The sequence below is a fragment of the Nicotiana sylvestris genome, chromosome 8 (assembly GCF_000393655.2).
Source record: "Nicotiana sylvestris chromosome 8, ASM39365v2, whole genome shotgun sequence".
NCBI classification, from domain to species: domain Eukaryota; kingdom Viridiplantae; phylum Streptophyta; class Magnoliopsida; order Solanales; family Solanaceae; genus Nicotiana; species Nicotiana sylvestris.
The window spans coordinates 5,795,741-5,858,891 of record NC_091064.1 but is presented as its reverse complement, the minus strand read 5'-3'; the positions used below and the strand labels follow the sequence as shown (position 1 = coordinate 5,858,891).

The window sequence follows — 63,151 nt, the reverse complement described above, 5'->3', positions numbered from 1 at the left end:
TCCGTATCATGGCCTGGTGCACCGGAGCAATATTCACAGCTAATGGTGTAATCCAGATTCTTTGGTGGAGGATTGGGTAGTTTGGATTGTATTGGTCTCAGCATGTCTAGCTGTCTCAGCCTGTGGAACAGACTAGTGTAAGACTCTCCCAATGGAGTGTAAGTTTTCTTTTTCTGTTCCCTTTCTCCCCTGAATGCTGGCCTAGGCCTGAAACTTGGTCCGGGATAGGCTCGTGGGTAAGTATTTGATGTGACAGGAGCACGCCAATTGGTGTGAACAGGTGGCTGATTGTATGCTTGAGCATGGTTAATGGCAAAATGAGGCTCTGAAGGGTGATAGTAGTGTTGGGATGAATCATGGTGGTAAGCTGATTGGCGAGGTCGTTGCTGATTATAGTAAAGCGGTGAACCCCTGGGTCCCGGCCAAATTCCTGAATCAACTACGGCTGCTTCCTCCCTTTTCTTTCTTCCGATTCCTCCTACCCCGCCTTGAATAGCTTGAGTAGTTGCCTTAATTGCTGAATAGCTCATGATTTTATTTGTCTTGAGGCCTTCTTCCACCATACCTCCCATCTTCACTACTTCGTTGAATGATTTCCCTACCGCTGAAACCAAATGGGCATAGTAAGTTGGTTCCAAAGCTTGGAGGAAGTAGTCTACCATTTCGCTCTCCTTCATAGGAGGATCCACTCTTGCTGCCTGTTCTCTCCACCGAAAACCATACTCTCTGAAACTTTCATTGTGTTTCTTCTCAAATTTGGTCAAAGATAATCGATCTGGGATGATTTCCAGATTGTATTGGAAATGGTATGCGAATGCCTGTGCCAGGTCATCCCAGGTGTACCATCTTCCATGGTCCTGGCGTGTATACCACTCCAAAGCTGATCCGCTTAGACTTTGACTGAAGTATGCCATTAATAATTCATCCTTTCCCCCAGCTCCTCGCATCTTGCTACAGAAACCCCTTAAGTGGGCTACTGGGTCGCCGTGCCCGCTGTATAAGTCAAATTTGGGCATCTTGAAGCCAACTGGTAATTGTACATTGGGGAATAAGTATAAATCTTTGTAGGCTACACTGACTTGCCCACCTAATCCTCGCATGTCTCTGAACGATTGTTCTAGACTCTTGACCTTCCGGAACATCTCTTCTTGCTCAGCATTTTTGGCTGGCTTGTCAATTTCGGTTGGGAGATCAAACCGAGGAGCAGGTGAATTGATTTCGGAGGCTTTGAAGGTGGGCTCCGGGGGGTAATATTGGTTGTCTTGGGCCTGAAATGTAGGCTCACTAGGAGATTTGTGAAATGTAGCAGGGGGAGGTGCTACGAAAACAGGAGTCATAGGTGGAGGAAGGTACGGAACTGGTTTTGGAGGTGGAGACTGTGGTGTCTGAGAGGTGGTGCCTCGGTAGTGCTGATAAATGGGGAAACTTGGGGATAATTCAGTGGTGATATTATCCTGAGTTTGGGTCATTGATGGAGCAGGGTTATTTGGGTAAGATGGGGGTAACTGTCCTGTAGACCAAGCTTGGTACATCTCAGCCATTTGCTGCTTGAGCTTAAACATCTCTTCTTTCATTTTCCCGACATCCATCTCTTCTATCTCCATACCTGTGTCAACATCTGGGATAGACATACTTTCGGGTATTGGTCCTTTTGATCTTGTGTGATAGTGATAATATGCCAGTATACTCTTTAGAGAAACTAACTGCTTGAATTCTGAAAATGAACAAACTTGTTAGTTTTGAGAGTTTAACACATATATAATCACACGTTGAGATGCAATGCTCCTAGACAAATAATCCCTTTCTATTATGCATTCGCTCGGTTGCTTGTGTCGTTCCCAGCTTTCTTGAAATTGAAAAATTGTCATTCGCTTTTATTTACTATATATATCTTTATCGTGGTGGTCGAGTCTTAGAGATTGCCTACGTATCATGAATCAGACCTTGCGTAGTTCGGACCAAAGTCAATCATGTTTATTTATTACACAAAGATGGAATTACATTTGAAAACTTTAAGAAAATAGCTTGAAACACACACACTTAAATCAAAATAAAAGATACAATTCATAACATCTCACAACATGCCCCACTTTCCACTTTTGTTCTCTAATATTGGATTATCTGCTCAATGTGGGGCTTGACCTGGATGGCCTCCCAGCGTACGATACATCCTTTCCAACTCCATTGCTAGATGACGAGCAAAAGTGGGCGCATGCTCTGTAAACCTTTCATAATCCATTCCTTGGCAGTTTACATAACTTTGAGATGTGAAGACTGCCAAGTCGTGGATTTGTGCCCTGAAACCTTGGAGACGTTGGTCTTGGTCTTGCAATTGCTGCTGACGAGTGGTGGCTATATCTCTGACACGGTTTTCACGATCTAGAGCTGATTCTAATAGAGCTCGGATTCTGGCATGCTCTAATCTTGCTTGCGATCTTTCCTTGTCGAGGTCTTCTTGTTGATATTCTCTGTTGCATCTTCTTGCCTCTTCTAGTTGTGCACGAAGCTGGTCTTCTGATTGCATCCAATAGTCTTTTTCCTTCTTGAATTGAGCCTTGTCTTTTTCGGATTGCCTATCTTGGCGTTCCTTGTTAGATCTGGCTTCTTCGTTTAATTGTTGGATCCTTTCTTTTGCTTTGCTCAATGCCCTTTCGTTTTCCGCAAGAATGGAATCATAATCTTGCATTTTTTCAAAGAGATTGGCGATGGTTTTTTGATCCTTCCAGCTCCTCTTTGGCGTTTCAGAGACTCTTTTCATTTTTTGGAATCGAGCATGAAGATTTTCATTCTCACAAGCTAGACTCTTTTTCTCGCCTTCGGCTTCTTGTTCTTGCAAATCTTTCTCTAAACTGAGGCTTCTTAGATTTTCTTTTAGGGCATGGATAGTTGCTTTGTACCCTTTTTCTTTTTCTCCCCAGATCAACCGCTCTTGGATTTTATCATTGAAGTTTTGAACATGGGGTCTTTTTGTTGGCCTTTTTAGCTCGGGTTCTGGTACATCATCCACGCGAGACCGCTTTTCGAACCACCTTGCATATCCAGGATTTATCTCACCCTTGGTAGTGTCTAGGACTTGAGTATCACTTTTCAAGTATCGGCACCCATTCCACATTTGCTGAAGTAAAGCTTCGGGAATAGTGGCTTCTGGGTGTAATTCGATTACTTGCATACTCAAATCTTCCTCATCAGGAACTATTTGATATCTCCCTAGTTGCCTTAAAACTCTTAGTGGTGCATACGGCTGAATGCTTCTCAATCCCAATAGTAGTAGATAACTATTTGAGGTTGACATATGTATTACTTCTCTCATCGGGAGCCATCCCAGAGTCCATTCAATTTGATTTGCAGTTAAAGCCTTTAGATGAGATACCCATGCTTCTATCCCTTCTGGAGCTTGATAATCTTTTGTTCTTTCCTCATAGCTCTCGATGCAATTAGCTTTGTTCGACCCATACTGTATGATCTTGGGCTGTTGTTGGAGATGTTCAATCACCCACATTTGCAACAAAATTTTGCATCCTTCGAAAACTTTCGCTCCTGATTTGCATAAAGTCAAAGCCCGATAAATATCTGATAGAATGATGGGGACAAGGGTGTGATTTTCTTTAGTGGTGAGGATTTGCACAACTTTTGCGGTGCGAATATCAATTGTTCGCTCTTTATTTGGGAAGACCATGACTCCTAGAAAAGCCACCATGAAAGCAAATCGACGGTGCATCTGCCAAGTGTCTTTGTTTTGCTTATTAGTAAGGCCTTTCTCATGAATTTCGAACCCATCTGATTTTCCAAACCTGGAATACAAAAAATTGAAGGAACAACATCCATTGATGACATTGCTTTTCCTGATTTGACTGCTGATGTTCAGAAGACCGAAGAATCGATGTATTGAAGGAGCCTTTGTGAATATCAAGCTTTGATTTCTTAAACTTCCGTCAAAACCAACATAGCCAGCTATCTCCTCTAATGTAGGAGTAAGCTCGAAGTCAGAGAAACGAAAAACATTGTGAACAGGATCCCAGAAAGTTACTAATGCCGTAATCAGATCATCCCGAGGCTCAACTTTCATAATGTCCGTGAGATTTCCCAAATGCTTGACGACCCATTTTTGACCGTCTTCGCCTAAATCATACCACCACATTTGAAGCTGACATAGAAATTCCTCCGTACTTGTGGATGAGGGGCTTTGTGTAGTGCTCATTTTGTATCTGAAATTTAATTTTAATAAAGTCAAAATTTATACTAAAAATCATTTTCGAAATTTTTTCTTTTATTTAAATTTTTTTTTAAAACTATATTTTTTCGAAATTTTTAAAGCAACCCATTTTATTCCTTGCTTCTCACCATGATTTTATTTAAGCTGATCAACAAGCATGTTCGAGGCGAATGAATGCACAAATAACAAGTAGGATGCATCATGATGGTCTTTTAATTTTTGGTTCACCTGTCCTAGATAGACCCAACCCCTGTGTTGAGTCTCCAAGGCCAAATGCATATGATGCAAATATTCGTTCCTACTAGGGATCCGGTACATGACTGAGTTATTCTAAGTGTAAAACCTTAGGTTGATTGTTCTAAACCTGGCTTACCCAAACGGACAGTTTGAGCCGAAGCGGGGGTAATGTACCGGGAGCACGAAAGTCTGCCCGGCCTAGTTACTTGTCCCAACTCCGTCTTATTTGGTATGACTTTAACAGAAAGGTGGGTCACGCGCACGTGTACACCATAAATTCAGAAGACTCAGAAAGAAGGGGGTTTCGTAGCAGTTGTATATATTCACAATTCAAATAATATTAAAGCGGTAAAAACATTTAGCATATTAGCATATAAACAGTTGATAATTATATAGTAAATAAAGCCAATAAAAACAGATATTTTAAGCTCGAATTCTTTAAACCCTGAACCAATGGTTCTGGGTCATAGTAACAACTTTGATCCCCAGCAGAGTCGCCAGAGCTGTCGCACCTCCTTTTCGCCGCGCCCGCGGGGCGCGTGGGGAGTTTTCTCCAATTGAAGGACAGTCGAAACGGGATTTGTTTATTTGTTTCAGAGTCGCCACCTGGGAATTTTAAGGCGTCCCAAGTCACCAATTATAATCCCTGAATCGAGGAGAATATGACTCTGTTTATTATTCTGCGAACCAGAAATCCTGAGTAAGGAATTCTGTTAATCCGGAAGAAGGTGTTAGGCATTTCCGAATTCCGTGGTTCTAGCACGGTCGCTTAACTGTTTTTATTATTGGCTTAATTATCTTGATTTTATTAAATACTTTTTGTTACGTGATTTTTCTACCGCTTTTACTTATTATGATTAAGGACCCTTCTTTGAATCGAATTACGCGTACGTATATTCGTGTTACAAATTTAAAAATGCGGAATTGTGTCACGCGTACGTGTACACAATAACTTTTGATAATATATTAAGCAATCATTTTTCCGAGATTGTGTTGAATCAAGAATATTTGTTTTTCTTAAATATTGAACCGCACATCGCGGGTTTTTATGAAATTAACTTGACGCCCTAAAAAAAATCCTTTTATTAAATATTCGCTCGAAATTGCGCGTACGCATAATCCGAATTTTTTGCTTTTTTTAAAAAAAAAAATAATCAAGGTACGCGAACGTATCCCTAATTGCGCAAAAATATTTGCGATGATATTAAGGATTTTTCCACAAATTATTTGTTATATCTACACATTTTATATGAAAATGCTGAGAAATTCATATTAAAGGGGTGTCTTTAGATTCTTTTAAAAGAATTTCACAAATTTTTTATGCTGCCCGTTGACTATAATTTCCGAGTATTAATTATGTTTATCCCAAGACTATTCAAACTCTCATTGAAAGGATAAAATATGATTAACACTATTTTTGACAATTATAAAACATATATATGCCAACGCATGAATTATATATAAAAACTGAAATGAATTACTACAGAGAAGAATATTTTTAAGAACTTTTGTTATTATTAATTAGGGCAAGTTCTATTCTAATTACCATTGATATAAAGTTTTGCAATTTATATCTTGCTCTTATATACTTGTTTTGATCCAATATGCGAAATTGACTTAATTAATTATGCCTATGATTGAATTATATATGTAATCAAACCCATTTGATTTTAGATCTATATGAATTATTACAACCATTAACTTTCGAATCGTACAAGTTCATAAACCCATTTATTATTAAGAACGAGAACAAGTCTAACTGACTAAATAAAAATGAATATTGCATACAATATTACTTACCATATTTGACATTATAAACATAATGGATTATACTAACTCGTCTTTCAACTATAGATTATGAACACAACCAATGTTATGCCAAAAGATAATTAATTGCAACCAATCATCATCTAGCTTTAAACAACATTGAATTAACTAACAAAATAAACTGATAGCATATTTTCCTTGATATTTCAGAATGTTTTATACCTGACTAACAATGTCATAGAACTTAACTAATAACCAACTTCCTATCATATTCCTTACCTTAACAATTCAATCATAACTATACTTCAATGAAAATTTAGAAAATTAATCTTATTACAACACTTATACAGTCTTCAATGAAGGATATTTAAATTACAATCATTCTATCAGCATATATTTCTTATTTGATCAAGAAACAAAACTGAATTTTTAATTAAAGAGCTCCAATGAATAACAGACATTATTACAATTCAAACTTCATTTATCTGTCATGCTGAAACTCTTTCCAACATAGAATTTAAAAGGATATATATACCTGAAAATGAAGGTAGAAGGAGTAAATTTCAGCAGTAGCAGCAATAACAAAATCAGTAGAATATACCCATGACACAGCAAGTCTGAATAAGACCCGTTGAACCAGATGAACAGTGACAGAGACTTAAGGAAATTTCAGATTTCTGAATAACATTCACAGGCAAACAACGGACAGATTCCAGAAAGAATGCATTTCAGATTTCAGTTTCTTTCTGTTGCGGATTCCTTATTTCTGATTGTTCTGTTTCAGATTGTGCGTGTGTGTGAATGTTCTCTTTTCTATTTCTCTTTCTGTTTTCTTCCTCTTTTTCCTTTTAAATAAAATCTGAGTTCTTTTCCTTTCTTCAGAATCTTAATCCTAAAAATCTCTTCCTTCTCCTTTTCTTTTTCTTTCTTAAAATCTTCTCTAACTCCCCCCTGTTCCTGAAATCTGCCCCTGTATTTATACAGGTATGCCTCCTTTCTTTTAGTGCTGCCTGGACCCCCTTTTATCTTTTAAAAACAGAAAATCATATCTAAAATCTGCTTTTAACTACTTTAAATCCCATTGAGTGAACTTTTTCCTGATTTCCAGCATTCCATTACCCTTTGTTTCCCATTATCTCCTAAATTATAGCCACTAACATTCCATTATAAGCACACTATTATTATTATATTACCCTACTGTTTCATTTCTCAAATACCCACTGAAAATCCCTTAATACTACTGTTATTACTGCCCCAGACCAAAATTGCTTAAACCTTAACCAAATTATCTGAATTAAACCTGTTTAGCAGCTAATAACCAAGTCCTAAATCAAACAAACATTCTGTCTATTCAATGATAGCTAATTGATCCAACACCCAATGTCTAATAGCTAATGGACAAAACTAAATTCAGATTCGAACACTGAACTTGTACACAAACATTTTAACAATACACAGAACTTAACAGAACAAAATCTGAATTGAAATTGAACTTAGCATAAGTGCAGAGGTATTGACAGTATATGCATTACCTGAAACTAACTGCCCAGAAATCAATACATACACAACATCCATTTGACGGACTCATTGATTTACAAACAAACATTATTTAAAAGACTAATTAACTAACTATCTATAACAATTGTCAACAAACAATAGGTAGACAGATTGTTTCAATCAGTATTTATCATAAACGAGAATTCATAATATAACTAATCGACGAACTTAATCGAGTCGATTACATACATTGTAAATAATCACAACCAATAGAAACAATTCACATTCGGATCAAGTAAATAGGTAGGAGACAGAAATGACAGAATTGATCAAAACAAATATGAAAAATCAAAAAGCTATTGACACAGACAACAATACACTTAGAATACACAAAATAATAGAAAAATACCTCTGAATTTTAATCAGACTCGAACTCAACTCGGCTTCGGATTTTTGTTTGAAATCAAACAGACCTTAGTCGAAGTATTTTCCACTGAAAATACTTTGACTAAGGTCGATTGAACCTCAATCTTTTACTTGAAATCGGAAAAATTCCAAGATTGGAAATTTTTAGGGTTTCATGTTCTTGGATCTTAAATCCGAACATTTCTGGGCAGATTTGCAGGGAACCAAACATGATACGAGGGTGAGGGTAGCCTAGGGGTTATCTGGTGTTAGTTTGAAACGGATCTGATTCTGTTCTTGTTTGGTCCGAATCTTCAAAAGAAGATTCGAGAAGTTCCGAACTGATTCGAACCAAACAAACGATAGATCCATATTCAGGGTGACTAGGGGAAGCTGTGGTGTCGATTTGGGACTGTTAGGTCTAGATCTGAACTTGGCTCGAATCTTCAAATGAAGATTCGAGAACCTCCAGGGAGATTCGAACCAAGCAGGTAACATATTCGGATAGAGGGTGTTCAAGGGGGTCCTAGGGTGTTAAGTTGGTGACCGGCGGCGTTGATGCCGCCGGGTTTCAGGCGGTGGAATCCTAGGGCGGCTAGGGTTAAGAGTGGGGGTTTGGGGGACGATGATGAACAGTGTAGGAGGGGGGGTGTTCAGTTAGGGGCCGGGTAGAGGCTTGGGATTTATATAGGAGTGGGGTGGACTGGTATCGTCCGTTGGATCAAGTAGAATGGATGGCTGAGATCTACTCACTTATCCAAACGGTGTCGTTTGGTTTAAGTTAGGGGGACGGGTTGAACCGGGTATTGGATCGGGTAAGGGTCTTGGGTTAGGGTGATGAGATCTTGGCCGTTGGTTGGATTTAATCCAACGGCCCTTGATAAGGGGTAACCAAACGACGTCGTTTGATTCTGCTTTGAATTGGACCGGACATGGTCATTTGGATTGGGCCTGATTTTGTTTAGAAATTTTGGCCCAGATCCGTTTTTGCCCATTTAATTCCATTTTTTTATTTCCAATTTAATTCTTCAATTATTAAAAATCCTAATTAAAATTATAAAAACCAAAAAACCTTACAAAAATATTAATTACTTTTTTAACAACTATTTAACACATAGACAAAACACTAATCACACAGTGACATATTTAAAATCGAATAAATGCATATTTTTGTGATTTTATTTCAATTATCTTTTAAATGCATAATTAAATCCTAGATATGCATGCAACATGTATTTTTATTTTCGTTTAATTATAACAACGTTAACATTTACGGACAAAATACAAACAATTAATAAACGCAACACAAATTCTAAAATTGCACACTAAAAGAAATTTATTTTATTTTTGATTTATTTTGGAGTAGTTTTCGTGAGGCAAAAATCACGTGCTCACAAAGACCCCTTTATTTATAGGGGAAAAGTGACTTAGGCACCAAGTAACAAGCCCTAAAATTTCTCTCTATTTATAGGGGAAAAGTGACTTAGCCACCAAGTAACAAGCCCTAAAATCTCTCAAATTATAGATATTCACTTTAAATACAATTCTATTTATAGCACTCCCCCTTGAATGTCTATCAATAGATAATGTACTTCGTTAAAACTTTAACTAATATAAAACCCAATGGGAAAAAAATTCTAGAAAAAGAAAAAGAGTACACATGTTTAGAAATACGCATTTTGGTTGCCTCATTAAAAAACTTGCAAGGAAAATCCAGTGGGAAAAAACTTTGTAAGGGAAAAAGAGTACAACGTGTATTCACTCCCCGTGATGAGAGCATCAATTCACATCTTTGAGTCTTCGCATCTCAGTCTTGTGCACTAGCTTCTTGAATGTTGATGTCGGCAAAGAGTTGGTGAATAAATCACCCATATTAACTCCAATGAATATGTTGCACCTTGAAAATTCTCGCTATCACATCATCATGCTTATAAATATAGCAAGATACAAATGTGCACAAATTGTACTTAGGATGGAGTAGTACTTCATGACCAAGAATCTTTAAGCGATTTAAATCCTTCAAATTTTTTTTATATAAGTTAAGTCATATAATAGACTTTAATTAGATGCATATCAAGTTTTCATGTCATGCTAGACAAATAAGATATCGAAAACTGATTGCACATATCATTGACTTTATACTTTCAAGTGTTTGAACTGCAGTCCAAAACTACATGTCTTTTCATATGGAATCAATTCTACTTGAATTATTTCCTAGATTTAAGGTCCTCATATATATTTAGCGCCATGATAGATGTCGCCGACGAACATTTTATATAGGTTCCAACCTCCTTATTTTCATATAGACATAACATAGAGATCTCTTCATTCATATATTCAGGTACCTGAACCTCTCATGAGATTTTATAAAGTGTCATGTCATGTGATCTTCTAGATCACTTGCCTCCTTACCATGATCATTTTGATCATTTGCTCATCTTCTTTATCAAGGAGTTTATTTGAAACCAATTTGTCTATATGTTTTAAGCGTACCATAGGCTTTGTCCTTCTAGGACTTATTCTAATAGGAGCATTTTCAGTAAGAATATAGTTACGTTCTTTGGGTCAGCAAATGCGTCTGGCATGCTTTGCAATATATTGCAAATGAATTACCCTTTTATGAACTTCAAGTTCATATTATTTTATTCGAGGATCTAGATGTACACATGATAACTCATTTCGCGCAACTTTTTCTCAAATGTTTATCCTGTCTCCCCCTCATGTTAGAAAAACTAACTTTCTTTCTCAATTTTGGGAATTCACCTTTGTCTGTTATGGTGTTAATCAAAATATACATCGCACATAAATAATAATGATAATATGAAATTATTTGGTTCCTGACCCCGAACCACTTGTGAGGGGAGAATGTAATATACTTTCATATATAACCTATATCAAATTGCTATAGATAACTTTGTTCTCATAAGCAATAGTTTAGCTATTAAGTTGAGGCGCCCAATAAATTATTTTGCTAAACCAACTGTGATGTAAACCAACTTATCAAGAAGAACTTCTTGAATAGAAAATCTGAAAATTATGTTCGAAATTAAATTTTTGAGCAAGTTACCTCGCAAACACCAGGTTGCGAGTAAATAATAATCGCACATGTAACCATCTCATAGATGCATCTTATGTGATATACATTCGCCTTTGATATTTTTAGCATTCATGGGTGTTGTGAACTTAGTGAGTAACTTGGTGGAGGGCATATTTGGAAATTTAGATAATTATTTGTGGGACCCAGGTTGAATGTAGGCAGGGAAAAATTAGTTATAAGTATAGCATAGGGGGTAGAGTATTCTTTATGCTGAAGTTGTCAAGTCTTAGCTCTGTGTTCTCATCTCTAGTCTTCTATATTTCTCATCTCCAATTCTGTATCAGTCTAATTCTCATCCCCTTTTTTCTTAGATTTATGTTGCTCTATCCTTATTATCGTTAGCATCTACATTGTAATCACAATTACTATTGAGTTAACATTGTAATCACAAGCTCGACATTTTAGCCACTGAATTCGGCGTCAATATTACTGGGACCTCCACCAGCTTCCATCTCGTTGTTCTTAACAAATTGCTTTTGGGTTCCCTTCGCGGGCTCGTTCTTAAGAGCCACCTCTGATGGCACTAAGAAATCTGCAACGCGTGGACCTCCGAGGATCTCAGAAGACTTCTCATGTTCCTTTTCAAAACAAGTCATATTCGACATATGCATTTCATTACCCATAGGCGACGGACTTTGGCTAGTGTCTGTTGCATCTGGATTTTGTATGACAATGTCACCTGCATCAATAAGCTTCTGAATTGCTTTCTTTAACTTCCAACACTTCTTTGTGTCATGTCCCGGGGCATCTGAGCAATATGCGCACCTTCGAGAAAAATCAAACTTCTCTGACAGAGGGTTTGACACTTTTATATGAATCGGCTTCAGCATGCCCAATTGCTTCAACTTTTGGAACAAACTGGCATATGATCCTCCAACAGAGGTGAAAGCCTTTTCTTTCTTCAGCAGCCTCTCATTCTTAAATGCTTTATTGGGCCGGAAACCTGATCTAGAGGGCTTTCGGTAGGCTCGTGAGGGTGGATAAGCATTTTGTAGAGCTGGGTACTGGGAAAGTGAAACATGTTTTTGGGAGTCCCGTGGAGAGAAATAGCATTGGGGAGGGGAGTAGCGTTGACGAGTGATGGAGCTACTCGGGTGGCTGGGAAAGCTATCATAAGTGGGTTGAGATGGAGAGTATGGGGGATCATCCGTTATGGTGTTGGGTGCTTGGGTAGTGACAGAGTTCAAGCAGCTAGGCGGTGGCGAGGGTGGTGCTTTCCCAGTCATCCATGCATGATACATGTCTGCCACAAGCTGTCTCAACATTTTTACCTCTTCTACCCACCCGTAGTCCTGTTCAACCAACCGCTTTCGGGCATCGGTACCAACACACTTAGCTCTGTTGTTCTCTGCCATTGTCTTTTGCCTTTGTGTTGCAGGGAAGCGTTACTTTCAGAACCACAACCAACCACCTTTCTAAAGATTAAAAGGGAACAAAAATGAGAGCAACCAGTTAGCGTTAGGGTTTTTCACATATCGGAAAAACACACATTGAGGATGCAATGCAACTAGGCAGTTAACCCTTTCTTGTGTGCGTCATTCCGGCTTCTTGTAATTGTGCTCCCTTTTTTTCTCTTTTTTTCTTTTTAATGGTGGTCGAATCTGATGTGGATTGCCTACGTATCATGTCCCCGTATGAATCAGACCGGGCGTAGTTCTGCCAAAATGAAAGGTAACAACGATGAAACATTTTTTTTTGGAATTATCAATTTTTATAATAAAACAAACTGGGTTTCAAAGGTTTAAAGATGACCTACAAACTCGAAAATCAAACCACCACATATTCTAATCAAAAGATTTACAAACTCAAAAACAAACGGCCAGCTGCCTTTCTCCGTTTGACAAATGCAACCAAACGGTTATTTTTGCAAATGTGGCCCCTTCCATATTTCACATGAATTTTGAGGCCGGGGAGGATTATTTTATGACACTTTACAAACTTGTTCATTCTTTTACGAAAATAGCCTTTCGACAACTGAAAGATACTCTAAGGCTATTTCGGCAAGAACGATTTAAGACACTGCCGAAGTTGGCTCGACTTATTTTGACTAAAAATCCAAACAGTATTCACCTGGCCGCTGACTCTTTGTTTTTTTTAAAAATTAAAATAAAAGACTTGGTGTTGCAAACAACCTTTCAGTGTCTCGGGGACAAAGATTTTAAGGTTGCGTTAGCTAACCGACCAAAATCCTAAAAAAATGACCCAAGGTAGCTGTTTATACAAAGTCAGCCTTCAGACGTCCCTTTCGGGAATATTCGGCTATTTTTGACAAAAACATCATCACCCGACTTATTTATGATTCTTTTTATTGTTTTTCAAAATAGAAGACCCAATATTGCAGACACGGCCTTTCAGCGTCTCGGGGACGAAGATTTTAAGGCTGTGTGGGCCAACCGGCCAAAATCCTAAAACAATGATTACTTGTGGCTGTTAATGTAAAGTCAGTCTTCCGGCGTCCCTTTCGAGAACATTCGGCTATTTCTGGCAAAAAACAGCACCACCGACTTATTTATGACTCTTTTTTTTTCAAAAATAGAAAACCAGATATTTGCAAACACGGCCTTTCAGCGCCTCGGGGACGAAGATTCTAAGGCTGTGTGGGTTAATTGGCCGAAAAACTAAAAAATGACCTAAGGTGGCCGTTTATGCAAAGTCAGCCTTCCGGCGTCCCTTTCGGGAACATTCGGCTATATTTGCCAAGAAGCGGCATCACCCGACTTATTTATGACAAAAATTAAAATTTTAACACACATTTTTTTTGTTGCTATTTTTTGCAAAAAGGGAGGTTGGACCCGATGAGGGCTGCCTACGTATCTCACATCCTGTGAGAATCAAACCGGCGTAGTTCGGGCCGATCAGAAATAAAGGAAATAAACTAACTATTTTTTTTTTTGAATAAAATACTTACAAAGAAGAGAGAAAATATTTTTGGATTTCGATTTGTTTGTGTTTTTTTTTGAAAAGAAACGACGACTAAAGAAATATTTTTTTGAATTTTAACTTCTTTTTTTTTTGAAAATTTCGAAAAAAAAAATTCTAAAGAAGAAAGGAAATATTTTTGGACTATTACTCTGAATTTATGAAAGGAATACTACAAAAGAAAAGAAAAAAATTTTTGAATCTTGTAAACAAGATTCTTTTTTTTTTTCAAATAAATCAAACTAAAAATGACAAATTTTCAAAATTTCGGCAGGGTTTTGACACTACTTGGACATTGGTTTTATTTTTCTAAAAATAAGTAGTTATCTCCCTATACTGCTATATATATTTTTTTCACAATTTTTCAAAAAATTCCTGATTTCAAAAGCCGGTCAGCATGCAGATCTGAAGCAAATAAATGTGCAAAACAAACAGGATGCAGCAGGATGGTCTTTTTTCATTTCAGGTTGCTTGTCCTATACGGACCCAACCCCTGTGTTGAGTCCCCTAAGTCAAATGCAACATGATGCACATAAACGTTCCTACTAGGGATCCGACATGAGGTTTTGTTATACTAGGTTTATCCTCGGTGTTTGTTCTAGACCTGGCTTACCCGAGCGGACAACTCGAGCCGAGGATGGGAACTGCGTACCGGTAACCAAAAGATCATCCAATATTGCAACTCCTCCGAATCCTCGTTCTATTTTGGAATAGGACACTAACAGAAAGAAGTCACGACCATCGTGCACTCCTCAAGAGAGAGAAGAGAGGGATTTCGTAGCAGTTTTTATATATAGTTCAGATAATATCAAAGCGGTAAGAGTAACATTTTGCACATTTAGGCTAAAGCATGTAATAAAATCAGATAATAAATGAAGCCAAATAATAACAATTATTCTAAGATCGAATTTTTGAACCCTGAACCAGAGATTTTGGGTTACCTCCCTAGTAGATATTCAGTCCCCTAAGTCAAATGCAATATGATGTAAATAAACGTTCCTACTAGGGATCCGGCATGAAGTCAAGTTATTCTATGTTCAAAACCTGGGTCGGTGTTCTAGACAGTGTACCCGAACGGACAACTCGAGTTGAGGAAGGAGCTCCTTTCCGGGAACCAAAAGGCCAGCCGACTTAGAAACTTTCCGAGCCTCTTTTATTTCAGGGTATGACACTAACAGAATAGGGAGTCTCAACCAGTAAGCACATCCCCGGAGGTAAGAAGAGAAGGTTTTCGGCACAGTTTATATACAGTTCAGATAATATCAAAGCGGTAAAAGCAGCATTTAGCACATTGGGCCCAAACATGTAACAAAATCAGATAAAACCAAATATAACAATTTATCTAAGCTCGAATTTCTAATCATGAACCAGTGGTTCTGGGTTAAGTCCCCAGCAGAGTCGTCAGAGCTGTCACACCTCCTTTTTCGCCCGTGCCGCTCGCAAAGGGGCGCGGAAGAGAGTTTTTTCCAATTAAAGGACAATCGAAACGGGATTTATTTATTTATTTCAGATTCTCCACTTGGGAGATTTATGGTGTCCCAAGTCACCGGTTGAATCCCGAATCGAGGAAAATATTCGACTTTCCAAATGAAGTCTGCGAACCAGAAATTCTAAGTAAGGAATTCTGTTGACCCGAGGGAAGGTGTTAGGCACCCCCGAATCCCGTGGTTCTAGCACGGTCGCTTAAACTGTTGTAATGGCTAAATATCTGATTTTAATACATATTATAATTTATGTGCGTTTATCAACTTTAAACCGTTATTATTATTATTTTTAATAGAATTGCAACGTCGTAAAAATGCGTTTCGAACCACGTCGCAATCAATGCATCCGTGGTTGTTGACACATTTTGACTTCGTTGAGATTTGGATTTGGGTCGCATAAATGCGCACCCGAGTTTAGGGATGTAATATTATTAAAATCGTGCCTAAAGAGTCTAACGCTTTATTATTTTTGGGGAAGGCCGTGAAATTGGCTAAACAGTCCATCCCGAAATCTAAGTATTCAATTAAACATTTATCGAGGGCCCCGTAATTTGTGCGTTTTATTGGGCGAGGCTCATCTCATTTATTTTAAAAGGATAATCCTAAAGTGACTACATTTTTTTTTCTATTAAATTTGTCTCTAAAAAATGAAAGAGAAAATGTCCTAATTTATTTACATGCTTACGAGTTGTTATAGTCGGGTTCCAAACGCAATTTGTTAAATCCGAATGTAAAATTAATAGGACCCAGGCCCAACATGTATGGCTCAAAACTGGACCCGGGTCATCTCATTCATATGTTACTACTTAGTTACATTATACTAGGCATGCTCACAGTTTGTCAAATTAAATAAAAACTTGGCAATCTAATTTTAATCCTAAACCATTTACATGCTGAAATTAACCAACATTATCTAGCTAAAATATTCCTACAAGTTCCGAAACGGTTTATTCGTTTAATGAGCTAACTGTTGAATGTTTAAGAATAGTCTAAATCAGCTAACATGCTTTTTTTTGAGACATGATAATCATCCAACAATAACGAACTAACTGGACAGAGTTACTACACCGTTTATTTATTTATTAGCAATACATAGACAATTCGTCCACTAAGCTACTGTCAGATGATCCATTATATATATTAAACAACTACATGATTCTGATATTAGGAAGCTAAATAATGTACATATACAAATAAAATTCAGAATATAACTAAGACAAATTCAGAACTTCAACTCTTCATTTCATATTCATGCTTCATGTTTCAGTTTACAGTAACCAGCGTGTCAGTTGTGTACCTGATATTGGAAACAAAAGAAGAGGAAGATCAACAGAAATGCAGTAGCATACAACAACAGCAACACCCAACAACAGATTTAAAAATCGAGCAAAAATCCAGCAACAACCAATGAAGTAGTAGCAAATAACCAACCAAACTCAAGGAAACAAATCAAATGAAAATCCTGAAACACCAACAACAATCAATGGGCAGAAACAAAGTGAATCTTTTTAGATTGAAAGACCAGTTAATGTTTAGCCCTTAAATCTTGACCCCTCTATATGTCTAGTGTGTGTAGATTGTATATCGGCTATATACTACTCTCTCTTTCGAATCTCCTTCGAAATTTTTCTCAATATTCAGCCAATCCCCTATCCCCTTTCAATATTTTCGGAATCCCCCCTCTTATTTGTGTCAAGCCCCTCTATTTATTTACCAACTTCCAGCATTTAAAATTAAATCTCACTATCTTCTACCCATCCCCCTTTAACTTCCCACTACCTAATGTTTTGTCCCCCACTATATTAAACAATGTATTAATTCTCACTAACACATATCTCTTCCTTATTTAAATCACTTATTGCCCCACCATCGCATGTTTTGTCCCCCACTATATTAAACAATTTGGAAATTCCCCACCATTATGTCTTGTCCCCCACTACGTATTATTTTAATATTATTTAAATATTATTTAATACTTAGTGGACAGAGCACTCATTAATTATTTTTAAGACTCTTTTAAAATCCCGAAAATGCCCTTGAAAATACTAAAATTTACCATTCTACCCCTGAAAATATTGCAATTTACCATTCTACCCCATCAACTATATCCAATCCTCCTAAATCAATTAACCAAACTATAGCAGCTATAACCAATTCCTAATCAAATTTCATCAACAAATAATCAACTTCTGCATAATAAACTTGCCAAATTAACAACATTCATGAAGTACTAACTGAGTCAGATTCATATCAACAAATTTAACAAGACAAACATGTAGATTTAAATCACTAAACTCATCATCAGTTGAACTCAAACTAAATCAAACAACATCATAACAAAGATGAATGATTCAAACTAAATCAAAATCTAAATACCAACACATAAACTCACATTAAATCACTGGATTAAAAACGAACTTCAAACAAAAAATGAACACAAATTAAATCTAAATTAAACAACAAAGATGAATGATTCAAGTGATTAAACTAACACACTTCTAAAACTAAACAAAAACAAATGAATGAAAACAAACCGAAGAAATAATCAAGAAATGAAAAACAACGAACACGAAAGGAATCAAACATATACTGATTTCAAATCTGAGAATATCAAACAAAACACGGACAGAAATGAAACTTAAACCAACTAACTGAAAATGAACAACGACAAACTCGAAGCTCGGACAACAAGAACGTTACACCAAATGGAACGATAAACTTGAAAGTCAGTCGACAAACTCAAACGAACTCTCCTCGAGCTTTAAACGAACTCCATTGATGAAACAAACTTCCGTCGCCATTTTCCGGTGGTGATGGAGTTCAGTCGACGAAGAAAAAGAAAGGGACATTAGCAACGCTGCTTGTCAATAAACTGGTGGAGTTGGCCGAAGCTCGACGAAGACGAAGGAAGGTGAAGCTGGCTGGACGTAGCAGAAGAAGAAGCAGCAGCAGCCATGAGAGCTTGAGGTGGAGGGGTCGTTTAGGAGATGGTTCATTTGGGACCTATGGGGATGGGGTGTTATTGGCTGGACGTAGCAGACGAAGCAGTAGAAGGTGCAACAGCCATGGAAGCTCGACGAGGGCAGCAACAATGGTTGACGCAGCAGCGATGGTTGCTCGTCAATGGCGGACGGGGAGGCTGTTGAGATGAAGCAGCAGCAGTGGAATGGCTGGAGCTTGACGAAGAAGACGAAGACGAAGAAGCATCAAGGGTGGTCAATGAGAGGGCAGCTATGGTTGTTTGGACGTTGGGTTTCAATGGCGGACGGGGAGGGTCGTTGGTGGTTGAAGCTAGGGTGGTGACGACGAGAGGGAAGCCATGGGAGGGGGTGTTGGAGCTGGGGAAGGGGGCGTTGGAAGCTTGGGGAAGATGAAGAGGAGGAGGGGGGGTGACTTTAGTTTTTAGGGTTTTTCTTCAAAACAAAACCAAATGGAAGAAAGGGTGGGGGGTGTTTACTTGGGGTTATGGGGCGGACCAGGTCGGGTCGACCCGGTAGGAGTTTATTTGGTTTGGGCCATGGTTGATTTAAATTAGAAGGTGGCCCAATCTGATTTTCTTCTTCCTTTATTTCCATTTTTTCTTCTTCTTTTATTTTTTCTTAAACTAAAACTAAATTCCAAAAAATCCTAAATTATCCTATAGAACTAAATTAATTTATAAAAGTGCTAATTAACTCTTAATAATAATTAACACACAATTAAATAGCAATTACGATAAAATCACACAATTTGGACATTAAATGCTAAAAATGCAAACATACATTATTTTTATGATTTTTCATTTTTGTAAAACAAACTTAATTATTCCTAATTGTAGAATTAAATCCTAAATGCAAATGCGACATATTTTTGTATTTTTTTATTAATTTCACAAATAAACATGCACAGACAAATACAAATAATTATCCAAAAATGCTACGAAATTCTCAAAATTGCACACAAAAGGAAAATTATTTTATTTTGAATTTTTTGGGAGTAATTCTCATATAGGGCAAAAATCACGTGCTTACAATGGGTTCCACTTCTATAGAGCAAGGTTCTTGCAACATATAATATTACTCTACCCGAACCTCGAGGACAAGGTTCTTTTTGAGGCGGGAGGTGTTGTTATGAACTTAGTGAGTAACTTGGTGGAGAATTCGTAAAGAACTTTCTAGTTCTTTAATATTTACCCATGTGCAATCTCTATTATTTTTGCACATCATACTTAAATTGATATGGCTAAACCAACTATGCCAACTGAATAAATTATCAATATAAATAAACTTTAGGTTTACACCATGACGTGTGCAATTATGAATAAACTCTAAGTTTATTATGATATAGGTTTTTATATCAATAAACATCCACTTTATTGTGGTATGCTTTTATTTGTATAGTACAAACTGGAGAATAAAACGGGTAACTTTTCATATATATGTTATCCCGCTCCAAGTTGTAGTATTAGAAGATATTAAATCTTTCCTTTATTTATTGTCTCAATATATAACCAATCGCTTTCGCGAATACTTTAGAAACTTAATACTAAGTTTCTTTGAGACTTACTACAACACAATGCCTTATTGATAATCAATTTTGTTCCTCCGAAATAGTAAAAATTGGCTCTTCTAGAGCTCTCAATTAATTTTGTACTACCACATATTCATCAATATCCATATGGTGAATATCTATTTTAATTTCTAAGTTATACCACTATGGTTATGGTCAAAATTATATGCAAGATCTGTTTCTTGCATTATCGTTGTCTTTTAATAATGACATTGCCAAAATATTTTGACGTACAATAAGTACGTGACCAATGACCATTTATGCCATAATAATGACATTATTTTCTTATTTCCCCTCAAACCTCATTCTAGAGGTGGTGTGGTATATTCAGTACCACTAACACGTTCATATTCTTCCAAGAATGAATATGTATTCATAAATCACATGTTATCACATACACATGATGAATGGACAATAACCATCTCTATGCGCTTTCGAAATCTCATGTCAAATCGATGACAAATATTACTTTCACAAAATGAAAGATTATTTTGAGAATCCTTATTGTTCTCATTACCACAATGACGACGATTATAATTTCGTCTATTGCCACTTCCACATCTATTGATACCTTCACGTAATGATTTTGTCTTCTTTCAAACTTATTACATATCGCTACCATATTCTCTTAAGGGAATGTGAATGAAGCAAATTCAATGGGACGAGTTTCAAATTCTTTGCCCACAATCATACATGAATTTGATCATGGCAAGGGATAGAAATTTTACCACTTTGGGTAGTTATAATTTCTTTCAAACTCCATTAGAGTTACAATCAAAATTTATCGTCTTTGCTTATATTTAAAATCAAATTATAGAATGTCAAGAATTTAAAAGAGAAAAATAAAGTAAAATACTTACCTTTAATCCATAATTTAACCACGAAGTAAGTTCATGGAACAATTGACAATCATTATGGTCAACCCCAAAGCTTCTATTCAATTGGTTAGAGTCTCATCTTGATAGCGTGTTATAAAACAATAAAAGAAGAAGAATATTACAGATAAAAGCATAGAGAGAGGATTCTTATTGATTTGAAGTAAATTACAATGGAATATGACCCCTCTATTTATAGGGAAAAAGTGATTTAGGTACCAAGTAACAAGCCCTAAAATATCTCTAAATATAGACATTCATCCTAAATACAATTCTATTTATAACAGAGGGGTATTTTTAAATTTGAGTTGCAAGTTGAATTGTATTTTTCTTGAATTTTCCTCCTAGAATTTTGTTATATAAGATTCAACGTAACTTATCAAAACTGTAAATATCTAATTCTGTTTCAAAGATTAAAATAATTGTAAATTATTCTTTACAAAAAGATAATTCTTTTCAATATAATTTGCCTCGGTAGTTTTTCAAGTTCATCTTCTAAATTTTGTTTTGTAAAAAATTAAATCTTGATAACAAACTTATATATTTAAATTTTACGTCATTGAGTTTGACTAAAAATGTAAATCGAATAATTGAGTTAAGTTTTTCTTATTTCCGGCAGTTCGCTACTCCAATAGGCGACTATTGATTAATAACCTTTCTTGATTTTTTTCGGTCCTGTAATTATTCATATTTTGGCCAAACCCTACTGCATAATTTAGAAGGACAAATAAATTTACGTATTGTATACGGGCAAACTCGGTCTCGTGGTACACCTCGGTCTCCGACATAATAAGCCAAACTCAAGATATGATAGCAGGGGAGCGAGACCGAGGTAGATGTCTGATGAATTTGGAGTCCGGACCATAACACCCACTCTCGAGGATATCGGGCTCGTGATTCGGGATCGGTCCTAGCCGTGATATCCGTGACCGACCGAATATCACAACAGAAATCTCGGCACGTATCGATAAGAAATCGGCAATCAATTAATTAGGAGATTTTTATCTTTTATAGAGTTGTACCTAATGCACGACTTCCCTACTATATAAAAGGGGTATGATTACTGGTAAAGTACATTATAACATGCATTCCAAAGTAATATATTATAATTTTCTCTGTCATTAGCTCTTTCTCTTGTTCATTTGTGCTGGCCGTGGTGAGCCCGGACCGAGGTCGATTGTTTCACTGAGACTGAAACTAGATCACTCGTGTGGTTTGAACTATTTCTGTCTTTATATATTCTCGATTTACTTCATTAATTGTTTTGTGTCGAATTATACTACCTATTCTTAAAATCACTTACAAATTTAATTGTTATCCGATTTTAAGAATAAACACATATGACCAAACTTGAGGCAGTCACCCACTCACATAAATTTCAAAATTACATAATACGTGTAATACTGTCGATCAAACTTTGCCTTAGTTATGCAGCGGTTATATTTTTTCAGGTGGCCATGCAAACACTATATTATTTTATACGTAAATTTATAGTGAGGTTAATTATGGCAATAGTTAGGGGTGGCAAAGGGGCGAAGCGGGGCGAATATGGACGGATAAAAAAGGTAATGCAAAAAACGATTAAATTATTCATCCTAACCCATATTTAATACGGATAAAATACAAGTTAACCAACAAATAATATAAATATCCATATTATCCATGACTTCTTGAATATGTTCACTTTTGGGAGAATTACTAGTCTCCCAAACTTGAGGAATCCCTAATTTGAGATTTTACAAATGTAAACATTAAACTCATTAGTTATCCAATGGTTATCCATTTTTAAAGTGGATAAAATGATTCTTTTTCATATTTGACCCATTTTTAAAAAGTTCATTATCCAACCTATTTTTGAATAGATAATATGAGTGAATAATTATTTTCTTTTAATCATTTTACCACCGCTAAGCAATACCAACCAAACGACCCTAAGTAGGTGTTTGGACATAAAAAAAAGGTGAGATTTCCCTGCAAGCTTTTTCTCAAAAAAAAAAAAAAAATCTAAATCTGTAACATTCATCTTGGTCTTACATCAAGTTGGAACCAAATATACCATCTTTTGAGGTATGGAACTTTTACAATAAATACAAATACAAAATTGTTAGTGTACCTTTTCCCTTCTGCCTTGAACAATCCTTTTTTGTAGGAATGGTTAAGGGAGTGGCTACAAATACAGACAGATAACACATTAATGGAGAGTTGAAGAAAGTACAACAACTAGAATTCACAAGGACAGTCTTCTAAGAAGTAGCAGCCACTGCTTCTGTTGTTTTTTCCTTCTCTTTGACAGCTCTCTTCCAGTTCTCTGCACTATCAATAATTTCCCCGGTTTTTACGAGGTACCTGACCCTTTTTCCGTTGTCGAGTGTTTTATGACCCACCCGACTGGCTACCTTCTGCTCTTTCGAGTAAAGCATCACGTTCGAGCTGTGAATAGGAGCTTCAATCTGAAAGCACCAGACTAAAAAAGTTACTTTCTCATTAAGACTGATTAGTTTATGTTAGCCATATCCATAATAAAAGAGAATGACAACAAGTATGCCTCAGTCCTGAATACGTTGGAGCCATAACAACAGAGAAACATGAGATTAACTTCATATCTCTTATAAAACTGTTATTTTATTATGCATTTTTATGGTACTAATATATCGTCTCCTGTTGCTTTTTTGAGCCGAGGGTCTCCTGGAAGCAACCTCTCTACCCTTCGGGGTAGGGGTAAGGTCTGCGTACATATTACCCTCCCCAGACCCCACTTGTGGGATTATACTGGGTCGTTGTTGTTGTGTTGTTGTTGTAGATACAGTGAGAAGGAAAGAAATTGAAAACCTTGATTATTTGGCCCGGTTCATTCTCATCTCTACTCTTCACATGCTTGGTTTTCAAGTTTATCTCACTTACGACGACTTTGCTGTTGTGCTTGATAATCTCAGTGATCTCTCCAACCTTACCTTTATCGTGGCCGGATATCACTTTTACTGTATCTCCCAATTTCACATGCATTTTGCGTAGCACCGGGAGGCTGTTTGGCTTACACTTCTTCCGTTCCCATCGCTTAAGCTGCAGAAGAAATGAAAATGAAGATTGCTTTTACACAGTAAAGTTCTTGTCATGGAAAATCTTCTCTTTGAGTTATACAAGAAGTTCATAACCTAACAACAGAAAAAGACCAGAAAAAGATCTAAGGTACCAACCTTGGCAACAATGGTAGCTGGACTTTGTATTGATTTGACCTGCAAAGTATCATTTGAAGACTGTCATCAATTAAACAAAAAAGCATCCTGTTGCAGTTTGACACGTGAAAAAGACAAGTCACGTAAAGCAGGATGATAAAAGAGGACCAATAAATAGTTGCATAGGGAGCATCAACCTTACGACAGCATGTCCATACTCTGAAGAGGAAATTCTGATATCGATATTAGGCATTTTATTCAACAACAACAACCCAGTAAAATTACACAAGTGGTGTACGAGGAGGGTAGAGTGTACGCAGACCTTCCCTACCCCGGGTGAGTAGAGAGGTTGTTTCCTAAAGACTCTCGGCTCAAGAAGACGAGAATAGACAATAGAATCCGTGACAACAACAGAAACAAGACACATAATATTAGCATCGTAAGAGACAGAAGAAAAGCAATAACAATAACAAGAAATGATGCCACAATACTACGAAAAAATGGAAAAATAGGGTGGACACAACATAAACCACTTAACCACTAGCAGTCCAAGACAAAACACTATCAGACGAGCCCCACCCCCGGTACAAAGTGATATTAGGTATTTTATTCATCTTTCAAAATAAGAGTACAATGGATTTGAGGGAGGATCGAGGAGTACCTAACTCCCTGATAAGAACTGAGAGATAGCTAAAGTTATCTTCGATACAAAAGATGAGTTGAATGCCATTGGCACTCGTATACATAGGGCAAAAACCATGAGATATTAGCTATTCAACTATGCCAAAATTCCTCTCATTATGATGCAAATTCTGGAGTATCAATTTTCCCACTGAATATGTTCCCGTCAACTACTCATTCAGATTTATTAAAATAATGATACTAGTTAGTAGTAATTAGTAAAGCAACTTTATCAGCATTTCTGGTACTGCGTATCAGCTCAAGTATCTACCAGCAACTTTCCGCATTTCAAGAGGCAAACCAGAAAGGTTGAAGAATGTTGCATCTTTCAGCAGAAGAAGTAAGTGACTATAGGAGAGTCAACACTATTTGAAGATGAAAGGAGAGGATTTATTGTAGGGCAATTAGATGTCTTTACATGTTAACAAATGCAGCTATACTGCTATCAACAAGCTACTTGTCCAGTTATGTTGAACAACAGAGAGATTAAAATCGGAACTTAAAGCATTCAGAGCCTCTAAAATGATCAAGAATTTGGCCAAACTTAGCACCCTAGAAGAGTAATTCCATATCTACAGCCTACAGGTAGAAATCCATTCTTCAACAGCACATTTTCCTCTTAATTAAGTCGATACAAGTAAGACCGAAGCAAAGACAGTTCATTTTGAAACTCGCAAACAAAAGCATTAAAACATATAGCACGAACCACATTAACAGATTAACCCCAAGATGTGGTATGGCAGCCGCACCACGTCAACTTAAACTTTATATTAATTGAGCAATTTAACATATGCACGCGCACACACATACTAATTCTGTACCCACTATCACATAGTAGTTACGAGTCCAGTGGTATTGCCCACCCACTGACTAACAATATTGGATCTAGATATGCACTAATCTCTTCCATAGCCTAGTTAGTGTTTTTTGGTACGACAGAAAATATTTCTACAAGGGAAATGTTTTCAAGTGTTTCCTATCCTTGAAATGACTAATGTAAACATGGGCGGAAGTCGTTCTTCTTTATACACACACACACATATATTAGATAATGGAGAAATCCGCTATTTCCAGCTTCAAATAATGCATTTGTTTCTTGACCTGTTTCCGCTTAAATATCAGATTTCATTTGCTAGTCAGGATTGAACCCATGATGTTCATGGTCAAACCAAATCTTTGATGATCATTTTCCTTCTATAAAAATTTCAACTCTCAACTGATCTCACACATTCTAATAAACAGCTAGACATTGTTATTAACTACTCATTAAAATCACCAAAACATAACCTTCATACACTATGCTAGACCGTGTAAAATAAATGTATGGCCGACCTTTATACCCATAACCCAATCACCAGAAAAAATATTTCCTAAGAAAAATATTTTCATGCAAAACATCTTCCTCCACACCAAATGCACCTTAGTTTTAGAGTTTTTGCCCCCATAGGTCTCCTATCATCTACTTCCGCCATCTCAATTTACGTGGCATTGTTTGACCAGGCAGTGGGCACAGAACTAAAGAAAGAAAGACATATTTTTAAAACTCGTGGTCTAAAATAAGTCATCGATGTTTGTGTAGCTATTACTCATCTCGTTAAAAGAAAAATAAAAATTTAAAATTAAATTATTTTTAGATATAGAAAGGTGTGTTATTTTTTAGACAAACTATAAAGGAAAGTGCGCCATATAAATTGGTACTTCATTTTTTCTTTCCCCTCAGCCATTGAGCGCTTGGGAGGGAGGGGGGAGGGTGTTTACCAATTGCAAGAATATGGTGGTCATAAATTATTGTTATGTTGTTTCTTTACTGGGTCAGTCGGGATAATTCCAGCAAAATAACAAGTACCAGGTCTTATGAGAATTAAGCAACCATTAACACAAATGTACACAGCAGATTACTTGACGAACCTAATGAGAAATCAAAAGTTAAAAGAAATATTTACTAGGAGCCTATATCAATGAACAACAGTAAGTAAAAAAATGAAGGAATTGTAAAAGAGTAGTAAATAAAGCATAGTACCAGAGGAGGGCAGAGAGTAGGAGAAAAAGGTTGGCCAAAGAATGAGTTGGAGGAGATCGAAAGAGATGTAAACGAGCTCTGCAGAGCTGCCATTGTTGCCATTTGCTTCACAGAAGAAAGCTTTCACAATAGACAATAGAGGGGAAGACGATAGAGTTGGAAGCAGCAGTTTTCTACAGTAAATTCTTTGTTTGGATCTTGAATCTGCCAATCCAATTTTATTGGACCTTGGACGGGTTGACCCGGCCCAAGTTTTAGCTTCCATGTTGCCAAAATAATTCAAGAAATTCTTTTTTCAATTTTTTTGCAAAATACAATGGCCGACCGACCAAAACTAATTTTATTCACTAGCCAAAATATATATGAAATATTTCATATTTAAATGTTAATTCATTGGGCATTTTGATACAATCAAATAGAAAGCCCCAATGTTGAAGATTTGTCTATCAATAATGAAAATTACAGTAAAAATAGCACAGTATAGCCAGTTTTCGGACTGGTCATTCAAAAATAGCCAGCGTTTACGAAATCAATGAAAAATAGCTAATATTTTGCTGCAACAAAGACCGGTCCAGCATAATATACTGGAGTTCAGTGCACTTGTGTATGAACTCCAACATATTATGTTGGACTGGTATACTTTGCTGACTCCAATATAATATACTGGAGACTAGAGCACTAGTGCTCCAAACTTCAGTATATTATACTGGACAATTATACTTGCTGGAACTCCATCATATTATGCTGGAGTTCAAGCATACTTATCCTGGAACTCCAGTATAATATAGTGGCGTATTTTTCGGGTTTTGAACAATGTTTTCGCTCAGATTTATCTTTACATGAAAAGTGGCTAAATTTCGATTACTTTTGAAACTGGACTATTTTTGAACGACTAATTATAAATCTGGCTATTTTTTAATTTCTCCCAAAATTACATTAGTAGGAATGTAATTGTCTCTCGATTAGATTTAAAAATATACACTTCTCTTTTTTTTCTTTTTTCTTCTTTTTTGGAAGAGAATATTCCATATTACTCCTGTAGACAATAAATTACGTTGAGAAAATAAAATTAGGCCGAAAAATACCGCAAGAATCGTAGTATTTTATTTCAAATATTATGAGTGTACAATTTCTATGAATCATCTGATTCTACTTTTCAACAGTAAATAAATTCAAGGGCCTTTGAGCTTGATCTTGAATTTATATTTGTTGCCACGAACGATGATCTTGTTCTTGAGCTTGAGCTTGATTGCTTGAACTTGACCTTGATTTGTTCTTCGTTCTTGAGCTTGAACCTGATTTGTTATTCGTTCTTGAGCTTGAACTTAATTGCTTGAAGCTTGAAACTTATAGAGAAATTTGCGGCGTTTGATCCACGAGTTCTCTCTTGCTTCTTGTTATAATTTCTAGTGTCTTTTTTGGGTTATGGAGACTCTATTTATAGTTGTGGAAGGGAGGAGTTGTGATAAGAACAAACTCTTTCCGACCAATCAAATTGAAGTGTGACATGACCGCATCTGATTGGCCAGAACATGTCACTTGCACACGTGACACGATTTTATTAGCCCTTTAATTTGATTTGGCATGTCTAGTCATTTTAACATGTGGTACGATCCCATTGGCTCTTCCGTTTGACTTGTTGTGCCATGTCATATGACACGTGGCACCAAACTGGGCCTCTAGGAAGATGTCATCTTGGGCTTAATGAAGTGGGCTCATTACTTTAGCAGTTTAGCCCAATTAAACGGGTTAGCCCAATGGATTAATCCATATATATTGGACTCATATAATTAATTCAATTATATTAGCCCATAATATTTATTTGGACCAAAATATATTTATTTGAGATTAAATCCAAATTTCTAATGGATTTAAATATAATAAAATTTTAATTGCCTACAACTCCCTCCATATCATTTTATATGAACTAATCTTATGATATATGCTTTGCGCGTGTGCATTATCTCAATACGAAAGAATTTTAAAATATTATATTTGACTGATAAAATAAAAGTTAATTTTTCCTAAAATTATTAATCTTCATACAAGTTTTCAATCATCAGTCAATATATTCAACTAAAAAAATTATTTTAATTGTTAATCCAATCGCTTTGAATTCATAAGTTATCATGCTTCTTTTCAATTTCAGCAGTCACAAATAATCCTTCAAAACTTAATAATTCTTTTGATTTTGTTTGTTGAAAAGATATTCCCTTATTCTAACAGGATTAACAAATTGATAGAAAATAATAATTTTGTTTCAAGAATAAAATGCAATTTATTTATTTTTTAATTAATAATAAATATTATATGAATTATTTTCAACTGATCATAAAAAGAATAAATTATTGTAACTCATTGTATAATCAAATTACATAAATTATACGAAGAAAAGGAGTTCTAAAAAAGAAAAAGAAAATAAACAATACTAAACCTAAAACATTTTAAATAAAAAAAGAAGCTCGTCAAGGACACTTAAACAAAACAATTTACAACAAAAAGATCATTATATGATTTTTCATATCAAAGTCCTAAATATTAGGTTATTAATTAAATGATTGTCCCTAAATATTAGAAAAATAATTAATGACTATTCCTACATATTAGGAAATAACTAAAATTACTACTCTGTCCAATATAAAATATACTCTTAAAGGGGAGGTGCCCTGGTGATGGATACTATAACGCATCATACTCAAGGGGAGGTGTCATGGTGCATGCTATTTGCTGATGACATAGTCCTAATCGACGAGACACGACGCGGCGTCAGCGAGAGGTTAGAGGTTTGGAGACATGCCCTTGAGTCCAAAGGTTTCAGGTTGAGCAGGACGAAGACGGAATACCTTGAGTGCAAATTTGGGGCAGAGCTGACGGAAACGGGAGTGGAAGTGAGGCTTGATTCTCAAGTCATCCCTAAGAAGGGTAGTTTCAAGTACCTCAGGTCGTTTATTTAGGGGACCGGGGAGATCGACGAGGATGTCACACACCGTATAGGGGTGGGGTGGATGAAATTGAGGTTAGCGACGGGAGTTCTGTGTGACAAGAAAGTGCCACCGTTACTGAAAGGTAAATTTTATAGGGCATTGGTTAGGCCTGCTATGTTGTATAGGACCGAGTGTTGGCCGGTGAAGATCTCACACATCCAGAGGATGAAAGTTGCAGAGATGAGGATGTTGAGGTGGATGTGCGGGCATACAAGGAAGGATAAGATTAGAAATGAAGATATTCGAGAGAAGGTGGGTGTGGCCCCCATGGAGGACAAGATGCGGGAAGCAAGACTCAGATGGTTCGGGCACATTCAGAGGAGGAACACTGATGCACCGGTGAGAAGGTGTGAACGACTGGCGGTGGTGGGTACGAGGAGAGGTAGAGGGAGACCTAAGAAGTATTGGGGAGAGGTGATCAGGCAGGATATGGCGCGACTTAGGGTTACTGAGGACATGGCCCTAAACAGGGAATTATGGAGATCGAGCATTAAGGTTGTAGGTTAGGGGAAATTGTGATTTCTTTTTTTACAGCGCACTAGAGTGAGACTAGCCAGTTAGGAATTAGTCTTAGGATGCTATTGATCAGCTACTGATGATGGGCTTTATCTGCTGTTTATTAGTATACCGTACATCTTTCTCGTATTTCCTATATCTCTTATATTGCTGTTACTTTGTTATTTTATGGTATTTATATTATGTTATGGATTTTATGGTATTTTATGTTATTTTATTATGAGTCTATTGATAGTACTAATATAGTATCTCTTGTTGCCTTCTTGAGCCGAGGGTCTCCTGGAAACAACCTCTTTGCCCCTCGGGATAGAGGTAAGGTCTGCGTACATATTACCCTCCCCAGGCCCCACTTGTGGGATTACACTGGGTTGTTGTTGTTGTCTTAAAGGGTGAAAAAGGCGATCAACATTTCGATAAGGGCCTTTGTGCTTTTAATATAATATAGATATAGATATATATAGATATAGATAGATAGATATAGATTAACTTTTGGAACTCAGGTCTTAGATATAGTATGACTTTTGTGACTACAAAATCATATCGCTGAGGGTAAAATGAGAAATTTAAACTTAAAGTATATCCAAATATAGTAATTTTCCAAATATGATACTTTCCAAGTATATTAACAAGTAGCAGTAGTTTAAGTCGTATAAAATTGCCCTTCTTCTGTCTATTTTATTTAGTTTATTGTCGAGGTCCTACCTCAACAATTTGGGACTGTCATAGCCCGTTTGGCCAAGCTTCTAAAATTAGCTTATTTTGAAAAGTATTTTTTCAAAAGTACTTTTTTAAAAAAGTGCTTTTAGTGAGAAACAATTTGTGTTTGACTAATTAATTTGAAAAACACTTTTGAGCAATGATTAGTGTTTGACCAAGCTTTTGAAAAGTGCTTCTAAGTGTATTTTTCTCAAAAGTGCTTCTCAGAAAAATACTTTTGGAGAGAAACTACTTTTTTCTGCTTCTCCAAAACTGCTTCTGCTTCTTCTCAAAAGCACTTTTTTTTTCTTCCAAAAGCTTGGTTAAACACCTCAATTTTTTGCCAAACAGGCTATGAAACGTAATTATTTTTGTTGTATTTTTGAAGTCCCTGTCTAGTCTCTCTCAACATTTTGTTTTTTCCTTGCTTTTAGTTGTATAGTTCCATTATCTGAAATTCCGCGAACAAGTCTGGATTAGTCAAGTCTCAAAGTGAGTTTCGAAATACCGAGTGGAAAACAAGAAATTAATCGCCATATAAAACATTTTAACCTATATTCCATACATCACAATGTATCTTACGCGTTTAAGTATATGAGGTCGCATCGTTTTACACTTAATAAGAGAAGTGGAGAAGGAAGTGAGGCTTAGCAAGTTTTATATGGCGACTAATTTCTTGTTTTCCACTCGGTATTTCGAAACTCTATACCAAGTCTTGAGCGATAGCAAAGCCAAGTCGCCGTCTATAGGTGAAGGGACAAAGTCCATTATGGATTTTTCAGAAGTGTCATAGATCCACAATTCACTACTTATTAAACAAATATTCTCAATAAGTTTATCCATATATACTTAATATAGTTTTGGAGTATTTTTTTTTCCTTTTCATTTTTACAAATATTACAGCCCTTGCATTAATACAGATAGGGAGAGAGAACATAATGGAAATTGAAGAGAAATGAAAAAAGAAAAAAGAAAAAAAAAACTTTACACGATATACAGAGTTTAAATTTACAAAACAAAAGAGAGCAGGAGGGTAATTTGGATTAGTCCCAACTCCCAATATCACATCAAGAAAGGAGTGGGAGCAAATGCTGGACCCATTGCAGAAAAGCAAGCTATCCTGTAGAACAGGAAAAAAAAACAATTAAACCATAAACCAATTACAACAACAATAAACTCAGTTTGATCCCAACATGCGGGATCTGGGGAGGATAGTCTGTACGCAAACCTTACCCCTACCTAAAGCAGGTAGAGAGGCTGTTTCCAATAGACCTAAACCATAAACCAATTATGAGACCAAAACACAAAAAAGTGACAAAAGAGGGTTGCTCAAGTAGTGAGCACCCTCGACCTTCAATTATGAGTTTATGGGTTTGGAAAGTAACCAAAAGGGGTTGCTCAAGCGGTAAACAGTAAACACCCTCCACCTTCAATTCTGAGGTTACGGGTTTGAGTCACCGAGGAAGTAAAGTCAAAAGCAAGGAGCTCCTAGGTAACAAAAAAACACGAAGAAGCATGCAGAAATGTCTAGTGTCAATGTTGTAATTCAATATCCGAAATTCATTGGTGCGATTAATTTTCTTTCGTACCGAATGAACCCACCAAGGAACAATACATTCTTTATTATGATACTTTCTGTATTTTAATTTATGTGAAGTAGTTTGACTTCACACAAAATTTAAGAGGAAATTTTTGAAACTTTTAAACATTTGAATAAACATTTTTATTAAGAATTTATACTAATTGAGTAATAATTTTACGTAGCTTTTGCATATATAAAATTTCTTTAGGAAAATTTGATAAATCTAACAGGAATGGTATCTAATTTCACAATACTTGGACCTTGTAGCTTAAGCGCTGAGACGAAGGAAGTAGTTTTTATGACCAAGCGAACATGTATATTTATCCGTATAAACAGTAATTAATAAACAAATTTAAAAGAAAAAATATGCGTAAAAGGAAAACGAAAAGAAATTCTGAATCCGAATTTTCAAAGAGGAAGCAAGATTTAGCCAAATGGAAGCGAATTAGTTCAACCAAAAAAAAGCGGGATCTTATTGTGTATATATATATATATATATATATATACACACATATATTTCAATATGATATTTAGTTGAATTCACATAGCCAAATAGAGGCGGATCCATTTTAAGCTTTATAGCTTTAACCATTGAGGTTCTTGCTTGAATTTATTGTATTTTTTAAATTATAGGTTTATATCTACATATTTGTGGACTTTTACACAAATCTTTTCTTTGCATAAAAAAATACTGGAATGAGATGAACTTGATGTCGTAACGCTATTGATCTGTTATGCACACAGTGGCAGATCCACAGTATTGACTACGGGCAGTCGGGCACATTGCCCAGATCCTGTATATATATATATATATAATAAGATATTTCTAAAATCTCTATAAATATTTTACTGTGAATCCAATTATTATTGTAGGAACCCATAAATTTTAAATCATTATTGTGACTCAGTTAATCCAATAATTTTTGCTTAGACTTCGTATTTGTATTAAGAAATTTATTAAATATGTATAAATACTTAATTGCGAACTAAGACGAACTATGAATTCTATGACGAATTCAGAACCCACAAACTTTAAATCCTGGGCCCGACTTTGTGTCTGGCCCCTTTAGTTTCATATTGCAAGATCAAAAGCTTTTTCTACATTACTAAACTCAATACATAAAATGAAACGAGGGAGTACCTGACTTTATCGCGATGATGATGACGAGAAGCAGTTGCGCTCTTCTTCAGATTCCTGTTGGAATTAACAGCCATTCTTGTAGGGAAAGCATCATGATCCTCTGATATAGACGAAAGAGACGGTTTCCAATCAGGAAATGAACCAGCAGATCTCGCTTTCACTCTTCTCCCTCTCTTCCTCCTTTTATACATAACAATATTATTATTATTATTATTATTATCAGACGATGCTTCAGCAGCTGCAGGTACAAGAGGTCCCATTTCCTCTGCTTCAACCTGTCGCACACGAGATGAATTACAGCCACAACACGCCACCAATTCAACAAAAAACTTCATATTTACCGGGTATGTAACGTATATATAGTCGCTTTTAGAAAAATAAAGATTGCACGAAAGGCGTTTGATAAAATGTCTGTGATAGAAGTGGTTTGATCTCTCTCTATCTATACATATAAACTATCGCGTTAAGAAAAATAAAGATTGTACGAAAGGTGTTTGATAAAATGGGTGATAGAAGTGGTTTGTTATTCTCTAGATATATAACTAATGTTAGGATAAGAGAGTCGCGTTTAGAAAAATAAATATTGTATGAAAGGTGTTTGATAAAATGTCTATGATAGAATTTTTTTTTTTCTATCTATGCATCTCTGTTTTTCTCCGACTCTCTACAGCTCTCTTTCTCTCTATCTCTTTCTGCCTATGCTGGATCTTGAAGCTCTTTGTTGTAGATTGGGGTAAGAGGTTTTGCGAGCAGTACGGACAGTGGAAACATTATTGTCCTTTATTGTTTTCGAGTTTGACGTTTTATCCATTCCCAAAAAGACTTATCCACCTATGGTGTAAATTTGTCTACAATCACAAATTGAGGTGAGAATGTATATTAATTAATTATGATTTGGTGATAACTATGTATATGACCGGAGTCAGCCCTTCGGTTACGAGTTCGATTGAATCCAATAGTTTTGGTCTAAACTTTTTGTTTGTCTTAAGAAATTCATTGAATATGTACAAATTATTAATTTAGAACCTAATAATATAAAAAAATTAGAATCCTGTATGCATAAACTTTAAATCCGGTTTCCACCTCTTATGAGTCCGGAACCAAAGTAACGCACAATTCGACTCGAGCAACAAAAATAGTGACAAAAAAAAGGAAGAAGAGTACCTATAACGCATGCCCTTATGCGCTATAGGCCCTTATGCGATATGGGCCTGGACAACTCTAACGGGCGTTACCTATAGTGCGTAAGAGGCATGCGTTATAGGTCGGGAAATTTTCACAAAGCACTATCTTTTAGTAGTAATTAGCCATCTATAGATACCATTTGCTATATTACGGATTATAGATACCTTTTCTGTGGTTATAAGATGTATTTGATGTATTTATTTATTGTATTATGAATACAGTAGCAAAAATAGGCGTGAATCAAGGAAGTCCAGCTAATCAGTTGTTGTATTCGAGTGTATTCGACTGTATTCATGGAGTGAAACATGGGATTACAGCTGGACAAATTATTGTATTCGACTGTATTCACAGCGTGAAATAGGGGATTACACTGTTTTTAAAATGGAAAGTGAATCAATTAACATAATAGACTCCTAATATAACTCAACAAACCCAATTATAACACACAAATTTTATATTTTTTAGTTATAAAAAAGATTCTCAACCGAAAAATACCCCAAAAACGTAGCAATCTTCAGAGAAATTATATAATACATCTGAATAAATAAATTATGTTAATTAAAAAAACATATGAATACATTCATGGTATATAGCGAGACAGTGAATACAATGAAATACATAGAATACAGCGGGATACATTGAAATACAATGAGAAAAAAAGATAGTGAATACAATGAAATACATGGAATACAACGAGATATATTGAATTACAATGGGAAAAAAGACAATGAATACAATGAAATACATGAAAATACAGTGTGATATGTTGAAAATACATTGAAATATATTAATAGGAAATCAAGTTGCTCAACCCTAAAATCAGTCTTCTTTGTTGAAGAACAAACCCTAATTTCCGGCGAATCCACCGTCGAGCAAAAACCCTGAATCTCAAAGTTCCCACGCCGTCGTCGATCCGAGGCTTCATCTCCTTTGGATTTGTCCCCATGGCATTGGAGAGTTCAGTACCCGAAATCCCATAGAGTCCGATAAGGTACCCGAAAGTTGATTTGTGGGGTCTGGATTTGGATGACGAGATTGAAAGTCCATTGACACTTAAAGACTTCAAACACACAAAACATGGATAAACAAACGAAACAAGTAAACTATTAAGATTGACACAGAATGAGCGGGATACATTCAGTACTCGAGTATTCGATGGAAGGAGGAGGAGAGCGAAAATTTTAATGGGATGGGGAAAGAGAATGAGATGTATCAAAGTAGAAAGAGAAAGAAAATAGTGTACCTGAATAGCGTATTTAGTGGCTTAGGGCTAAGAGGTAACCAAAATTAAATATTTTGCTATAAACCTTAAAAGGTATCTATAGAATATAATTTTTTTAAATAATTTATTTAAAATAAATAAAGTGTTAACCTTTGCTATAGGAGGTAAAAATTTCTTATAGGTCTCACCTTTGTCTACAGTGGCCAAGCCACATGGTCTTAAGGGTGATCAACTCTCGTCGAAAAATTACATTGTGTATATAGGTAAAACATTACATTTTAGATGTATATAACACATATTGAACACCCTTTGCCGGGAATTTTTTAACTTTTTTAAAATTTGAATACCCTTGGAGAAATTTCTAGCTTCGCCACTATCTGTCTATCTATCATATCCATTAAATTGGTGTAAATATCGAATAGGAGTAAATTTTTTAAGGGAGAGACTTAAGAAAATAAATGAAGGTTAGTAACCAATAACTAGAGTTTGTCAAGTTATACTGATAATGAGATTAAAGCTTTTCTATTGAAATAATTCAAATTTCAGTGAGCGTGCCAAATATCTTGTCAATAGATAGAAATCAATTTTTTATTGTATCCATCGATCTTAGTATATTGTTAATACGTTTCCAAATTTCAAAAGCATGACTCACTCTTAGGAAAGATAATGTAAAACAATAATGTTAAATTTAAAATGTCACACGCAAGGCACGCTAATTTTTTTTTAACAAATAATAATATTATAACCTTTCTTCAATCATATATCAACTTGCCGGCTAAAATAAATAAATAAATAAACTAATCAATTGAATAAAGGGGCAAGATTCTAATTTGTGTGAGTTAGTGGATGTCCAGTATAATCACCAACCAATACGAAATAAACATGTCTAAATCTTTCATCTCCATAAATGGTTTATGCTTGGATTTTCAAAGACGTTTTAACCACCTATACAATATAAGTACATTAACAAACAACATCATTGGCACTTTGGCAGGTGGCAGCTAGATCACGAAATTGACTTGCTTACTATGAACAAGTCAAAGGAATTACAAGGCTGAATAAATAAATAGTACTTACTACGAAATTAGTTATTAATTTCGTGGTTTGCGGTTGCTACTTGAAAGAACTTACAAAAGTATTTGCAGGTTTGCATAGCTTAGAACATCTCCAACACAACGCTTTTATGGGACACCAAACGCTATTTTGGTGTAAGATTTGGTGCTCCAATCCAACACAATTTTGGTGTGTGAATAGCGTTATACCAAACTATTGTTTGACCCAAAAATATAAATCTTGGTTCAAATAATTAATTTCAGTTAAAAAAAGATTAATTTTAATTAAGAAATATCCTCAAATCTTAATGTCAGAAAGAATAAGTGATGTGCGTTTATGAGAACAAATATCGCATTATTTGATAAATGCCTTTTAATAATCAAGAATAGTGGTAGAATGTATAAATGATAACAGATGCCATTTAAGTAAATAAGAGGAGTAATTCAATCAATAAAGAGTGGAATAAATGAATCTTCCACCTAAAAATGATTGAAAAACAAATCCTTGTATAATCAAGGATCTCTTGGATTTGATGGTAAAGGACAGACGAGAATCTTAGTAAAAAGTAAGAATTTGTATTGAGTCAAGATTGATTTTTTTCAAAGTGTTGTTCTTACAATTGAATCTCACGTGTCCCTATTTTGTGCCTTCTACGCGTACCCTTTTCAAGTCGGCTACACCCTTCCTCTCCTTCCGCTAGTGGAGGAATTCTATTGTTATTATGGTGTTTGACCAGCCCAGCTCACAACATGCGTTTAGAAACTCATAAGGATGCTCACTAAATTTGCGGAGCTGGCAGGGATCGAACTCTCACTTCGGCATCTGATCCACATGTTCACCCCTAAGCTTTTATAGGGGGATAATGTTGAACCTTCGCCACTGAGGAGGTATATGCTTGGTGGTAAATACTGATGATAAAGCCAGTCGTCAATTTTGGTTTAAATTTTTCTTCATAAGAACCAAGGACGTGGTAGCCAGCGTTGATGGCTTTCCCGAGGCTTGGACCTACAATCGTGAGTACCTACTTCTCTTGTATGCATGTATATAACTTATGTTTGCTTGGTCATGGGTTTTGACCTCTCATCCCTTCCTCATGTAGCTAAGACCTCGCCCCCTCCTTTTGTCGAGGACATATCCGGCTGGGTCGGTCGACTCCTGACTTACATCATCGGGATCCGTGAATGGTCCGACTTTTTGAAGAACTTTAGGCCTCATCCCCCTTCGACTGGTGAGTCATCTGTCTTACCGATGTCTTAGTTATTTTCATCTTTTGGCTATCCTTGTATCTTTTATCTTATTCTTTGGTCCACATTTAGCTTCGAGGAAATTGAAATCCCCTGCGTCCGCGTATCGGAAGAGAAAAAACACTAAGTCTTTAGCTTCTGACCCCATTTTGACTGCGGCAACCTCTGTTCATGACCTGATCCCTTCCTCGCCCTCAGATGCCTCTACTCATGCCCCCATTTCTCCTACTACTACGTCTGGTCCTGTTCCTTCCTCGACCACGGGGACCTCGACCCCCTCCTTATACCGTCTCATAGATGGACATGACGAGATTGAACCTGGCGATGAAGACATGATGCCTCGCAAAATAAGGTTTGTAGATGCTGGTGAAGGGGTTGCCCGGGCTGTTGGCTTAATAAGGGGGTGACTTAACGCTCCGTGAGATGACGACCATTGTCACCGGAGACGACGTCGAGCATGTATTAGATACTCCAAGGTCGACGGAGGTCAACGTGGGTATGTCTCTTCCTTCTGCAATGACGGAGGCCGAAGGGTTGATTATTGGAGTCCTTGATACTTCTCAGCAAGAGGGATCATCGACTTCTCGACCAACTGATGATACTACTTTGCCAGCCGATGAGAGAGGCAAAGACGTTGCTGAGGAAAGTTATAAGACGGGTTCAGACGTCGATGCGGCGAACTGAAGATGGTGTAGGAAGGATTTACCCAACTCTAGGTGAGGTTGGAGAGGTCTACGAGGACCATTGTGATTCCTATGGATCATGATTTGAGTGACGCTACTCTGTCGAGGAGTATTGTTGTCCTTTGCCTTAGAGTGAGTTTTCAGTGTCCTATTATTTTCTTCTTTTGTCTTTGTTTTTGTTTTTGACTCATTTCTTTCCTTCTTCTTGTCGCAAACTATGATTTTGGAGATCGAGAGCACGGAGGGAGGAAAGGCATAGGGAAATTTTTGTAAGATTGAAAAACAAGTATTTTGAGTACCATCGCAAGTACCGGGAGTTTCATCGATGACTTGATGAGGGTGGCAACATGCAAGCCCTTCGAAATGAGTTGAAGGAGAAAAATGATGAGCCGGTGAAGTCCATTGAAAAATGCAGCATCCTTGAAAGGACGTTGAGAAGTAAGGAAGAGGAGCTTAAGGTCAGTAAGGGCGTGAAGGCCCAATGCAGTGACCTTTAAGCACAAGTGGTCGAGCTGTGCAGACGATTGGAGGAATGTCGGCTTCTGTTGGAGGGCCTTAATGGTGAAGTTTATGAGAAACAGAGTGAGCTTGAGATGGCAGAGTCTCTTCGCTTTGATGCTCAGAGAAGACTGGTGGTGCTTAAGCTTGCGCACAACGCCCTCCAGGCCGAGCGGGAGAATGACCAGTCCACGACGAAGGCTAAGGAGGAACAACTAGAGGATAGGGTCGGAAAGCTGGAGAAAGATAACACCATCCTTCATGGTCGGGTGGTCGTGTTAGAAGCTGAGAAGGCTCAACTCCTTATACGGTCCTCTTCTTCTCATACTTCGGACTTTCCTAATGTTCCTCGGGAATTGTATGAGGAGTGTATTCATGCCGAGGCTCAATTGGATGTATATCGAGATTTGCATAAGGGGGGATCCGTTTCTGAGGTCACCCTCGAGGGTGTTCGTGTTAAGGCTCATGAAGCTTTAATCGCTTGCGGGTATGATCCTGCTACTCCTGAGGGTGATGATGAGGATGATGAATATATGGATAGGCTTGAATAGGACGCTTGGTATGTCGCTTCTTATCCTAAGGGCATGGATAGCGTGAGTGGAGATGAACAAGGTACTGAGGGCGTAGAAGGCCATGATGGCGGTGATCAATAGTTTTTCTTCTTCTCTTTTTTGTAAATATTGTGCATTTTTGGCGGCATCTTCACGAGCCTTTGTAATAGATGTTTTAAGTCGGCAATGCCAAATTTGTTTTTTGCGTCTGCTTCTTTTCCCGTAGTTCGTTTTCTGTATTTGTATGTTTTTGGCTTCTGTTGCTTGGATACCTTGGCTCTTTCTTTGTGTGTTAGAATATGGCCGAGGTCCGGCAAGTGTTGGTTCGAACAAGGTCAAATGTAATTTAGATTTATGGCCAAGGGGCAGTAGGTGTTAGTTTGAACGAGGTCGAGTATAACCTAAATTTGATTATGTCTGAGGGCTAGTAGGTGTTAGTTCGGACAAGGTCAAACGTAACCTATATATTAGTATGGCCGAGGGCCAGTATGTGTTAGTTCGAACAAGGTCGAACATAACCTAAATTTTGTTATGGCCGAGGGCCAGCAGGTGTTAGTTCGAACAAGGTCTAATGTAACCTAAATTTTGTTATAGCCGAGGGCCAGTAGGTGTTAGCTCGAACAAGGTCGAATGTAACCTAAATTTTGTTATGGCCGAGGGCCAGCAGGTGTTAGTTCAAACAAGGTCGAACGTAAACTAAATTTTGTTATAGCAGAGGGCTAGTAGGTGTTAGTTCGAACAAGGTCGAATGTAACCTAAATTTTGTTATGGCCGAGAGCCAGTATGTGTTAGTTCGAACAAGGTCGAACGTAACCTAAATTTGAGAAAGATGTGTTGATAAGTGTAAAGTTTATTATCTTGGCATTATTGCTCTGGTTACATACTTGGAGATATATTACAAATTTTTCGGGCATTGGCTGGCATTCCAGTCCCAATCTTAGTCTATCTAGTCCCTTCATTAGTTGACCTGGAGAGTGTTTGAGAGGTTGGGCAATGAATTAGCAGTCACGGTCCCATCTTAGTATACTTCATCTTAAAGTGTCCCCTTTGTCGTCTCGTTAAAAACCTCCTTGAGAAATCCTAACTAGGACAAAACTCAAGTAAGGGAAAAAAGAGTACGACTTGGGGGACGCTTTATCTCTTAAAAGTTGAAGTATTTGTGGTGGCTAATATTCCAGTTGTTTGGTAGTAGCTTTCCTTCCATTGTTTCTAATTGAAATGACCCTTTATTTGCTTTTGCTGTGATTTTGTACGGACCGTCCCAATTCGTTCCCAACTTGCCTTTCCTGGGGTCTTTGCTCACATGTGTTTTAGCTTTAAGTACGTAATCCCCGACTTTGAGTGGCCTGACCTTTGCTTTCTTGTTATAATAGCGTTCTGCTTGTTGTTTTTGGGTGATCATTCTTATATAGGTCATATCTCTTCGTTCGTCGACTTCATCGAGCTCCTGCCTTCTGCTCTCGTCGTTGTTTGTACCGCTCTCATGGGAGTACCTTAGGCTAGGTTCTCTGACCTTGACTAGTATTACTACCTCGGTTCATAGACCAAATAGTAGGGCGTCTCTCCTATGCTCGTCTTCGGAGTTGTTCAGTAAGCCCGCAATACTTCTGGTAGTATCTCCAGCCGCAGTCCCTTAGCGTCTTCAAGCTTTTTCTTCATGATGTTTAGTATTGACTTGTTGGAGGACTCTGCTTGCCTGTTGCCTGCTGGGTGGTGTTGACATCCAATTTTGTCCATCTTTTCTTCCAAATTATTTATTTGAGCTTCTAATATCGTTTATTATGTAAGAATATTTATTTTACTATTTTATCTAATTAGTATTGTTATTTTATTATTCTTATTTTTGTCGTTATCATCACGAGATATTATTATTATTATTATTACTACTACTACTACTACTACCTCGACGATGACGACGATTTTATATCTCAATTAATTTCATTCAACGTCAATCAACTAATAATATTCTCTTTTTACAAATATTTGTCACTGCATTGCATTGATTCTACTCCTATTTGTAATATAGTTATTCAGGTGATTTACATATTTATTACATGCCCATTTTAAATTAGTGGTTATCTACTAAATAGATTTTTACAACACAAATTTATAATTTTTTAAACACTAGAAAATTATTTAATATAAATATTTACTACTAGGCATATCAAGATTTAAGAAGCCCAAATAAAAGATAAAGAAGAAGAGATTTAGCCCTATCCATAGCCCAAATCGGAGGCCCATACCCACCAGCCCACCTACTCTACTTCTTTTTCATGTCAGCTCCATATAAGTAGGGGTGACAAATGGGCGGGTTGGGTTGAATTTGGGCGGGTCAAGATGAGTTAGGTCAATAAATGGGTCATTGCCCAACCCTGCCCAAAGTGTATTTGGGTAAGATGGGCTAAACAATGGGTCATAACCCAACCCGCCCAACTTGACCCATATTAGAATCATGCTCATCTTGCATAAAAAAATATTTTACCTTAAAATATGTAAGTTGACAAATATTTTATGGGTGGGGGTGGGGGTGGGTGGTGCAGAAAAATAAAAAAAATAAAAAATTGAAAATACAAAAAAAAGTGAAGTTTTTTTGAGGGGATTTGCGCCGGGGTGGGGGGGGGTAGGGGGTAGTGGTGGGTAGAGAAAAAAAAATTCAAAACTCAAAAAAAAAAAGTAAAAAAAAAAAATTCTTTGAGGGGGTCTGGGGGATAGGGTGAGTGGGTGGTGCAGAAAAACAAAAAAAACAGAAAATTAAAAATACAAAAAAAAGTAAAAAAAATTTTTTGAGGGGGTTGAGAGGGGGGTTGGTGTTGCAGAAAAAATAAATAGAAAAAAAACAAAAAAGCAGAAAATTTAAAATACAAAAAAAAGTAAATTTTTTTTGGGGGGTTTTGCGCGGGGTAGGGGTAGGGGTAGGGTCGGTGGTGTAGAAAAACAAAAGAATAGAAAATTAAAAATACAAAAAAAAAAAAAAATTAGGGCAACTAAGTAAATTTCTAGATATGTTGGGTTGAAATACTTTGTTTTTTGGTGAGTTTCATGGGTTGCATTTGAGCTGTTAAATGGGTCAGAATGGGCTATAAAAAATAATGGGTTAACTTGGGCTCAACCCAAATTGACTCATGAGCTAAAATATTTGTAGCCCAACTCATTAATCTCTGGGCTAGTTGGGCGGGTTAGTGGGTTTGGGCTCAAATTGCCACTCCTACATATAAGCCCCATGTCAGCGCCACATAGGCGCCAACGTTCTAAAACACACGCCTAGCACACCCTTCACACTCTGACCCCACATCTTTTAGAGAATTTTATGTATTTTTCTTTATTTTTATCTTGTTTTATCCTAAGCCTAATCTGAGCCATCCGTTATTTTAATCCAGTGGTCAATATTTATCCCATCAGTTAAATCCAATTTGCTAACCCTGTTCTCCCTCCTAACCCAATAGACATTTCTTCTCCTCCCTTTCCTCTTCTTCACAAAATTCCATCCTTGCTCAGCCATGATAGAACTTGCTATTACCATTTTTTACAAGAAGCTCTGCACCTTAATTAATTTTTTGCAACATCAACGTTCAACTTTCAAACGTTCAATAGCTTTCACTCTATTTCGAAATCCCGCCCAAACCAAGAACCCTAGAAATCAGCCTATAAATGCTGACCGTTGAAGAAATTTTCGGACAAGCTCTGGGCCGCACCTTTATCCCACAAAATGGATGGACGCCCCCTCCTATCTCCCCAAAAAACCTCATTGTTTAGTTGACTTCTCATAGTTTATTTTCATCTTTACTCTATTAAAAATCTAGCGTTAAGCTTCTCTGCCTCTTGGTCTCTGTTGTCCTATAGCCACAACATAGCCTTCATTTTGTTTGTGACAGAGTAAGATGATTATCGGAAGTAGCCAATCCGAGGTCGAAAATAGTAGATCTGGTTGACGCGCTCCAGTTTGCTGCGCTCAAACAGGTCAGTTTCTCTTCTTCTTGTGATGATTCTGCTTTTTTTTTAAAGCGCATTTTTAGATGTTACCGATTTAGTTTAGTACTCATTAGTTGGTGGTCATATATTCTGTTAATACTAAGCAATGTGTAGAAGCAAATCACGAGTATGTAATTTTAATATAAACCGTGCTTTAGAACTTATTACCATTGATATTTTTCAAGTCGTATCTATAAAGGATCGGGTATTGTGCTTGTGTGTTTAATCCTGTTACAAATCATATCATTAGGATTTATTTATTTATCGTTATTAAATCTGTAAGTAGCATGTTATATTCATATATGATATTGAGCATAAATTTTAGGCATAGATTGTTACTGATCCTTGTTTCAAAATGTGAAAGTTGACCTTTATTAGAAGGTATGCTTAGACCATGTTAATAATTAATATGTCGGTTAAGGTATTTAGTAGAAAGCATGTAATTAGGCGTTAATCACCTATGTATTTAAGCGAAAAAAGATTACTGTATATGAGACTTTCATCACCTTAAAACCATGCCTATAGGAAAGGATATGTTTATACTAGCGTAATTAGTCTAACTCATTTGGATCTCAAGTAAATATAGGAAATATTATATCTTGTCATGTTATTTGGAAGACACTAAAAACTAACTTATTAATCTTGGTGAACTTAGAAATGATGCACTATTTGAACTCATGATGTCAATAACAACAAAATAAGATATGAATCTTGTTCATTCATTTTTTTTTGTCGCTCTAGAACTCGAATCTCTTCTCTAATTCTTTTGATTTGTTTTCTTTCTTTGTATGTGCACTTGGAGCAAACCTTGGAATCTTAATGCAAGACTCACCACCATACCGAGCATGGAGTCAGCAAATCCCTTATTCTTAGAAGGCACCTGATAGCGAGAAAACAAGCGAATCGCTTGGGGTCACCTATGGCGGCTTTTGTTTTTACTTACTCGGCATGTTTGTTAATCTAAGTGATTTGTTTTATTTGGACCTATAATTGATGATTAATTTTATCATATAGAATTACTACTATAATTTTCGCAAAGTATCTTGTTGAATAAAGACTTAAAAGGATACAATACACTTAGCATTTTGGGATAATATTTTTCGTTTGAGACCTAAGGAAGAGAGCTGGTCATTTTGAAGACAAACAAAAGAATATTTTTTTTCCCAAGGTGCAAATTAGTTACGAGTTTTCATAAAAATGTCATTTTCTTTCAAAGCTATGCCTATATATATATATATTAATTAGTTATAAACCTTATTCACTAAATTATATTTTGTTAAAACACCTCAAGCGCTACTTTTAATAAGTTTTAAACTAATTAACCTAAGTTTGGCTGGTTAACCATAGTTAACGGATCATATATGGTGCCTTCATAACCTTCCCTATAGGATTAATTAGAACCCTTACCTAGAATTTCTAAGGTTAAGCAGACCGTTAAAATAATTAGGTGGTGACTCTCTTTAATTAATTAAACCTTCGGAATTACCAATATGTTATACTCTAGTTTAACCCGTGATAAAATGGGCTGGTATGGTGTCGAGAGTATCCTTTTAATATGCCATTTCTCAAAGATCTCGGCGGTTTTCTTTCCCATGAACTAGGGTCCATTGTCGCAGTTGATCTCTTTGGGAAGGCTGAACCGTCATATGATATTTCTCCATATAAAGATGATTACTTCCTCGCCCTATCGGGAGGGGTCCCACGATGTCCATTCCACATTTGATGAGCGACCAAGGGGAGGTGACCGAATGGAGGTGTTCGCCCGTTTGGTGAATCATTAGGGCGTACTTTTGGCATTGCTTGCATCTCTTCACGAAGTCTGCGGCCTCTTTTTTCATGGTGGGCCAGTAATACCCCGGCCGTATGAGGCATTTGACCAGTGCCTGATATCCGGAGTGAGCCCCACAATGGCCTTCGTGGACTTCTTCAACGACGCGTCGAGTTTGTTTTGGGCCCAGGCATTTTGCTAAGAAGCCACCATAAGTTCTCTTATACAAGTCGTTGTGGAGGATACTTTAGCTGACCGTTTGCATTCTCATTTTCTTGGCCTCTTTTTTGTCATCTAGGAGTGTGTAGTCCTGCAAGTATGTAATAATACGATTGCGCTAATCCCAAGTTAAGTTTATCGTTCTTACCTCGACTTGGTCTTGCGATGAGTTAAGGAGGTGGATCACGTTTTTATCTCCGGTTGTGATGTTTTTTGTGGCTGGTTTAGCGAGGTCATCTACCTTAGTGTTTTGTGCTCATGGAATTCGGTCGAGCTGGCATTCGTCGAACTCGGGCAGCAGCTTGAAAATTTAGATATGATACTTTTGCAATCTTTTTTCCTTGATTTGGAAAGTCCATATGACCTGTTTGACTACGAGTTGGGAATCACAACGTAGTTTTAACCGTTTTTCCCCATACTTGAGTGTTAGTCTCAAACCTGCAATTACAACCTCATACTCAGCCTTGTTGTTAGTCATATTCGGGCATCTTATGGACTGGCGAGTTACTTCGCCTATTGGGACTTTGAGTACGAGCCTTAGTCCGGATCTCGAAGTGTTGGAGGTGTTATCGGTGTATAGGGACCAGAGGTCTTGTGCTTGGGTGGAAGTTGGGTCGACTTCTCTTTTGACTTCGGGCATTATCTTTTTGCTAAAATCGACAACGAAGTTAGCGAGCACTTACAACTTTACCGTTGTTCGCGGATGGTACATGATATCGTGCTCACTCAGCTCGATGGCCCATTTGGACAGCCTTCCTGATAGCTCAGGTTTATGTAAAATGCTTTTTAGGGGGAAAGTCATGACGTCCGAGATGGGGTGGCATTGGAAATATGGTCTAAGCTTTCGTGAAGCTACGACTAAGGCCAAAGCCAGTTTCTCGAGGTGAGGGTACCTCATTTCGGAATCGACTAATGTTTTGCTAATGTAATAGATGGGGAATTGAGTACCTTTGTTTTCTCGAACCAGGACTGTGCTTACAGCTACTTCAGATACAGCTAGGTAAACGAGAAGGCACTCCCCTGACTCCGGTTTTGAAAGTAAGGGTGGCGACGACAAGTATGCCTTTAGTTCCTTTAGGGCCTAGACGCACTCAAAATTCTATTAGAGTCGTTATCTTTCTTATGTACGCCAAAGAATTTGTGGCATCTGTCTGACAATCGTGAGATGAAACTTGATAGGGCGGCGATACGGCCAGCCAACTTTTGAGCCTGTTTTTTGGTGGTTAAGCGTTCAGGTATCCCCTCGATGGCTTTGATTTGGTCAAGATTTACCTCGATCCTTCGCTGTGATACCAGGAAACCTAGAAACTTTCCCGAGGCCACGCCGAACGCACACTTTTCTAGTTTCAACTTTATTCAGTACCGTCTGAGTATGTAGAAAGTTTATTTCAGGTGGTCAACGTGGTCTTCTTTCCTTTTGGACTTGACCAGCATGTCATCTATATAGACTTCCATCATTTTGCCGAGTTGGTCCTTGAACATCCTTGTCACCAACCTTTGATAAGTTGCCCCGGCGTTCTTTAGCCCAAAGGGCATGACCCTATAGTAGTACGTCCCTTAGTGGGTGATGAATGTGGTTTTCTCCTGATCCTCTTCTTCCATGGGGATTTGATTATAACTTGAGTAGGCGTTTAAGAAGCTTAGTAGTTCATGCCCGGACGTTACATCGATAAGTTACTCGATATGAGGTAATGGGAACGAATCCTTGGGGCATGTTTTGTTCAAATTCGTGAAATCTACGCACATCCGCCATTTCCTATTCTTCTTTTTCACCTTGACCACGTTGGAGATCCACTTGGGAATGGAACCATTTTCTAACAGTTTTCCACCTCTCTGCGTACTGTATAATTAATTACTAAGTTGAACTTACGCCTGGCCTGTCTCACTGGGGTGGAATGGGTCGACGTTCATTTTGTGCGTGACGACTTCCTTTGGGATACATGGCATATCTGCATGGCTGAAAGAAAACAAATCTGCGTTAGTTGTTAAGAATTGATGGAATTTACCTAGTTCCTGAAGTTTGTTTCCGATGCAAGCCTTCTTGTTGTGGTCATTGAGGTCTAATTGAACGGGGTTGAGGTCTTCCATGGTCGATCCTGTACCTTCGACCATATCGGGGTCTCTGATGCCATCCCCGCTATTGTCGTGTTCTGACCTCGGCCTGATGGAAGGCTATAATCTTGCGTAGTCGCTTATTGCATACTAATTTACTACACTTTAATTGTGTTTGAGCTTTAATTATTAGTGTTTTGTACTTATTGTGTGTTTTATGCTTGTAGTACTGATGAGTGATGTAGATGTTATAGAGCTAATTTGAGCTATCTGGAGCTTTGAAGTCTAAGTAAAAGCCTAATGAATTAAGCAGGGATCGCGTTCAGGGGTCGGAACCATATCTGGATATCAAAAAGCGAGCAAAAAGCAAACTTTGAGAATTTGCACTAATGCGATGCATAGTGCGAGGCATCAATGTATTTTTGGCTGCCTGACAGAAGTTGAGCTCTGTGGATTTCCCTACTGCCGCACCACATGTAGCGATGTGGCAGTGCAAAAAGTGGTGAGAAATCATATTTTGGCATGTTCTGGAATTTTCTGCATGCGTTCCGCATGGGGCGGAGCGATGCGGTAGCCCAAAAATGTTAGAGTAACTTCCCATTTCCGCTAAAAAGGGTAGTTTCATCCGGGGTTTATTGGGGGTTGGCTTAAATACACGGGAAAACACCATTTTGGGGACTTTTGACACATTCTTGACCTAAGAAGGCTAAGGAAGCTTGGGAAGAACACAAGCACAAGGATTTCATCATTCCTTCCTCACTCAAGATCCAGGTTTGGATTCAATTTATGTTTTCCTATACTTTAGTTATATTTGTGAAGAACTTCTCTATGTCTATGGAGTAGTTCCTTTTGGTTTTGGATGGATTTGGTGTATTGATGATTGTTTGTGGATTATAACTATATTTTTATGTATTTGAATCGTCTTGGAGGATTTAATTGTTGCATATATATTCACTTGTTCTTGTAATCGAAAGAGGCATAACTTGTAAAATCTTTGCATTATATTATGGGTTAAGTTCATAAATTCTTCTAGTTAATCAAAAGAGGCTAGTTGAATCGTTGATTAAACCTAATTAGAAAAATAATTGAAAGAGGTTTTTCTAAAGACCGATCCACTATGTATTCTTGCATATCTTCACAGTGCTTAAATTGGTTCATCTCGTGAGGTTAAGATTTAATCGAAAGAGGAGTTTTTGCTGAACGTTTGAACTAATAATAGAGTGAATTCGAGATGCTCACTTGAACACTAGAAATGAATTATCTAGAGTTATATCCCAAACAATTATCTTGCACATATCCTGTCAAAACCCTATCTTCTCCCACTAATAACCTTAATTGCTTATTCCTTGTCTCGATAGTCATTAGTTAATAGATGTAGATTCTTAGTTAATTTAAATTAGTAATCATATAACTCTCAATTGTTGATCCTCCTGGATAGCACTCAAGCTACAAACTACAAGAATACTATTCAAATCCAATCCATGTGGACATGATATTATACAATACTATCTTTGAGTAGCGAGCACAATTTAAGTGTGTGTTTTACGCTCGTCAAATTTTGGAGTCGTTGCGGGGGATTGACAATCGATAGTGTTTGAAATAGTTTGTAGTGCTAATTCAGGAATTTATTTTTATTTTTTTAGTTTATTTTGTTCTTCACGGGTTTCTCCTCTGTGTGTAGACAATAGGTTAAGTCTGCAGTGTATGACACGATCTTTTTATAAGGAAGTAATACCTTACAAACCGGAATTGGAAAAACACTTGCGGCAACAGAGGAAGGAGAGAGAGTTCATCGTAAAGTTCTTGGGGAAACCTTCATCCCAAGAACACATGGCTAATAACAATGACAACGAGGTAGAGACAGTTGCAAGGGAGGCAGTGCATCATAGAGAAGAAGCTGCAAGGATAGCAGCTGAGGCAGCCCGTAGAGCTGCTGAGAAAATTGTCGAAGACATTATGGGTCGAAGATTTAATATTAATCGACCCTTGATTGAACACCAGTTCGAGAATGCAGTACCCAGGCCTGGTAAATCATTGGGTGATTATGCCAGACCAGTCTACAATCGAGGATTGTCAAGTGTTAGACCACCTCTAATTGCAACAAATAATTTCAAGTTGAAGAAAGGTTTGCTTCAAACCATTCAAAACAACTGCATTTTCAGAGGGAAAATGAATGAAGATCCAAACATGCATCTGATGGACTTTGAGGAGATTATGAACACCTTTCAATACAATAGGGTGTCACAAGATGCAGTGTATTTAAGGGCATTCCCCTTTTCACTTAAAGATGATGCAAAGCAGTGGCTTCACAGCTTGCCAAATGGATCAATTAGAACATGGGAGGAAATGACCAGAAAATTCCTTGATAAATATTTCTCCTCAGCTAAGACGGGCAAGTTTAGAAGAGAAATCCATAACTTTTGCCAGAAAGAGACTGAAACTGTTTTTGAAGCATGGGAGAGGTTTAACGAGATAGTTAGAAGATGTCAACTTAGCGGAATTGAACTCTAAATGCAACTCCAGGATTTTTGGGATGGATTGACACTGGCCTCATGTAGAATATCAAGCAATGCAGTTGAAGGCCATTTTATGAAGAAAACTCTAGAAGAGATAGTTACAATTCTTGATGAGTTATCTGAAGATGCTAATCAGTGGCCCTCTGAGAGTGTGGAAAGAATAAAATCAACTGGTGTTCACCAAGTTGATGCTACTAGATCTGTGCAAGTACAACTTGATGCTATGTCTAAAGAACTACAAAAGCTAACTGTAGCCTCGGTGCAAAATGTACACCACGCAGCTTGTGATATATGTAGAAGAAGACATCCTACTCATGAGTGCCAAGCCTCAACTGAGAAAGTGAATGTTGTAGAAACTATAATTTTAATGCAATGGTTCAGAGGCACCCCGGCTTTTCATGGAGTTCACCTGGAAGTATTACAAATGCATGGCAACAAAACAACCCTAGATTCAGAGAACAAGGAGCTCGAAGTTTTCAAAATCAGCAGAGATAGCAATATCAGACTCCACCAGCATGGAAGATCTTATGAAGACCTTCATTATCAAGACAAATCAGAGGCTTGATTCCCATGATGCAGCTATCAAGGAATTGGGTACATCTTTTCGAAGCCTGGAAAGACAGGTTGGGCACTTAGCTACTCTAATGTTTGAGAGAGCCCCAAGAACACTCCCGACTGATACAAAAAGAAATCCCAATGAATCAGTAAATGTCGTAACTTTGAGAAGTGGGAAAGAGTTTAAAGATCTCACCGTAGTCCAAAAAGATTTGAGACATGAAAAAGAAAGCGGTAAGCAGCTGAAAAGTGACGTCGAAAAGAAGAAAGAAAATAACTCGAGAAGGGAGAAACCTGAGGAGAGTATGCATGTGCCTACGCTGCCTTTTCCCTAAAAGCTAAGTAGAGAAAATCTGGACAAGCAGTTTGAGAGATTTCTAGATATGCTGAGGCATGTTCATGTAAACCTACCATTCACATAAGTGCTCTCACAAATGCTGGCTTATGCCATGTTCTTGAAGGATATCCTGACAAAGAAGAGGAAAATAGAAGAAACCTCAGTGGTCAAGCTCACAGAGCATTGCAGTGCAATTGCAAAACAAACTCCCACAAAAGTATGGAGATCCATGGAGTTTTACCATACCTTATTCTTTAGGCACTGTTGATTTTGATAAGTTTCTATGTGATTCTGGTACCTCAATTAATCTAATACCTCTATTTATCTATAGGAAACTGGAGAAAGATATCGGAGAGATAAGGTCTGCACCAATATCTTTGCAGCTGGCAGACCAAACGACTCTAATACCCGAGGGAATAGTTGAAGATGTCTTAGTTCAGGTGGATAAGTTTGAATTCCTTATAGATTTTATAGTGGTAAAGATGGAGGAGAACAAGTAGGTCCCCCTCATCCTCGGAAGACCGTTCCTAGAAATAGATATAGCAATATTAGATATACATGAGAGAAAACTCATGCTTAGAGTGGGTGAAGATATTGTGGATTTTGATATGAATGTAGAAACATGGGTGAAAAAAGGAGAGGCCATTTGCTAGTGTGGTGTGGAAAGAGAAGGGCGTGAAAGAGAAGGCTGCAGTGAGTGAGAAAGATAAGTGTTACTCTAAGAAGGATGAGAAGAATTTACCTGCATGGATGTGTGCACTAGTTCGGGCACAAGGGATGGAGCCCAACTTCGACGCAAACCCCGACTAGATGTTCATGGAAGTTTTCCTTACCTCTTGCCTTTTATTTATGTGTCATGGGGACATGACACAATTTAAAGTGTGGGGTGAGAATTTATATATGTATAGAACGTATAGATGTATATTGTATTTTTGTAATTCATTTGATTGGAAATTTTGGAGAATTTTGACTTCCCAACGATGGATTTCCTCGATTGTATTCTTGAGGGATTAAAGTTGAAGGAAATCCCCTTGACTTTCCTTTGTGCCGCGGTTCTTTTTCAAGGATTTTTTTTTGAACCAGGTGTAGTTAGTTTTTAATTTTTTTGGAGTAGGAAACCTTGTATTGTGATTTGAAATGGAAGCAATATCTCTTGATTGTATTATGCCTTGAGAATAGTAAGTGCTTTATTTGTGACGCTTAAACTCAATTTTTGACTCATGTATAAGTATCTTAAATTGTATAATCTTAACTTTGCTTAATTAGTGTGACTAGAGTGTTTTGATGAGTCCGATCCTAAATGAGTTATATGTCACGTGTGTGAGGTTTCGTGTATATTGTGCATTGCATTTGATATCTAGAACTTGCACGTGTGTTTGCAAAGCGAAATAGTAGTTTTATTCAGTCTTGGAAGTGATATAGGCGTTTCTTTGTTGAGCTAGTTATATGTTGTACCCACCTAATTGATATGTATCTTAGTTAAATCCTTTGAGCTTGTAATCCTATTTCTTTGGCAACTACATTATAAGCACTACCCATTTGTTTGAATTAACCATCTATTCAAACATTTCACCTCTCATGAGCACTTGAATTTGTTATGAACTTCGTATAAGTTGAAGTGTGGGGTGTTTGTTTGGCTTTTGAGTAGAACTATTGAAATAGGGAGAAAGGTGCAATATTTTTAAAAAGTAAGAGCCACTTGAATTAAATAAAAAAAAAGAAAAAAATAGTTGTATTGTTGTGCAAATATTCCTTGATAAGTGGTAACTCTTGATGTAATTGTACTTAAAGAAGTATGGAGTTAATATATATTGATGTGACAGTGGAGTCATGGTTTAACATAAGTGTGTGATTTTGAATATTTAAGTGTATGTATTAAAGTGCTTAGGGAGGTGTAGTGACTCTTATATCTAAATGTATCCTACCCGTCCTGCAGCCTACATTACAACCCATTAAAGTCCTACTTGATCATTGACTGAATGAGCTCGATTAGTAGAGTAGTACACTACGGAAAAACCTATGGTTTATCTTTTGTGGCATATGAATGTTACTTCTGAGAGTGAGTGAATTCTTTCTATCTTGAGTTCCTAATTGTTCTTAAATTTTATTATGTGTGGAACTACTCTCTATTGTTGTGTGAGGGCACATGATTCATGAAGGAAAGATAATTTCATTAACCTCTGTGTTAGAGTAAGTGAGCGGGTTGTGAAAAATGTATGGTACTTGTGAGTCAAATCTTGAGGCGGGGATGTTATGTTATCGTGCTTAATTTATTTTAATTATTCTTGATGTAATGAGTTAGGAGTTGTTTAAAAAGTTCGTGTCTATATAAAGTGTAGTTTGATTGATTAAGGACGAGCAATGGCTTAAGTGTGGGGTGTTGATGATAGACTATAATTTGTGATTTATTCTCTTACTGCACACTCATTTACTGCACTTTAATTCTGTTTGAGATTTAATTGTTAGTATTTTGTACGTATTGTGTGTTCTATGCCTTGTAGGAGTGATTCCAAGTGATGTAGATGTTATGGAGCTAATTCAAGCTATCTGGAGCTTTGAAGTCTGAGTAAAAGCCCAATGAATTAATCAAAGATCACGTTCAGGGGTTGGAACCACATCTTGATATTAAAAAGAGAGCAAAAGGCAAACTCTGAGAATTTACATTGATGCGATGCATAGTGCGAGGCATCAGTGTATTTTGGGCTACCTGACAGAAGTTGAGCTTTGTGGATTTCCCCATTGTTGTGACGCATGGGGCGATGCAGTAGTGCAAAAAGTGGCCAGAAATCATATTTTGGCTTCTGGAATTCCTACATGCGCGCCGCATGGGGCAGCACGGTAGCCCAAAAATGTTAGAGTGACTTCCCATTTTCACTAAAAGGGTAGTTTCGTCCGAAGGGTTTATTGGGGGTTGGCTTAAATACACGGGAAAATACCATTTACAGGATTTTTACACATTCTTGACCTAAGGAGGCTAAGGAAGCTTGGGAAGAACACAAGCACAAAGATTTCATCATTCCTTCCTCACACAAGATTTGGGTTTGGATTGAATTTACGTTTTCCTATACTTTAGCTATATTTTTAAAGAACTTCTCTATGTCTATAGAGTAGTTCCTTTTGGTTTTTGATGGATTTGGTGTATTGATGATTGTTTGTGGATTATTACTCTATTTTTATGTATTTGAATCGTTTTGGAGGATTTAATTGTTGCATCTATATTCACTTGTTCTTGTAATCGAAATATGCATGACTTGTGGTATCTTTACATTATATTGTGGGTTGAGTTCATAGATTCCTCTAGTTAATCGAAAGATGCTAGTTGAATCGTTGATTAAACCTAATTAGGAAAATAATCGAAAGAGGTTTTCCTAAAGACCTCTACGTATTCTTGCATATCTTCACAATACTTAAATTGGTTCATTTTGTGAGGTTAAGACTTAATCGAAAGAGGAGTTTTTGTTGAACGTTTGAACTAATAATAGAGTGAATTCGAGAGACTCACTTGAATATTAGAAGTGAATTATCTAAAGTTACATCCCGAACAATTATCTTGCACATATCCTGTCAAAACTCTATCTTCTCCTACTAATAACCTTAATTGTTTATTCCTTATCTCGATAGTCAATAGTCAATAGCTATAGATGCTTAGTTTATTTAAGTTAGTAATCATATAACTCTCAACTACTAATCCTCCTGGATAGCAATCAAGCTACAAACTACAAGAATACTGTTTAAATCCAATCCATGTGGACACGATATTATACAATACTATCTTTGACTAGCGAGCACAATTTAAGTGTGTGCTTTGCGCTCGTCACGGCCTGCTGATTGTTATGCTTCTTTTTCCTTGTCCCTTTTTTGCTGGGTGGTTGTTCTATCTAGAGCGATGCGGTAGCATTCCCGGGATGTGCATTTTTCCCCTCGTATACTGGATATTCCCCATGGAGCTGGGAATTTGATGACTTGATATAAGCTGGAGGGAACATCTTTCATAGGGTATATCCATGGTTGTCTTGCGGTGTCTTGGTTCATGATATTGAATGTGGTTTCCAGAGTTACGCCACTGACCAGAACGGGGAGTGTGATTTCTCCAGATGTCCGTTCAACTACATTGTTAAAACCAGTTAGCGTGATACAACGCGATACTATCTTATCTTCGAGTTTCATTTGTGCAAGTAATCGAAGATGGATAATGCATGCTCCGATCCCATCATCTACCATAATGCGTCTCACATCGGTATCTAAAATTCGTAAAGTAATAACGAGGGCATCATTATGAGGGAAAGTCAAACCATCAGCATCTGACTTATCGAAGATGATACTCTCTTCGAGTTCGTCATACCGTTCGCAGGTGATTGACTGCTTGAGCTTGTGGGTGGTGGTGAATTTTACGATGTTGATGGAGGCATCATCGTTGCTGCCGATGATCATATGGATGGTAGGAGCTAGTGAGGGCGACTTTGGGGGTCCTTGGTGTTGTTCGCGTCCTCTGGTGAAATTGGTTCTCCCCCTGTCGCTCAGCAACTCTTTGAGGTATCCCTGCCATAACATATTTACGACTTCCTGAGATAGGGCGATACAATCTTCAATTTTGTTCCCTCGTTCTTGGTGGAACTCATAGAGGGCATCAGATTTTCTGGTAGTTGGATCTAATCAAATCTTCTACGGCCATTTTACCTTTGGTCCGAGCTTTTCCAGAGCGTAGACTATCTCTGTAGGTGGTGTCACACCTCCTTTTTCCGCACCCGATGGGGTGCAAGGGAGTTTTTTCCAATTAAAGGACAATCGAAACGGGATTGGTTTAATTATTTCAGAGTCGCCACTTGGGAGATTTAGGGTGTCCCAAGTCACCAATTTAATCCCGAATCGAGGAAAATAATGACTCTATATTACAGTCTGCGTACCAGAAATCCGGATAAGGAATTCTGTTAACCCGAGAGAAGGTGTTAGGCATTCTCGAGTTCCGTGGTTCTCGCACGGTCGCTCAACTGTTATATTCGGCTTGATTATCTGATTTTATACAATTGTGAACTTATGTGCAAAATTTAACTTTCAACCGCTTTTATCGTTTACTGTTTTTATCAAGAATTGCAACGTTGTGAAAATGTATCTCGGACCGCATTACAATCAATGTACCCGTGGTCGTCGACACACTTTGACTCCGTTGAGATTTGGATTTGGATCACATCAATGCGCACCCGAGTTTGAGGAAATTAAATTATTAAAGGCGCGCCTAAAGCGACTAGCGTATTTATTTTGAGTAGGACCGTGGAATTCTACTAAACGGTCCATCCTGAATTCTAAACCATTTTAAAGCAAATATTTACTGAGGGCTCCGCAATTTTTTATTTTGGCGAGGCTCATCTCATTCTTATTTTTAAAAAAAAATGAATTTGCAACGTCATGGACATGCATCTCGAACCACGTCACAATCAATGTACCCGTGATTAGAAACACACTTCGACTCCGTTGAGAATTAGATTTGGGTCACATAAATGTGCACCCGAGTTTAAGAAGGTAAGATTTATTAAGGCGCATCCTAAAGAGTCTAACATATTGTTATTTTAGGAGGGTTGTGAGATTTGCTAAACAACCCGTCCTGGAAACTAAATGCTTTGATAATATACATCTAACAAGGGCCCCGCATCTGCGCGTTTTGATTATTTCCGTCGAGGCTCATCTCGTTCTTATTTTAAAAGGATATCCTATAGCAACTACGTTTCTTGTCGTGTTTGTCCCTATCAATTGAAAACAGTAGATAGTCCTAATTAATTACATGTTTGAAGTTGTTTGTAACAACATTCAGAAAGGCTTAAAAATCCGAAACGGGGCTGCATGCACAGTCAGCCGAACAAGTAACCACGGGCCCAGATCCAGCCCAAGCGTGATTGGCCAGACCTGGGCCACTGCTTGTTCGATGCGAGCCTGCCGGGTCTGTTTTGACCCGGGCTCGACCCTCGTGGGGTTGAGATTGTAAACTGTGTTCTTTATCTAAAAAAACAGGGTTTTAGCAATTAAATATGGAATATTTATTGGAAAGGAAAGAAATTAATTTACAGTGTACGATTTTCATGCTTGGCATACATTACATGCTTATACTACACTATTGCACTAAATCTGAGATACAACCTATTGCCTTGGGCATACTCTTATCACCATCCTATATACACAATCTAACATTCAACTACCATTCATTGACAGTTATTAGGCCTGAAGGCTATCTCCAGCATCCCAAAACAAGCATAAAATTTTCTACATTACATGATATTTAAGGTAACAAACTATGTATATAAAAAAACATTCTTCAGGTCTTTCATTTACATTCATGCTCAAATTTCCAGCTACATCTGACAGTGTATTGGGTGTGTACCTGGTATAGAAAGGAAAGGAAGAAAGGGAATAATCAGTTGAGTAGTGTGTGACAAACAACAGCAGCAGCAGACACACAGCAACAACCAACAACCACAAGTGTTTTCTACAGTCCACAGACAACCAGCAGTATTTCCCAGAACAAAAGAACCAACAGATAGTTGTGTACCAAACGAGCAAATCCCAGGAAAGAGTGATGAAATAAACAGCAATAACAGAGTATTCAATGCAGCAACACTACCAATTCAACAACCAGAAACAGCTCAGTCAGTGCTAAAGAAACTGAACTTGGCCAAGACAGCTTGACCAATATGAACTCTTATATAGCTCTCAGACAGTGTTTGGTTACAATGTTTTACTGAAACTCTCTTCTGTTTTCAGTCTTTTCTTTAAACTCACAAAACCTTTCTCAAGACTAAAAATTCCAGCCTCAAGACTCCAAAAATTCCCCCCTTTTCTAATCGAAGGTCCCCCTCTTTTATAGCCTAACCTTAATACTTTAACAGTCTGTTTTGACAACTCAAAATTCCCCCTTTTCGTTGTTTTTCCACCCACTTCTTTTAAATAACCAAAACTCCCATGAAATCCCTGTCAGCCCCTCTCTCCTCTTTTGTTAAAGTGTCCTAGTCCCTTATTTATTTAACCCAAAGTATGGGCAGCAGGAATATAATCTGACCTCACATGCTGTCCAATTATTTTAATTCCCTAAAGCTAACCATACACATGTTGCCCAGACTGTCTAAACCAAATAAACATGGCATCGTCTTTTAAAATCCAAGTCTGAGCTGCCATTATAACCCTCCCCCTAGATGTTCTTTAGTTCAATTTGAACAAGCTCAATTGGCAATTCAATCCAGTTCCTAATGGGATTCAAATACGATCACAGCAGAAATAAACAACACGAATCAAGTTGTTACCATTAACGACTGAAACTAATTGACGACATATATCGACTCGACTATATTAATCGTAACACATAACAATCAATCGTTCATATAAACAACACGTATATAGTCCCAAATAACTTCAGACAACTTTGTTCAAACACTGGGAACCTATATGAATTAAACTCTTTTGACGACTAATCTAATTGACGAACATGTATATCACAGAGTATAATCAGAGCACACATAGAAAATCAAACGACCAAATAAAAGGTCTTTGACAGAGACGGGAAATTAAGAAAACATCACACAATAACGAAAAGGCACAACAAAGCATGCTAACCATTCAATCAAAACTAAAACAAAGAGAAAGAAAACTTACTGAAAGAGTTTAAACCAAACTGTCCCAAATTCGACTTAGCTTTGACCCTTTGAGGCCGAACAAATTTTAACCAGGGTGTTCTCACATGAGAACACCTTGGTTAAGATCCATTAAACCTCAAACCTTTGTTAAGACCGGCCGGATTCCAAGGCTATTAGTGTTCTAGGTTTCGGATCTCCAGATCTGATTTTTTAGGAGTTGTGTGTAGATTCGGACCAAACCAAGCTTGGTTTGGTCACGAGGAGGGTCAGGGGAGTGTCTGGTATGAAGATGGGGTAACTTGGCATAGGTCCGGGTTCGACTCAAATCTTCAAATGAAGATTCGAGACGAACGAAAGTGATTCGAGGCAAATGGATAGTAGATCCATGTTCAGGAGAGTGCGGTGGTCTTAGGGTGTTCAGGAGGTGGCCACCGGCGTCCATGCCGCCGGCTTTAATGGCGAGGGAGACGGGGGCGGCTAGGGTTTCTAATGGGAGGTCCGGGTTTGAGCTTGGGGACGAAGGGGTGGGGTGCTGGTATAGGGGGCGTGGGGTGTAAGGGAAGGTTTATATATGGTCTATGGGATTGGATCTGAGCCGTTAGATCAGATGATCTCAACGGCTTGGATCTGAGGGTGAGAAATGAGACGGGGTCGTTTGGTAGTTAAACGGGGTCGTTTGGTTTAAGTGAGGGGTTGGGTCGGATTGGTTCCTGGGTCGGGTTTGAAAATGGGTTGCTGAAAGAGATCCTGAGCCGTTGGATTGGCCTGGACAGACGGCTCAGATTGATTTGCCTGAAACGGCGTCGTTTCAGGAGGTGCCTGGGTAGGCCTGGACTTGGACTGGGTCTGAGTGCTGGTTTGGGCCTGTTTTTGTTTCATTTCTTTTGGGCCCAAACCGATTTTCCTTCACTCTTTTGCTTTCTTTTTTTTTTCTTTCTTTTAAACAAAAATGAGATAATAATAAAATAGTGAAATTAAAATCAACAACACTGTAACATTTCCACATAATTATCACAAAAAATATTTAAGTAAGTTAAATCACAACCTAGAACGAACGACGCACATATATTTATATTTTTTGAATTTTCTTTTAACGGCACATATTTTTTGTATTTTTGTTTGATAATGACTAGATGCAAAATGGACAGACCCACAAACGACTAACAACACATGTCACGAAAAGAAAAAATTTGTACAGCGAAGCCATTTGTCACTATTTTTATTTTCTTTTGGAGCGATTGTCCGTGAAGCAAAAATCACGTGCTTACAGCTGCCCCTCTTTGCACGAAGACACGAAGGGTTTTCGCGCAAAGATAAAGCGAGCGATTTTTGCCCGTCCGAATACTCCGTGTGAAGCATTTTTTGAAAAAGATTTGACCGAACCTTTGCTTCAGAGGTTTCCTACATATCCTGGGCTGAACAGGAATCAGGTCAATGTAGTTCGGGAAATTTTGGTAGCTGGGACTACCGTGTGACTGTATTGCTTGCTGTTGTTGTGCGCTGTTGTATGCTGCTGTAGGATGCTACTGCTCAACCGATCTCCCTGTTACATTGCTCTAAAAGGAAAACAAGAAGCTAAGCTAGACCGAGGATCATGAAATCTTGTCCATCTTCAACTTGTTCTTGTTGCCTTGCTTTCTTGTCGGCTAACGCTTTCCTCTGATGCCTTTATCTTGTGACTTTGGGAGATGACGCTGGTCCTTCGCTGACGTTTGAATGCCAGTTTTCATCACTTTGCTTGGTCCACTGGGAACATGCCCTCTTCTTCAAGCCTTTCAATTGTTTTCTCTGGTGGTATGGCTTTTCATCAAAATTGTTATGTTGGGCTTAAATGTATTCCCGCATTATACTGGTGGGCGACCTAGAACTTAAAATGTATTCCCGCATTATACTGGTGGGCGACCTAGAACTTAAATGTATTCCCGCATTATACTGGTGGGCGACCTAGAACTTAAAATGTATTCCCGCATTATACTGGTGGGCGACCTAGAACTTAAAAGTATTCCCGCATTATACTGGTGGGCGACCTAGAACTTAAAATGTATTCCCGCATTATACTGGTGGGCGACCTAGAACTTAAAAGTATTCCCGCATTATACTGGTGGGCGACCTAGAACTTAAAATGTATTCCCGCATTATACTGGTGGGCGACCTAGAACTTAAATGTATTCCCGCATTATACTGGTGGGCGACCTAGAACTTAAATGTATTCCCGCATTATACTGGTGGGCGACCTAGAACTTAAAATGTATTCCCGCATTATACTGGTGGGCGACCTAGAACTTAAAATGTATTCCCGGCATTATACTGGTGGGCGACCTAGAACTTAAAAGTATTCCCGCATTATACTGGTGGGCGACCTAGAACTTAAATGTATTCCCGCATTATACTGGTGGGCGACCTAGAACTTAAAATGTATTCCCGCATTATACTGGTGGGCGACCTAGAACTTAAAATGTATTCCCGCATTATACTGGTGGGCGACCTAGAACTTAAAATGTATTCCCGCATTATACTGGTGGGCGACCTAGAACTTAAAAGTATTCCCGCATTATACTGGTGGGCGACCTAGAACTTAAAATGTATTCCCGCATTATACTGGTGGGCGACCTAGAACTTAAAATGTATTCCCGCATTATACTGGTGGGCGACCTAGAACTTAAAATGTATTCCCGCATTATACTGGTGGGCGACCTAGAACTTAAAATGTATTCCCGCATTATACTGGTGGGCGACCTAGAACTTAAAAGTATTCCCGCATTATACTGGTGGGCGACCTAGAACTTAAATGTATTCCCGCATTATACTGGTGGGCGACCTAGAACTTAAAATGTATTCCCGCATTATACTGGTGGGCGACCTAGAACTTAAATGTATTCCCGCATTATACTGGTGGGCGACCTAGAACTTAAAATGTATTCCCGCATTATACTGGTGGGCGACCTAGAACTTAAATGTATTCCCGCATTATACTGGTGGGCGACCTAGAACTTAAAATGTATTGCCGCATTATACTGGTGGGTGACCTAGAACTTAAAAGTATTCCCGCATTATACTGGTGGGCGACCTAGAACTTAAATGTATTCCCGCATTATACTGGTGGGCGACCTAGAACTTAAAAGTATTCCCGCATTATACTGGTGGGCGACCTAGAACTTAAATGTATTCCCGCATTATACTGGTGGGCGACCTAGAACTTAAAATGTATTCCCGCATTATACTGGTGGGCGACCTAGAACTTAAAAGTATTCCCGCATTATACTGGTGGGCGACCTAGAACTTAAATGTATTCCCGCATTATACTGGTGGGCGACCTAGAACTTAAATGTATTCCCGCATTATACTGGTGGGTGACCTAGAACTTAAAAGTATTCCCGCATTATACTGGTGGGCGACCTAGAACTTAAAATGTATTCCCGCATTATACTGGTGGGCGACCTAGAACTTAAATGTATTAAAATTGCTTCCCGCTCTTCCGAGAAAATTTTCGACAATCGGCAGAAAATTTTCTGCCCCGGTTTTTGGTGACTTCCCTGGCGTTGCCTCTCGCTGCCATCATCAATCCTTTGTTTTCCTGCAGCAGACAAAGGGATTTAATTAGTTTTTATCGTGGTGGTAGAGGGTGCCTTTCTGGCGGATGATTTTCCTTTCTTCTCTTTTCTTGCTCCACGTCCCAATTGATTAGTGGGCAAAGTTGCCTGTTGGGGGCCTCTAGCCCGCTGGGGATTGGCTCTCATTTAATCCCCTTTTCTGCTTTCTCTTTAAGCATATTCTGTGGGAGTCTTCTTTTAACTCCCGACACCACTCCCTTTAGGAGCTTACTTCCTCCAAAATTGTCGGGCACGATC

At 37.6% G+C, this 63,151-nt stretch overlaps 2 protein-coding genes and 1 pseudogene across 2 annotated transcripts; all 3 read right to left on the bottom strand.

The window, feature by feature from the left end:
• Window positions 1–23,082: 23,082 nt before the first annotated feature.
• On the bottom strand, window positions 23,083–27,120 carry LOC104220745 (large ribosomal subunit protein uL24c). Its single transcript, XM_009771677.2, has 4 exons — window positions 26,917–27,120; window positions 24,237–24,275; window positions 23,872–24,102; window positions 23,083–23,492 (listed from the first exon to the last, which is right to left on the bottom strand). The coding sequence occupies exons 1-4, from the start codon at window positions 27,016–27,018 to the stop codon at window positions 23,286–23,288; spliced, it is 579 nt and encodes a 192-aa protein (XP_009769979.1). The 5' UTR covers window positions 27,019–27,120; the 3' UTR covers window positions 23,083–23,285.
• A 4,836-nt stretch (window positions 27,121–31,956) lies between these two features.
• Window positions 31,957–34,137, bottom strand: LOC104220746 (uncharacterized). The gene is made up of 2 exons (XM_009771678.2): window positions 33,836–34,137; window positions 31,957–32,232 (listed from the first exon to the last, which is right to left on the bottom strand). Exons 1-2 carry the CDS (start codon window positions 34,093–34,095, stop codon window positions 32,175–32,177), a joined length of 318 nt encoding a protein of 105 aa, XP_009769980.2. The 5' UTR covers window positions 34,096–34,137; the 3' UTR covers window positions 31,957–32,174.
• A 16,536-nt stretch (window positions 34,138–50,673) lies between these two features.
• LOC138876631 (small nucleolar RNA R71) lies at window positions 50,674–50,772 on the bottom strand (annotated as a pseudogene).
• Between the last annotated feature and the right edge of the window lie 12,379 nt (window positions 50,773–63,151).

Bases quoted from the DNA above. Each gene is read 5' to 3' on its own strand.
- LOC104220745 (XM_009771677.2), bottom strand. From the start codon at position 27,018: ATGGCAACAATGGCAGCTCTGCAGAGCTCGTTTACATCTCTTTCGATC. The intron at 24,276-26,916 runs GTACTATGCTTT...GATACTTTGCAG, and splicing joins CTACTCTCTGCCCTCCTCTG to GTCAAATCAATACAAAGTCC. The intron at 24,103-24,236 runs GTTGGTACCTTA...TTTCTTCTGCAG, and splicing joins CAGCTACCATTGTTGCCAAG to CTTAAGCGATGGGAACGGAA.
- LOC104220746 (XM_009771678.2), bottom strand. From the start codon at position 34,095: ATGGGACCTCTTGTACCTGCAGCTGCTGAAGCATCGTCTGATAATAAT. The intron at 32,233-33,835 runs GTACTCCCTCGT...CCTGTTCTACAG, and splicing joins CATCATCGCGATAAAGTCAG to GATAGCTTGCTTTTCTGCAA.